This window comes from Nymphaea colorata, chromosome 2, assembly GCF_008831285.2.
Source record: "Nymphaea colorata isolate Beijing-Zhang1983 chromosome 2, ASM883128v2, whole genome shotgun sequence".
Lineage (NCBI taxonomy): Eukaryota > Viridiplantae > Streptophyta > Magnoliopsida > Nymphaeales > Nymphaeaceae > Nymphaea > Nymphaea colorata.
In genome coordinates this window covers 22225930-22298018 of record NC_045139.1, presented here as the reverse complement: position 1 = coordinate 22298018, position 72089 = coordinate 22225930, and the positions used below count along the sequence as shown (strand labels likewise).

General features: G+C 37.5%; 2 protein-coding genes across 3 annotated transcripts; both read right to left on the bottom strand.

Annotated features, from left to right (window-relative positions):
• Positions 1-8459: 8459 nt before the first annotated feature.
• LOC116247877 (probable protein phosphatase 2C 40) lies at positions 8460-14110 on the bottom strand. 2 transcript variants are annotated; one of them, XM_031620284.2, is made up of 4 exons: positions 13957-14110; positions 9733-10997; positions 9366-9630; positions 8460-9042 (listed from the first exon to the last, which is right to left on the bottom strand). In XM_031620284.2, the coding sequence occupies exons 2-4, from the start codon at positions 10960-10962 to the stop codon at positions 8915-8917; spliced, it is 1623 nt and encodes a 540-aa protein (XP_031476144.1). In that variant the 5' UTR covers positions 10963-10997; positions 13957-14110; the 3' UTR covers positions 8460-8914. The 2 variants fall into 2 exon arrangements, with proteins under 2 accessions (XP_031476144.1, XP_031476145.1); XM_031620285.2 differs by lacking the exon at positions 13957-14110 and adding an exon at positions 13824-13934.
• A 21013-nt stretch (positions 14111-35123) lies between these two features.
• Positions 35124-51309, bottom strand: LOC116248031 (ATP synthase small subunit 6-A, mitochondrial-like). The gene is made up of 3 exons (XM_031620596.2): positions 51107-51309; positions 50932-50974; positions 35124-35406 (listed from the first exon to the last, which is right to left on the bottom strand). The coding sequence occupies exons 1-3, from the start codon at positions 51225-51227 to the stop codon at positions 35403-35405; spliced, it is 168 nt and encodes a 55-aa protein (XP_031476456.1). The 5' UTR covers positions 51228-51309; the 3' UTR covers positions 35124-35402.
• Positions 51310-72089: the final 20780 nt, after the last annotated feature.

Here is a 72089-nt window from a genome sequence, read left to right as displayed (position 1 = left end):
ATCCCATATGCTTGTGCAAAAAGCTTTTGGATTTAAATTTGAAAATTTAATTTGAACTTGGTTCTGAACAAGCGATTTTGAGCTTGTTTTTGGTAAATTGAAATTTGGACAAGTTGTTTAGAAAATTAACTTGTTTTGACAAGTTATTTGAAAATTCAACTTATTTTGGAGAATTTGGGTAAATTCTTTTAAACAAAATTAAAAAACTTTCGATTTTGGTTTGGATTCAAGACCCTTGCTTTGATAAAAATATGTGCCATTCGGATTGAAGTTTAAAATCGGCAATGATATTGAAAAATGATTTGAAAGGAGTTGGATAGAAAATTGGGAATTTGATTTTGGAATTTGGAGATTGAGATATAGTCCCTTGTTGTGATCTTAAGACCATCTCATGATTTTGGATTGAAAATTTTAGTAAATTATGATCAACTTGTGATAGAATTTTGGAAAAAATTGCTAACTTCACTTAGCAAATGGATTGATTTTTGGAATCTTTTTTTGCCAAATCATGTAATTAGGTTTAAGAGACATGAATTTGGTTTCAGATGGGTTCTCTTTTTAGAGAAAAATTGGAGTTGCTTAAGTAAAACTTACACTTTTTGAAGAAATAAAGATTCAAAAATGTTAAAAAGCATGCTTTAAAATGAATTTTGATCAAATTGTGTATCATGCTTATGTTTTCTTTTGAAACTATGTGAGGTTTCCAAATTCTTGTTGTAATATGACTTTGTCACTTTTTGCAACTCAAAATTAAATTACTTAATTTCTAAAAATAGATACATGTGGTGCAATTTGATGCATGGACAAAAAAAACTATATGAACAGTCATTCTTCTCTCTCTCATAAAATCTCAACATTCATTCAATCACGAAAAGTCAATTCATAATCCACACACACAAAGATTGATTTGTAATTGGATCGTAGGACTTTCTCTACACATGCTTAACATATTATTAAGCATGAATGATATAGATGCAGTCCATAAGCTTGAGACTTGGTATAAAATCACAAAATAATAAAAAATCATGTAAATAAAGTTAAAATCAATATTCAAGATATATGGGAGACGTGGACAACCTATACTTTTGTCTTAAAATTGCCAAAAATCAAGTTTTAAACTAATTGAAATAGCTGAAAATCAAAGGTGTTGATTTTAAGAAAGCTTTTTTTCTTTTTAAATGATTACAAATCATTAAAAATTTGCTTAACTTCTCATAAATTAAGCATTTAAATGAGCCAGAAGAATGTTCTTTATTGAGAACATGTTCCAATTTATGTTAATTGTACATGTGCGGTTATTAGGTTTTTGAAAACTTACCTTTTTTAAACCAAATTGAATTTTGGGTTTCATGCCAAAAGACTCGTCCATCCTTCGAATGATTTCAGCATGTTTAATCTCGACTTTTGGAGAAATGAAAGTTAGATTCTTAAATATGATTTTACAACATTCTAGAATATGGATTAATAATCTCATGAAAATATGAAAATTCATGAATGAAATCAGCAAATCCTAGAGGTGCTCTTAGGGTGTTCTAGAGAAAATAACCGATTCATGGCTGAAACATAACATTTGAAGAACTTAATCTTTGAGGTTTTAAGCTAGATTTCATGAAATCATGGTCTGATTTCAACAATATGCATGCATTCTTACCCATGTATTGCTAAAATAAACAACATTTTAAGCTGAAATAATGAACGATCTTATAGTTTTGAATCATGAAAACCAAAATAAAGATTTCTTTTCTTTAAAACCAGTTTGAAAACATATTACAACCTAATTTTAGAGGAAAATTGGGCTATATATATATATATATATATATATATATATATATATAGACACACACACAACACACACACTTATCTTGCCTTTTAAAATGGAAAAATTAATAAGGAACCACTTAGCTTACGAACCATGATGGTTCATAACTGGTTTTTTTTATGTATGAAGATTGAAAACTAGTTTTTAATCTTCACTACTACCTTCATAAATTGAATCATGAAGACATGAATCAAAATGACTTAAAATGGAAGAAATCAAGATAATGCTCAAACTTGTTTCTCAATGTTGTTAATGTGTAAGGGTGGATCACTTTTATGAAAATGCATTTGTCCCTAATAGTCAATCAGATTGTAATTGTAGCAAATATAAAACACTCTCTCACCTTAGAATCCGCTCATGGTGGGTAGTTAGAAATGATTTAGGTTAGCTGGTTTTGAAAGGGACGTGGCCTTTGGGCCCTTTTCAAAATTTGATTCATGGGTTCTCATTTTAGAAAGGTGATTTATGCATGAAGAGATGGATTAACATGTACATAAGAACATATTTTTTGTAACCGGACATCATTTCTAGTTATAAAATAGAATCAAAATAGAACCCACCCCATGAATATAGAATTAAAATGACAGCAAAAAGCTAAAATGCATAGAAAATAGGCCAGAACTGCCACTACCTTGTGGTCAGCTTAAGCATTTGGAGCTCTTCTTGGCAGGTTTTCTAAATCCAGCAATCCTAAGCAGGAATCTAGTTTAAGATTTGAGCTTAGCATTGCTGAAAAGAGATTTCTTTTTTGCTAGAAATTGTAGGGATGAAGAGGATTTTCTTACAACAAAAATCCTAAGTAAGGATCCACCGAAGTACCTGAGCTTAGCAAATTCAAAAGCAAGGGCAAGAAAAAGAGAAAAAGAGAAAGTGAGAAGGCTGGGATGACGGCTTCTTCTCCTCGGTTTCTTCTTCTCTTCTTTCTCTTGCTGATCTTGGCTGCAACTTAATCTTGGCTGCAACTAAGAAAGAATGTTGGGGAAAAATCTCAAATTGTTGTCCCCCTACCTTGACTCTCAAGGTGGGTTTATGTAGCATTGAAATTGAATGAGGAAGGGGAGGAGGTGGCTGCGCACCTACCTCCTTAATTGAGTCTAGGAGCATGCCCAAGTCTTGGGTAATCTGCCCCCTTATGAGTTATAATAGGTTCAGCTATGTGCCAAGCTAGATTAAAAAGTGATTTAAATTTTAGAAAATAGGCTGAGGCCACTGCCACCTAGCCAGCCTCTAATTCGACCAATGGATTAGATAATTTTGATTGGCCCAATCCATAATACATGAATTGATAACTTGACAAATGAATATTAAATGACCTTTAATTTTCTTAAATGATTCCAACCAAGCACATCCAGCCCACACACGAGCTGGGTGTGCTCCATTAGGTTTGGTCAACCATGGTCCAAACCTAGTGATGCCTAATTTGGGTCAAGGTTTAGGTTCTAAACACTTGATTTTGATTGAAAATTTGACAAAAATACCTTAGATCAGGTTTGAATTTTTGAAATCGAGCTTGCTAGGTTCGAACCTAGTGACTAAGCTCTAAATATTATGAATTGCAAATTCATGTTCAATAATTCAATTTAAGTTGGAAAGACTTTGAAATTTTATCAAATTTACTTTGAAACAGACATTTTTTGTCCATAATTCAATTGAAAATATATTTAATTAAATCAAATTTTGATTTGAAATATTGGTTTTTAAGTTGATATTTGATTTATACACTTGACAAATTCACATGTGTATTTGATTTACATAGAAAACCAATTTTGGGTTCTATGAATTCAATTTGATAATGGAGGGTGAAGTTATTAAAATTTGATCAAAATTGACCAATTGACCAAAGTCAAAGCTCATTTTGAGAGCTAATCTTGACTTGGTTTGAGTAAGTTGGATGAATTCGAGCTTAAAAAGCATTTAGCTAGGCTTTGATTGTGCTCAATTTTTGAATTACATTTTGACTAGGTTGAGTCAAAGTAGACTTGATCTAGTTAGGGTTTATTCCTGTCAAGTAGCTGAATCGTGGCATAGGCATAACCTTTTGACTAGGTTTGATTAAGCTAAGCTTATGTTGACTGAGCTTACTTGGGACTGGTGCCACATCCAGGTGCACCAGGTTGAACCTACTTGCCTTAAGTAGGTTAGCTAGAAGTAGTCATAGCTTCTTTGGAATTTGACTCCTTTCTTAATTAGAGGATCTTTTCAATTTAATAGAGAGAGAGAGACTGACATGCATTTTCTCTCTTTTCCTATGAAATTTAATGATGATCTAATTTCATTGAAAATGATAGATTTTCATATAAAAGAAGATATTTTGAAAAAGAAAGGGTGTGTGGCCTCTTGGTGAGCCCTTGCCTACTCATAGGTGCAGCCCACATGTGGGTTCCACTCAGCAATTTGGACTCTTAATTGAATCTAGTTTTAGATTTAAATCCAGATTTGGATTTTGAAATTGGATATGGATTCTAAATGACAATTGCAAATGGATTTCGGTTTCAAACCTAATTTGGATCCTGTTTTAAGTACTAGATGAGGATTTTGACTCATAATCTTACATTGGTGTTTATGTTATGAGTAAAATTCATGATTTGAGCCTAAATTGTGTCTAGGTTCAAAATTTGCTTTGAAATTGAAGTTTTTCAGTCATTTGTGAAATTCTTTTGTAAGATTTTGAAATTGCTTCCGTCAACTGGGATGGAAAATTTTAGGTTGTTGACATATATATATTATAAACATGGTCATAGCTCGGTTTTAGTTTTCTCTTATGGGTTGAGCTCAAATTCAGCTTAAACCCCTGAAATTAGGAGATAGAAAGCCCAGTTCTGTAAGTGAGTATATGACTAAAACTTGGGTTGGGTGATCCAAAATATGTAAAATAACCACTTTCATCTTTGAATGGGTCTCATAAAGAAATGGATCAAGTGATCAATAGTTCAAATCTTTAAGGACCACATTTTTGAATTAAGGGCCTTATAAAGATTAAGAGGAAATCCATTGATTCAATTGCATATAGTTAGGCCTTTGCCAGTTCAAAATAGACATGTATTCAGTTAGGATAAGGATGAACATTATGGGCTTGCAGTGGTTCATGGGTTTAGCGGAGCTAGGATTTTGCCCTCAGGGAGGCCGAACCGTCACGTGATACACTGGATATAGTTTTTGAATATTTTTCACATGAGCTGACGCCTATTTTAACCAGTTTTACTGGGGCACACTAATGAAAATTTTAATAGGTAGATTCTAATTTTTTAAAAACATGAAGGGGGGCCATGGCCCTTAGGTTTAATATGTACCGATGAAACTGGCCTAATTTGGATTGGATCTGGCGGTCTTATGCCAATTCCTCTCAAACAAATCTCAAATTGTATATGTTGGATTCGTGATTGCTTATAATGATCTGAAAGGTTTTGTCCATCATGCAGGTAGTGAACGCTCCTGTGTCAGGAGACGAGATCGATTTCCATGTCACCGGCACTGCGGTTAATAGAGACATTATTGACTTGAACCTACGTATGGTAGCTAGCACGGTGGGATTACTAGCGTCCTTGATTGTCATCTTGCTCTAACAAGCATCATAACCATTAGCAGGCAGACCACGATGTGGGTGTTGATAATTGTTACGCATGTCTCCGACTTTGCTGTAGCACTTAGTTCCTTCCTCGGGATTGCAGATCATATTGAGACCAGCAAACACACTAACATGTGCGTATGGTTCATTTTGTTCCTTTGACCTTGTATGGGGCTCTATGGGATGCTTGTTCTATCCCAAAGAGTGATATTCTCGAATAAGCAATTGAATGGTTGTACGAAGAAGCAACAGTCACACCATGAAGCTGTTTTACCTGAGTACTGCTATCTTAAAACATTTAGAATAAGGTCCACATATGGTCATAATGCCCTCAAATCCCAACAATTTCTGCCAGTGGAATATAACATGGAGATGTATGCGTGCGAGATGTTCAAATTATTAGGCGTGTAGAAGTATCAATTCATGTGGTCATGTTTGATAAACTAGTATTCTTGTATTCAAAACACAATATTATTGATGTGTGACTTAGTGGCACTTTGACAACAGGAATACTAACACAGTGATCTACGAATCTACCCAGCAATAGGAACAAACACGGCATCCCATGAATTTGTTAAAAACATCAATAGAACCAAGGGGTTTGCTTAGCGAGGAGCTGTTAGTTGGTTCCTTTCATAGGGGGCCGAAAGAGTGTAGGGGCCTTCAAGGCCGCTAGTTTTGCAGAGAGGAGCCGGCCAGTTAACTCCCCTTCAATCATATATACCAAGCTGATGGACCTGCATTAAATTAAAGGTGGAAACTGAATGCGAAATTAAGGATCTGCCTTGGGTTTCCTGGTACCACCAGATTAAATCTATGCCCCCCAATGAACATTTAACTTGGTAAGAGGCCTCTCAAAAGTCGTCAAATCCAGGCATGGGATGACTTGAACGCACTCGTGGGAGGTAGGAAAAGTACTCTTTTCTCTCTCTTAGGCTTGATCTTAAAAATAAAAGGCGAGCTTTTCTCTCACACAAAGTTACAAATATAAGTTACTGTTCTAGCAATATTCAAAGGCTTGTTCTTTATTGATATTAGTTTATTATTGATAGTCTCTGCAGTATGGTGAATAATGATAAAAATATTATTTCTTATGAGCAACGTTTATGTGTATATAATTAGCATTGGCAAAAGTTTCACTAGTGCATGTTAGGCCATTGTCCATGCGCTACGCTGCGCAATTGTGTTTTTATTCAGAATTAAATCGAAAATATCGGCTGGACGCAGGGGCTGAACATGCATGTGTTCGGCCGCAGCCACGAAACAACGTATATTACGATTTATTATTTAAACTTCCCTAACATACGGTACATCCAACACGGGAAGTGTCTGCCGTGCTAGAAGTCTTGGTGCTGGTGTGGATATATATATATATATATATATATATATATATATATATATATATATATATATATATATAGAGAGAGAGAGAGAGAGAGAGAGAGAGAGAGAGAAAAACTTGTACATACTAAATGCATAAAAAACTATCTCAATTTTAAATCTTTTCCAGATTGGTCGTCAAAAGAAAAACACCAAGAAAAAGCTGATGGGCCATCCTTGTCAACTGATATTTAGTTTCCATTTTTTTCTCATTGTTTTTTTCTCAATGGCGGATTTGTAAGAAATAAGGACTAAGATTGTTTCTTATCTATCTAACATCTAAGACTAAGTGTCTACCATCTACCAGTTAGTCACGCCCATATTTGCTGCTCCATAATCGAGGACATTTACTGCCTTCAACCAACCAAAGGGAATGCCTACACAAGTGAGTATGGAAACCTTGTTAGGATTAGACGATGTGGTGACTAAAAAAACCCCCTTCTCTTGTTCATTAAAATCCCTTCAGTCCCTTGGATGTGCCCTGTAGGTAAACCACTTGATATCACTCGGAAAAGCGTTCCAACTTGGGCGTGTGGCAAGTCCGATGACAATGCGGTTGCATTTTACGCATATGTTAGACCATGCCAACGACTATAATCTAAAACTAAAATGATTAAACTTCCACAAAAACAGATAATGCAACAGTTTTCCGGCTTAATCTTCAATTGAACTCAACTCAACTCTCAAATGATACATTTATTCCTTCATTTCTATGTTTCAGATTAAAGAAAGAAGGCAACTAATGTAACCGACAAACTATAAAGATTCGGAACACATTAAAATAGAGTAGAAAAGGACTAATGGTCTTGGAGTAACAATTTTCCCTGAAATGGTAGCCTAGCGCTCCTCTCAGCGCCTGAGAACTATAAGACCAGTGAAAGCAGGGTTATGGCAACCTCTGGACCAGGGGCCCATAAGGGTGAAATCAACAAAGTTTCATTAGCATTAAGGGGCATTTGATAGCAGAGTCAAACACTGTAGTGGAGGAGACATTGTACGGACTTCCCCTCCAACAAACGCAGGAAAAATTACCAGGCTGGTTGAAAATCAAATTAATGGTTGTTCGATCATTTTATTAAGTTATGATCACCTATTGTAGTTAGTTATTTACTTATTTTTCTTTTCATTCCCTCACTTAGCCATCAAACACCAATAAATTTCTCAAAAGTAATTTTTTTCAAGTCAATCAAAAACACCCTTCAAATGTGAAAATTCAACTCTTTCACCCTTTACCAAGGTGAACTTTCCCCTAATGAAATTTCACCTCCAAATCAAGGGAAATAAACGAACGGCCCCCTAAAATTTGGAAGCTGCAAATTTCAACCCATGCACCTTAATCTCCAGCCCAGTAAAAGAATGTCTTCATTTCTGCATGGCATGTTATGAAGCTGATGAAACGTGAGCAAGTGGTGTACGCCAATAATTCATGCAATAAAGAGCATCTAACATAACAAGGTGATATGTCAAAATGGGGTACCATAGACATGTAAATCACAAAGCCAGACCAATGTCGTCAAACCAACAAATATTCCTACGCTTGATCAAGTTTCTCAAGCATTGTCTAACCATCAAAAGAAGGATTTTTCTTGTTAATATTGAAAGACAGCTAACGACTCCATAAGGTCAACTGATAATGATTTGATATGGCATATAGCAACATAAACATGGGCTAACAGAACCAACTTGCAAATAATATGAAAGTGTATAAAGATTGGGTCCAGTAATATTAATTCGTACATAGCCATGGAAAGGATCCTATTTTGTCCAGTGGAAAACCTTATTGTTTATTGTCCAGACAAAGAAACATATCCCTACTCACAGAAATCTTGATCTCAATATGAACTGGACATTGCACCATTTTGGACCATTTAAAGTCAACGTTACCCTACTAGATCAAGAGACGTGCATAATGTTGATAGAACCATCTATTACACCAATTGATTCACAACAAAATGGTCCTTGAAGCACTTTAGGAAACATCAAAATGGTCCTTAAAGAAACATCAAAATGGTCCTTGAAGCACTTTAGGGGCCAATCTAGCCATATAACTTTGCTAACTAGATTTAGGAACTGTACAATCAATATACGTCATATATCTTCTCAGTATATTGATAGGATTAACACGGAGATGTACATCCATCTCCTGAGATCTATAATGTCGTAGATGCAGTTGTTGTCCGCTGTTTATGTCCAAGCATTATAACGACCACTGTAACATCATCATGATACTTTCTTCTTCTCCCAGCTGGGATCCTTATCAACTCTTCTGCAGTCATACCTAAAAGAGGAAACCAGAAGAGAATCATTTGCACAACAACAAAGTAAGTTCTTATATTCTACATATTTAAAGTACTAGAAGGATAAATCGGCTGGCATTGAAAACCAACTTAGCAAGCTTAAGGATGGAAGCCAAGGACAATTGTGGAAGCTACAACATTGAACCAAAGATGTTTCACGTTAATAAAGTATCAGATGAAGCATGCCAAGAGATACCATATCAGATAATTAGTAACAACACCCATGAAATGCTTTAAGAACCTAGACATTGGATTTCAGATGAGCCCATGTTTCAGGAGGTAGAAATATAAATCAAGTACGGACCTGATTTTTCAGCAGCCCTCAGTAACAGCTCCTCCAGCAGATACTTTGCTGGATCACCAAATGGGTTATTCCGGATGAAAAGGTAAACAAGATGAACAACTTCATTGTTGGTAAAGAAATCAAACAGACCATCGCTCCCAATAACGACAAATAGATTATCATCAGACACATGATGGATCACTGTAGATGGCTCTGTAGAAACATATGGAGGACTGCACAGATTGCGAACTCGAAGAATGCCCATCAGTGCATCATTCATTATTTTCTGAAGAAAATCACAAGATTAATGTCTAGAGAATGTGAAGGACTGGAAATAACTAAAGCATAAAACATGCATGACATTGTGAAATCAACATGATCAATCAACCTTTTTCAAGTAACCAACTCCAAATGCACGAGTGACTTTCAGTTTTCCTTTCACTTTTCCCCCAGTTATAGTTGATGGATCATAAGGATGTTCAGCCAATAATCTATTTCGTTCTGCTCTATTATCAACTGTATGTGTTTCGGTCAGCTGCACAGCTTGCAATAATCCATCTTTAGATGCATCAATGGTTGCCAGTACAGCTCTGCTGTCACCAAGATTCAACACATATAGGTCCTTCCCATGAAGAAGCACGATTAGAACACATGACCCGACAGACACCAAATCAGGACGTTCCTCCATTTCTTGTTCAACCATACGCATAAAATCATTTTCTGCCTGCACAACCGCACTCCTCAAGCAATCCATAACACCATGCCGAAATGGCTCTGATGACAACTCTTCAGAAGATTTTGGAAACATATTCCTGTCCACTCTATTATCAGAAGTCTCAATTTGGTTATCTGCTATACCTTCAAGGGAGCTTTTCAGGCTTAAAGGTGCATCTCCTTGATTCTCATGCAGCAAATGCAGGTAAAATGCAACATTCTCATAGAGAGTCACAGCCAAAAAATCAGCTGCATCACGTCCATTAAAGCCATCATATACTCCACAGAATAACCATCCATTTTCTTCGGAACAGACAGCCTGGAGCCTGTCTTCACCTGCAGCTCCACCAGCCACTTGTACATCCATCATAGCATTTAGAAAGGTTGATGCCTCAACATTTGCAGTACTCATGGTTTTCGACAAATCTTTATCATTCTCAAGGAAATCACTGTCATTTGATAGGCTCCCAACCAAGGCAGATATGTTGCTCTGAGAAGATGATAAAGGATCCAATCTTGAAAGAGATGGAGAAGATGACAACGGCCGAAAGGAATTCGGAGAATCCAGGCTAGGTAGTATCTCTTGTCCAATGAGACCATTTAACATATTTGTGTTTGCTAAAGTGGCATTGGCACTTAGTGCAGCACCAGACAAACAAGAAAAGCTGCTGTTCCTTCTGATGGTGCTCGGAATTTTAATCCCTATGTTCTCAAGCTCATCAATTTGCAAAGAAGTGTCCTTGGCATCAACGTTGCACTGGTACTCAAAACTTACACAAAGTTCACGTGAGGGTTGAATAGAATTTTCAAAACCTAACATTTCTTCTGACAGGAAGGACAAAACTTGCTTCTTTCTGCTGTGAGTAAGACCTGTACTTTCATCAATATAAATGTCTGACCCCATACAGCATCAGTAGTTGAAAGAACTTGCTCGACTGCCTGAAAAAGGTGATTGAAAAGAACATTCAGTAGCTTGTAGAGAGACATCTTATGCTGAAGTTTGCATTAAGAAGAAGCAGATACAAAAGGGTCTGGCAAAATATTTCATAAATATTCACCAAAGTCAACATAGCCAGGCTTTCAGTAAGACAGTTCCATGACACGAAAGGCTTCTAAAATTATTTTTTGCAAGTAACTCTTCCAGAAGTGCAAAGAAAAGCTAATAAAGTTACCGAAATTCACGAAGAATGGAGAATGAAACAAGAAGCCACTTTTACAGATAGTTGATATCTTTTGCAGATTAAGTCCTACAATAAAAGTCCTTGTCAAAATTCAACTATCCCTACTGTCTGCAAAACTGCCGTCTAGATTACTGTACACATTGTAGGTAAGTCTCCTGTCTACAGGCAATCTTAAACATGTTTTTTCCCAACCAATCCTAACATATCTATTTTTAATACATAGATCATCTCTCATAATTTCAAAATATATCTATCAAATAATGAACTCAACCATTCATAATAAAATTTGTTTTCAGATGGCATTTAGCTAATGCACAACATCAATTCCTTGGTACTTTACTACTTTTACATGGAACACCTTAAAAGGCATTATCATTTTCAGAAAGCATCTTTCCTACGATGAGACTCCTTGCATCCTTTGCTGGCATAGAACAATGAGCTAAATTAACTAAAGCAGTGATTTATGCATGATTGTGCATTGTCCTTGTTACAATTTTTCATCCTACGATGAATGATGGTTGTGACATGAGTAAGAGGATGGTAATGGAAAAGAGAAAAACAACCTTGGAAAGCAGCATAATTGTAGGAAATAACATTATTCTTTTTCTTCTTATGTATTTAATATTGTGCATCATAACAATTTGGATTCAACCTGAAAGTCTCATTGTCTGTTCTGGAAAAAATTTCTCATCCTATGATGAATAATGGTTGTGAGTCTTGTGACGCAAGGAAGAGGACACTATTGGAGGAGAGAAGAAGAACCCTGAAAAACAGCAAACTTGCAGCGAAGAACATTATCCTTTTTCTTTCTTGTCTCTACAATACTGTGCATCATAACAATTTGGATTCAACCTGAAAATCTCATTGCCTGTTATTAGATTCGTGAACTTCTCCTATAGCTAATGTTTTTCCAATGTAGCCACCAATTCAAACCAGGACCAGTTCATTTATCTGACACTAGGTTCTACTTTGCCAAAGCTAACGAAGCAAATTGGGCCATCGGCATCTTACTATGACATACTTCAAACGCAGGATGCAGGATTGTATCATCTATGCACAAGGCATATGAAGTTCCATCAAGTTATACAGCACGAAGAAAGCATCACGTATGCGTCAAAAAACTAATCAGAAAAGCCAAGCTCTTCTTTGAGACACAATATATTTAAAATGGTTATAGAATTGAAATTAGACTGAATGGTCGACGCAAAGAAATATGATGAAAAACCTAAAAATTATTAATACACTCAGGAAGCAGGCAAAAAAGCAACCTATAAAGGACGTAAAATCAGACCCTCCTACCAAGTGTGACCAACTACAATTTGATAATAAATCCACAGATAAACCAAACCATGGATCAAAAGAATCATAGAGTCATACCAACCTATGGAGAAAAATGTTTAACGAGTCAGTCATAAGGAACAACAGAAAAAAAAAATTATATTTCCCAGTAACCAATCCAGATGACAGACGAGATAGAAGATCGAATGATGATCAATAAAGGAAAGGAAGGGTGGCTGGAAGACTGATTTACAAAAGGTGGGTCAACCATTACACAGCCAGAGCCATCACTGGCAATCGGATGCTTCATAGATGGGAGACTGCTGTTACGCATGTAGAACCAACACGACCAAGTAAACCACACTTCATATTACTACATGCAGAGACTTGCTTCCATGATCGAATCATGTGGAACAGGAGATGGATAAAATCGCGAACTACCAAAGTAAGGAAAAAAGCCACCCCCGTATGAGTCCGACTAAAAGTGAAGCTCTCCTATTAAATTGAAGGGCAGTAGATCGAGAATATTAAAATTATTGCAGTTTGCCCTTAAATATCTTATTAAATTTCCCTTCCCTTTCATTGCTTCTGATGCCAGCAAAGGCCGCGGCCCTTTGGTTTCGTATTCTCCGAGTTGCTAGTTCTCTTAGCAAGTAGAAATTTCTGCAGATAAACGCGTCTCTCGATTGGCCTCCAGGAGACATGAAAAACCACACGCCTCCATCCAAGTAAAATGAAAGATTGCACCAAAGGTCGTCCTACGATTGAAAAACTGATCAGGTGAGTGATTTGTCATGAGAATATCCAAGATTTATCGTCCGGCGGACCCCTTTCCCGACAAATTTAGACGGTAAAATTTCTATTCCATATTGGCAAACATATTCATTTTATGATCAATTTTATCTTTCTTATTCCCACAAGGACAAACTAAGGACTCGTAAATGAACAAATGATCAAAGACGAGAAAATAAGCAAATATTACGATCAACACGATATTGAGTCATCGCGCCTCCAATCCTTGCTCTCTGTGGGCATTAAATTGAAGCTCGGCAGAACGACAGGGATGCAAAAGCAAACTATCCACACGTAAGGAAGAAATGAAACCAAGTTCTTCACTATCCTTGATCCAGAAGAATGGCTTCCTTCCATGCAATCTTTCAGCGAGAAGCTGACGAGAAGGAAAAAGAATCACAATACCTCAAAGAATATATTCACCAAAAAAGCACATAACAAAGTAGTCGTGTTTCATATGGGCAGTACAAGAGAGAGCAGCAATAAAGAAAAAGAAATGGAAAGATATAAGAACCCTCGATTTTCTATGCCAAGCATCCTCCTCTTTTAACGAGCAAGCAGATCGTAGAGCAAGGCAGATAAAGAAAAACACAAATAATTGAACAGGGAAAGGGGAGAGCAGTAGAGAATGGAGGTGAGGAGACAACTTGGGGGGGGGGGAAGAGACAGAGGAGATGGATCTTCAATGGCGCGCCTCCTCTTTACTGAGATTGATTCTCCAACTCTGGAAGAGGAAGGAGAACGAGTTGACCTGTCCGCAGGTCTCGCTATTTAACGGCCTTGCTCCATTAATTAAAAAGAACAAAAGGGCACTGGGAAACACTGTTTAAAAAGAGAAGGGAAAAAGAACGGAAAGAGAGAGAGGAGCGAAAAATACGGAAGTTTATAATAGGTTATCATTGTTAAGATTAATTATTACTAAAAGTTGGTGGTTTTCCATTAAGAAGAGGTCTGAGGGTTGGGGAGTGGCGGTGAGGGCTCGATCGAAAGAAAGAGGAAAAGGCCACCACCATCGGCTTGGTTTGACTGTTCCTTCCCACGCATCTCTCTCGTTTCTGATCAGCCGTTCAATTTTTATTCTGCTCACGCATGCAAAGGCGAATCATTCGATGGATGGAGAGGAGTGGGCGGACCCCTACACTCCATGAGCGACCTGTAGGACCTCCCTAGCTCCACCCACTTGCAGACCAGCATTTCGAGTTGATGGATTCATTGGTGATGAGTTTTTGTTCCCTGCGCCCTTCATCTTCCCGATGGTTGCGGATGTCACCGTGAGTTTTTTTTTTTCCCTGCGCTTCATCTTGACCGATGGAAGCCATGACGATTGCCGATCAACGGTGGCGCATCCGCCGCCGTCGGCGGTGGTGGTAGTTGTGGGGTCCAAAGGGCTCTTTGCTGTTCCTACCCTACCCCCACGCACCATCGAGACTCTCTCTCTCTCTCTCTCTCTCTCTCTCTCTGCCCCCGTCAAGTAAGTGACGCGTAGGCCCACGTTGGCATAGAGGTTGCGTGGAGTGCGTCTGTGGGCTGCCTCGTCATTCCGCCTCTTCTCTTTTAATTTATTAAACCTTTTTTTTCTTCTTCTTCGTATGTTTTCGTGTTGTTGAAGTAAGTATAGCAAAGATCTCAATTGGAGCCCTCTATTTTCTTTTTCTTCTTCATTTCTTACGTTGTTGAACTAATAATAGCAAAATCTCAATTGGAAGCCCTCAATTATTATTATTATTCTTCTTCTTCATACGTTGTTGAAGTAATTATAGTAAAGATCTCAATTAGGTGCCCCCAATCTTCTTATTCTTCATATTTTGTTAATTATAAGAATGATCTCAATTGAGAGCCTCGATATTCATGTCAAATATTAAAAAAAAAAGAAAAAAAAACCCTAGCAGCAGCAGAAAGGAATCCATCACCACCCTTTGCTTACGGCTCCGTGCAGTACGCCAGTACCTTCTCTTCATGCAACCTCTTCCAGTTCTCTAGGTCCGGCGGTTACCTTGAAGAGCCTTTTGTTGGATCAAGTGCGTAAAAATTGAGATGTTTATAAAAGTTAGAACTAGTTCTCCATAAACCCACTTCAATTTTTGTAGTAGATTCATGAAAGGGCCAAACAACTCTCCGTGCATGCCAGTTTCCAGCTTCATCTCATTTCTGACTTATCTTTTATAATTATTATGGTGAAAAGTTCTTTCCATAATAGTTTAAAAAAATGTATTTTTATTTTGGCAAAGTTCCTAAGTTAACAAGTATGTAAACACACAAAACACCGTAGCATGTACATAAACACACACACACGCACACAGAGAGAGAGGTTTACATATATATTGTATATATATAAGGTGCAAGTTGAAAGTAAAGTTAACTACGGGCATGTAATGACGGTACCTCCGTTGGGAAATCAGGAAAAGCATTGGTGATAGCGACCAGGCGCCGTCATCGAGAGACACAACTACGTGTGTTCCTTTTTATAAGTAGATCAAATGAAAGAGATGAGAAAGGGAAGTTTGGGTGATCGTCGGCAGGAGGAATATTAGTTTAAATCGTTTGTATGAAATGTCCAAAGTTGCTGAGCCGTGGGGACGAAACTACGCTCCCCCATCAAAATATTGGAAAGCGAAGGTCACCCCTCTGCATGCGCTAATGACAATTACCATGAAAATGATTTCATAAATAAATGATTCAGCAATTAGCCGTTATATCTAATTTTGCAAATACTGTTTTCTATATATATATATATACACACGCGCGCGCACACACACACAAACTTATATATGTAATCAAACAACTAAAATGTCAAAGTTGAAGTTGCGTTCATTCTTTTATTTCATTTTACTTCCTTAAGATACTAATGATAATAGAAAAAAGAAAAACAGAAAAGAGTCGTCGCCAAATGGAGCCTTCAAAGTGGTAGGTTAAACCTTTTTTATTAGAATGAAGGGTCAATTTGATTTAGTGGCTGATGTAAGAGTGGCATGTGTGAAATTTTTAAAATTAATTTGAATAGTTTTGTGTTTTTTTATAGTTTTGTGTTTTTTATTATTTTCATATTTCACCAGATCAAGGTCATTCCATACCACGGAACCGACCTCCAGATCAGTAATGAAGTACTAAACTGATAACCAGCAAGACCATGGCAGCATCAGCTGGCAGACAAACTAGATCAAAATTGTTCACAAAAAGTATTATTAGTAATTTTCTTCCAATTTCGAGAAGCTAAGCATACATCTGATCACATGAAAAACTCCTCGATACTGCGTCTGATCAGATCATACGCAATATCAATCGATTAATTAACTGTAAGTTACTTGCTTTCTTATTTCCTTATCTACGAGCAATCAGTTGGAGGTAAGGACGTACACCAGCCGGGCCGATCGAGTTGAGCTGTAAACGAGCTCGACCCAAATTATATCTTGCTCGGTTTTAGCTTAATATAGGTCAAGTCGACTCGATAGATCGTGAAGCAGGTCTAGCTTGACTCATTTGAGCTCATTTACCAACACTGTAGTTGACCTGATCTATTTCCTTCATTTAGAACCTAGATGAAATGAGCTTACTCGAGTTTGATTATCAAGTCAAGTTTACGTAACCCAAACTCAACTTGTTTATAAGCTTCAGTTTTCAGTTAAACTCGAGCTTAAACAAGTCGAGTTCATTTATGTCGAGCTCGACCTCAAATTGGCACGATTCATTATACAGCAGTAGCTAGTTGGAGGCATGCAGACGAGAGCCTGTATCTATAATAATATTGTGTGAATTACGACTTGAAGTTAGTCATTTCTAATTAAGAACGAATCGTGCTAGCTTGTGGTTGTTTCAACTTTCGCATATTAAAAATTCCTTTTTTCTGCATGGACCTGTTAAAGAAAATAACACCATGCGGCTACATACCTCCCCAAGTACTGCACTGAACACATCATGTATAGGTCTACGATTAAGGAGATTGTTGCCGAATGCCCCACAATATGAAGGAGAAAGTAATTAATTAGCATTCCTGGTTTAATTGACTTTTAATAACGTGCGTCAACAATTGTTCGATAATTCGCGGATCAACCTATACAATAGCTTGTGTTCTTTTAACAGTTTTAGAATTAATATGAGGTGCCACCTAACCTAGTCGTGACAATTTGTCTTGCTTATATAAATTAATCAGTTGTGCCTTAAAAATTTGAATTCCTTTTTCATTAACTTTTCTCGTGAAAATTACGTTCAAAAATTAATTTGATTGATATCGGCAAATATTATTCTACATTTCTGATGTCAGTGAAGTTATTCTGGCCAGGAGTACTAACGTTCAAACACTCATTTCGCCCTCCCTTTAATTTCTTGGTCTGACGTTTCGTGTAGATCAATTCTGTTCAAATAAAAAAAAAAATGAGTCGAATATTATGTTTTCATAACGATTCGAGACAACTGGAAGAATGGATTCAATCTTAATGTATATATCCTTTTGGAATCTGTAAAATGTGGCGACCGACAATCTCAATGTGCATCTTCAGAATAATAATAATAATAATAATAATAATAATAATAATAATAATAATAATAATAATAATAATAATGAGAATAAGAAGAAGAAGAAGAAGAAGGGTTTACATCACTTTACTCTATCTCATTCGATGGTATATATTCGTTAGTTCCCGAATAAAGGTAGTGGTCGGTACGCCACCAAACTCCAAACCCATCACCCTTATGAATGCAAACAGCAAAATAAAAGCAGTAGGACCCGTTTAATTATTTACTCCCCACATCCCCGTGTCTCCAATAAAGACGTCCCGTGTTTGCTTTAATTTGCTCCACATAAAACGGGTGGTAGGCGTGCACTTGGACTTGTCTACCGCCAATTAGTTGGAACCCCACAAAAGAGGCATATAAAAGTGCCTGTCTTCATACATGCACTACGGAATATAGGGAAACCCCATTCATCTTAAATATGGAAGAGCAATTGAAGCAACATTGGTGTCTCCTTTTTGCAGTACAGAAAAAAATTGATATCCTGAATGATCGAAGTGAAGACCTATCAGCTCCTACCCCTTCCATTGTACCAACCCTCTTAGGGAATTCAATAGTGTTCTCTTTAACCAGCTATCCTCAAAATAGAGGATGGACATAAGAGTTTCAACCTAGCATTTAACTTCTTGGTCGGGCATCCCCTTCCCATCATGACATCATTGGGCAAATGGTACCCCACCATTTCAATGGCAGAGTTAGTAATTTATAGCGAAGGGTTACAAACAGCTTAAATTTTAAACATTGACACCTCTATACATAAATAAGTAAAAGTTATAGAGGTATCAATGTATAAATAATAAGGCAATTTATGTTGATGGTGTGAGCAATTGCCCTCACCAGCACACAACATGCCTATGCCATGACACTGACATAGTGCGAGTTTGCCTTTGCATTTATCGCTTGCTTTGATGAATCGGGTCCTGTTCCTTCATCTACTGCTTGCTTCTACCCTTGTTCCTACGTCTGCTGTTTTATTTGCACAAGTTCACCCCTAATCCTTTGTTTCCACAGTATGAGTTTCAGGCAATTGCGACTCTTTGTCCACCACCAATAGTTGTTGGCATTGGAGGATTCAATTTCTAGTCCTTATTTCCCTACAAATGCATGCATGTGTCCTTCAGCGGTTGGGGTTGGTGAGATCTTTCATGCGTTTGCTGCCCTTCTATGGATATCCTAGTCTATTTGCATTGGAGGAGATAAGAAAATCATGTAAATGACGAGATTTTGTGGGTTGCCCAATCAAAGAAGATGAAATAAGATGGGAAATAGTGGTTGTACAAAGAAACATGATGAGAGTGAAATCTTGACATTTGGACAAATCATCACATTGAAATCAACAAAATGAGGCTCTGATGCAGCCAAAGGAAAAGAGGGGCTGATTGTTGAAAGTGGACAACATGTTGCCATCCACTAAGAAGTAGAAGGTTGCATCAATAACGGCTAGCAACCGAGTGAGGAAGTTGCTAGTTAGAAACGAAAAATTTGCTTTTAAAAATGCCCAAAAACCGATCCTATAACATTCCTAGAAACTGTATTCCTAACACGTTTAGGAATGCAATAGTAGTTTCTAATGAAGCTTATTACAAATAGTATTCAAATGTGAGCCTGAAAATTTAAATCGTAGTTATACGTTAACATGTGTACAGGAACAATCACCCATGTCGTTCCTAAATTTTTAAAAGTTTATAAAGCTTCTCACTTTTTAGAGCTTAACCCTGTGTACATGTGTGTTTTGGGTAAATGGTGAAGACTTCAAAGTTGTGGTTGCCTCTTGATCAGCCTATAAACGCAACACAACAATTTATCATATAATGAAACTACTGTAAATTAACAAAAGAACCCTTGCATTTCCTAATTGTAGTACCACACACCTTTCAAATATTCTGGACACATTGCTCAACTCTACAACCCAAGAATCACAAGGTTATTAGTGAGAACAAGTTGTGCTTAAAACCAAATTTAGAATGCAATTGTAGTGTAACTAGTACTATGAGTTCTACAATATTTACATACATACTATTACTATCACCATGTCTATCACTCCCTATTCGCAGCCTGATCTTCTCATGACCCATGGACGAAGGCAAACCACACACAAAGCAGCAAAATTTTGAGTTTTTGCTTGAAAAATATATTTTAGGACAAAGGGATATTTCACAAGTTTTGACAAGTTATTTTTCCTATATGCATGTGGAGAGATTGGATTTCGATTTTTGGAGTTCATTTTTAACAAGACTTGGATTTGACTGAGAATGTTTTTGTATTTCAGAAACTTTGAAAATTAGGAAATTGTCATTGGAGTGGGATTTTGAATTAATCACAGTTTTTAGCAATTGAACTTTGATTTGGTTCCAAAAATTGGACTTTGGAATTGAGAAATTTGGATGAATTAAGGATTTTCAAATTGAATCGCATTTTTAAATAGGATTGGGATTGAAATTGGATTTTTGAATAAGATTGAGAATTTGCAATTGGATTGAGATCTAGAATTGAAAATCGGAGATTTGGGCTAGGTTTTGGAACTTAAAATTCTTGGAATTGGACTTTGGTTTTGAAACCAAGTGCTGATTTTGGAAATAATGAATTCTATAGTTGAAGTCTATAATTAAGCGGGAACGGCTGGAAATCAGCCAACATATTGAGATTTTGAACTTGGTTCTTGGAAGTATTAGGAAAACTTGATTTCATTTCATGGGTGAGATTGGAAAATTAGATTTTAGGATTCCAAGTCTAGCTTTGGAGAATCGTCTTGATTTGAAAAATTTGTTTTTTTTGTTTTTAACCAGGATCATCAAATTTTGCTTGATTTGGGATTTGAAAGTTGGTTTGATTTTAGAAATAAATCCAATCACTAATTTGAAATGGATTTTGAAAATGTAGGTTTTACAACCATTTTGGAAATCTTGTATTTTTTGTGTTGAAATAAATGCTCTCAAGTTTTTGTCACAATATAACTTAGGCATGGTAACAACTCTAACTTGACTCATATAGATTTTGTGAAAGTGAGTGGTAAATTTGTGAAGTGAGTTCATGCATGCATCATAGACTGCATGTACATTTATGCTTACTCTTTTCACTACATGCATAATTTTAATGAGATCTCACATAGATATAGGTCCACCTTGGAGGTGAGAAGTGTAGGACGTCCTCCAAACTTAGTCTTGATGCCAAGAAAAGCATTTAGATATAATGTCTATAGGCTTAAATTTTGGAAATTTTGGATTTGAAAGGGGGATTTCAAAAACAAATTGGGTGAAGATGAGCTCAATGATCAAAACTCATTGTTTATGAATTATGGATTTTAAGAAAAAAAAATTCTTTTTTGGATGAAGAAAAATCACGTTTTATGAATTCCTTTAGGATTTGCTTTTGAGTTTGGTTTTGGAACGAAAGTTAATTTCAATTGGCTTCATAGTTTAAGAACCCACATTGGATCTAGAAAAACTCTCCAAATTTCTCTAGGTTGATGTTTTTTGAAAATCAATTTTGAGTTGGAAATGGATTGATTTTTGTTTAAGAAATAGCTCGGTTTGAGAAATAGCTAGTGGGCTTGTTTTGATTTTGAACATGATTGGCTATTTGGAAGCGCACATTTCCAAATGTGTTTGGTGAGCATTGGATTTCTCTAGTGGTTTATGATTCGATCAAAACGCTTGTTTTGGATCTAGGGGGTCATTTTGAAACCCAACTTGATTAAATATTCTTTTTTTGTCTTTAATTGTTGCTTTTTAAAATCATCGATCTCTGAAATTTCAAAAATAGAATAAATTGAAGCAAGCCTATTTTGATTGATATGTTCCATTTAAAGACGGATCATACTCATAAATTGAGTAGGTCTAATTCTTGGTGGAACCGTTTCGGCCAGATTATGAGGTCTAATCCATTACACATTCAAGAAATAAAAGAGAATCCATGTTTTATTCAATTCTCTCTTCCAACATTCTTAGAACATTCAATCACATAGATGGGTGAATGGCATTCTTGCCTAAACCATAGTGCTTTTCTCTTCAATTTCGCACAAATAGAACCTCCTAAAATCAGATTTTGGAAATGTAATTTTTGATTTTTGGAAACAGAAATTTGGCTCAAATGGGTTAGGAAAGATCGTGAAAATGCATGCACATATGCATTGACATGTACATATTTCACATAATGGTCGAGTTGAATATCATTTCCGCTTTTTAAAATAGTGAAAATCCCAGCCCCAACCCACAATCATTTGCTATTTCCAATCATAATTCACATGAAGATGCAGACATGAAATGTCCACCAATTTCAGCAGTATAACACTTAAGAAAATGCAACAAATCATATGAGGATTAGAATGGAAAAAAACATGTATGAAAGTTGATGTTTTAGGACAGCAAAAAGAGATGCCATTTTGAGTTAGATAGTTCCCAAACCATGAGACTGGTTAGGTCCTAGGTCATGGTGAGGAATCATCAATATTTGGCAAGCTGAAAATTAACTTACTGATTTTAGTGGAACAACAGAAATAAAACCCATTGATTTGGGTGTTAAGGAGTCAAAAACCAATGGAATTTGACACTGGTTTTTAGCTTGATAGAAGGAGGCGACGACTCCACCAAGGCTGCTGCAAACTGCAAAGCAGGCCATGGTGGAGGCGGTTTGGCAGCATTAACAGCAAGCCACTTTATAGCTGCCAAACGAAGTACAATCCTCATTCTTTTGGGGACATTGCATGACAATATAATTAAATAACAAGCAAGTTAGAGAGGCAATGACCAAAGTTGTTGGAAAAATTCAGGTGTCGGAATGACGCCTAAGACAGGAGCTGGGCTTGATGTGAAGGCAGAGATCGGCTTGAGCAAGGGTCCGCTAGTGGGCTGAACCACCACCTTGAGGGAGCCTGCCTTGGTAGAAGAGCTCCTTGGGGACGCCTTGAGCGGAGATAACGCCCGATTAAACCAGCTTGCTGATGAAGTCTTGAACAGGGGGTTGGGTAGGGCGACTTGAAGCTGGCTGAAGCAGCGAACAGCTTGGGCGATTTGACATCGGCTCAAGCTTGGGGATGCCTAGGCCGAAAACAGCTTGAGCGCCTCGGCCGGAAATGTCTTGGGCAGGGACGTCTAGGGGGGAGAGTCAGCTAGAGCAGGGGCTGTCTAGACAACTTGGTTTTTGAGCCAAGTTGAGAACGCCTACCTTGAATGCACCTTGATGGAAGCGATCAGCTAGAGAGCTGGACCAAGCTTGGGGATGTGAGATTGAACCAAGCTTGAAACTGTTTGAGATGGTGATGCCTTAAGCAAGGAGTCGGCACCAAGCCTGGAGGCAACGTCCTTGGGCAAAGATCGGCCAAGTGTTGTGGAGCTGGACCAAGTTTTAAGGTGCTTGGGCTGGTGGAGAAATGGCTGGAGGAGTTGATGCCCAAGGCTGGACGTCCTCCTTGCTCTAGCTAACAGACTGTTAGCTAGAGCAAGGGAGCTTGAGAGCTTGAGAAAGGGTCCTTAGCTTATCATCGTAAGGGCTGGGTTTTATAGGCACCAAGTCATGGTGAATTGGTGCTGCACAAATTTCTTGAAAAGCTAAGAAATCAAGGAGTTTTTGGCATGGGAAGGAAGTTAGAACTGCATGCAACCGACACCTTCTCCCTTGCCAATCATCTCTTCCTCGTTTTTCATTGTCTAGTTTGCTTAGCTTGAAAGTCAAGCAAACATGGTGGTTCTGTATCTTCATCTGGTTTGATTTCAAGGAAGAAAGAAGAGGAAGGAGGAACGTCCTTAATGGCCGGTTCCCCCTCAACCAGAATTTTCTGGTTCCTATCTTGGAACTAGCTGGAATGGCATGCCCAAATGGGCTGCCATATGATTTTTTTAAAATCCTAGTTTCACCTTGTTGAAATTAAAAAATTAGGGGGAGGGGCAAGTCTTTTTTGGACTTTCCCTCGTCTTTTGAGAAATTCCAAAAGAGCATGAGGAAAGACACATTCCTTGGATGCTACCTCGGTTTTTCATTATTTCGAAAAACCGATTAGTTTATTTGAAAGTTTTTTTAAAACAGTAAGCTTGCTCAAATGACTCTTTGCTTGATTGATCTAAATCATTGATGATCTACTCTATTGCGCATCGAGGTTGAAAGAAGCCTTTTGGCTGATTTAAACCTGGAATGGATTAGCTCGATCGGGTTTGATCCGAGCTAATTTCAAATTAGGGTTCTTAGAGAGAGTTAATTCTTGAATTCACTCCTAGTTAGCTTTTCAAAACATTTATAGCTTTTCAAAAAATTTAGGAGATGCTTGCTCTAGGAGATTCGTTTATAGATTTTTTTTTTTTTGTAAGATAATTGAGAGAGAGAGAGAGAGAGAGAGAGAGAGAGAGAGAGAGACCGACTTAATTTCTCTCTTTATGTTGGAATATGATTGAAAGAAGATACTAATTCTCACTAGTGAGAATTTTAATCTCAATTAAAAATTTGATTTTTAGATCTTGATTTGGATCGATCTCAAACTTTAATTTTAGAACTTTGATCGAATTTGACAAAAATCCCAATTTTTGCAATTCTATGTGGTGAGTTTAATTATGCAAGTGGTTCCTAGACTTGGGTCTAAGATTGGGTTAGATGGACATCGTCTCCGGTATCGGATATTTCTTGAAAATTTTCAAAATTGTCATTTGAAAAAAAATTAAAAACTTTGGGTGTAAACATATGCCCTCTTTGTTGCTGAGCAAATCAAAAACTTTGCTTACCGGCAAAGACACACACAACAAATGTTGCAAATTGATTAGAAAGTTTGCCTCTTGAGCATTGAGTATTGTTGTCTTTTTGTGAAGAGAAATTTATGGTGCATGTATAATTTATTCTTCCATGTCACAGAAAACATTATAGAGGAATTGATATTGATTAGAGAAGTCTTGTAGTTACAAGAAGTTTTCGCATTTGATATTCTAAGGACCAGGTTTTCAGTCATCAATAATGTGGTTAACAATTAAACAAATGTACAAAACAACACAAATCAATTTTATGAGTTTCATATTGAAAGTTCCACCAATCATTCTGAGCTATTTATAAAGATGCTAAGCACACAAATGTATACAAAAGTCAAAATAACGATTGCATAGATGTCTGCAAACCAAAAGTGTTGGATCTACCAAGATCTCCCTTGCTCACTGTTATAGTGTGCCAAAATCACCTGAAAAACAATATATTTTTAAAGCGTGAGTATGATTTCTCATACTCCGTAGGCACACCTACGAGATGTGTATGAAGATGTAGTTCACAAATCAACAACAATATGTCACAACATTATAACAGGAGGATAATTCACACTATGAATATAAAATATTTAAGCAAAATTATCAATCAATATCATTTATGCATTGCATTATTCAGTCATCACTGAATATTAACCCATGTGGCGCAATCACAATACATTGTTTTCATGATCATCTTTGACTCAATTCCACTTGTTTAATATACTGTTGCGGTCAGTTTTTCCACTTGTTGACCCTAGTGAAATATTCTTCGCTAATAAATTCTGAGGGCAAGGGAGAAACTTAAGACATCTAATGTGCTTGGTCCCATCGAACCGGGACCCTCAAGAGCCTACCTTCACACTGGGTCGAGTCTCATCAGACTTCTTATGTCTGAGCAGGTTCATTACCCAGACAACCCGCCGAGTATTCTCAGGTGGTACACAACAAAAGACCGTTGTCCTGGTACAATTATAACTACAAACTGTCGCTCGCACCTCAGCATTGTGTCAGACTATCGAGCTTCTCATTCATCTTATTATTAATTAGTACATGATTGCTTTGTCACCATACATTAATGACAACTATGCTAAGCATGTTGCATGAATTTCAAGCAATCTAACATGATTTAAGCATTTAATATTAAAATCAACTAGCATGCAAAGACAGATCTGAAAAAGGTTAATAGGTTCGCTCACAACTGACAAGTCTAAAGTCGTAGGTGATCACTTAAGTTTCCTAGTTTACGCGAACTAAGCACCATTAGGTTAAACTAACTTTACTACAAAAGACTATGTTCTTGACATAAAAAGCTGAGGATTACACTAGGTTCATCAAGCCTGAGCTAGAGTCAGGGCCTAGCTTGGCCTTGGCTTGGTCATGCCATGGCCATGGCTGGCTAGCCATGGTCAACTAGCTTAACATGGCTGGCCAGCCATGGTTGGCTCAGCCGGGTCATGACCTAGCTTGGGCCGATCAGCCAAGCCTAGCCAGGTGCTAGTGGCGCATGCTAGGCTGAGTGGTACCATTGGACTCAGTATCACAAAACAAGTCCGATTGTATGACCAGCACGTTCATAGGGTGGACTGTTCACTTAAAACTATGAAAGTGCACCTATACAAATGCACTAGGTAAACGACAATCTGACTGTCAAAATGAAAATCTGTTTCTGTAGATATGGTTTGGAGATGGTGAGGAATCCGAATATGCATTTATAAGCGCAAACAGATAGAGTGCGACTTGAAAAATCACCCTTTGTCTATTTCTGATAAAATAAAGATTGATTTTAAAAATTTAAAACCATACAGTTGTGCATCAGGTGACCTACCTGAGCTACCAAGTATCCACACTATCTTCACTCCATCGCAAGTATGCTATCTACTTTATCTCTCTTCCCTCCTCTTTTTCCTTCTTTCACAAATAAAAGGCACCTCCCCTTTAAAGGAGCAGTGGTCTCATGCTTATCTTAACTATTATATATATGTAAATTGTTATTATTATATTATATTATATTATATTTTAAATTAAGTTTAACTTTAATTAAACTTTTTAAATTTAATAAAACATTTAGATTAGCTTAATTAGTGTTTAGACCCCAATCTTTTATTTGGACCAAAATAGCCTTATAATTTTTGAAATTCCAATCATGTCCCCATAATTTTTGAAACTTCAGTGCTCTTATGCTTTTCTTTACTATTATATATATGTAAATTGTTATTATTATATTATATTATATTATATTGTATTATATTTTTAGTTAATTTTAACTTTACAAAACTTGTTTTACTTAATAAAACATTTAAATTACCTTAATTATTGTTTGGACCCTAATATTTTATTTGGACGGACCAAAATGCCCTTATCAATTTTTGAAATTTCAATTTTACCATGACAATTTCAAAAATTCTCTTCATGTCCTTTAAGATAAATTTACTATAATTTGAAATATACATATTTGATTCTTATTTGGTTGAACCTATACGAAGCACGCTTTGTGCTCTACTTCTAAGCATATAGACTCTTGTTGGTGAGCAATGTAATTGTAGGGAAATAAATGTGAACACATTTAATAGTTGCATTAAAAAACAGAGGCCTTACAGTTCTCCTCCCCTTAAAGAAATTTCATCTGTGAAATTTAAAAGAAACTAGCTACCAAATAGGATAGGATATTGTCTTTTCATCGCATCTTTTGGGTCCCATGTACATTCTTCAATACCATGGTGCAACCATCAAACTTTCACCATGAGAATTTTTGCTGCATAGCTTTCTAGTGAGACGATCCATGATTTCTATAGGTATTTTTTCAGAAGTTGGGTCTTCTTTTATTGAAATGTCTTCTTGATTGATTACATGTGGGGCCCTGGGTATACTTTTCTAGCATTGAAACATGGAACATGTTGTGAACATGCATAAGTTGTGGTGGTAGTACTAATCTTTAAGCAACAGGATCAATTTTCTTCAAAATCTTGAATGGTTTGCTATATCGTGGGTTGAGTTTTCCTTTCTTTTCAAAAAGAAAAATGCTTTTTGTTGGAGAAACTTTAAAGAAAACTTGCTCCCCAACATCAAAGGCAAGCTCTCGATGACAGTTATCAACATAACTCTTATGTTGGTTTTGTGCTGCCAAGAGTCGTTGTCTGATCATTTGTACTTGCTCAGAGTAATGTTGGATTGCTATAGGTCCATCAATGCTTTTGGCTCCAATATCAGACCAATAAATAGATGATCAGCATAGTTGCCCATATAACACTTCGTATGGTGCTATATCGATGCTTACATGATAACTGTTATTATAGGTGAATTTTGCAAATTTATTGTTCTTATCACATTCGCCTTTTCAATCAAATGCACACACATGTAACGTATCTTCCAATGTTTTAAGAGTGAATTTTGATTGACCATCAGTTTGAGGATGAAAAGCTATGTTGAATTTCAGACACGTACCCAAGGCCTGCAACTGCCTCCAAAGTCTTGTCTTATAAAAGAGTGGCCATGGAATACGGATCTCCAGAAAATTGGTTGTTCTTAGTGTCCAGCCTTTGTGAGGAGTAAAAATATACTTAGGAGAGTGTTGAATTATGTCATTTAGAAAATGGCCCTCTTGCAGTGCAGTCACTTGTAGGTTTATGTTTCCTTCTATTCAATTTTTTTGGTTATTAGGTTATAGCTTTATTATTTCTTTTCTCATATTTTATTTCTATTTGTTTGAAACTATGTTTATGTTTGAAAGCAAAACTGAATTTTGGTATGTTGTTTCTATAAAAAGTTGAACAAAAGAAGTTAGAGATGATTGCTAGTAAGGTATATGTTCCCCTCTTTTTAGAAATATGTGCGACTAAGGAGTTGCATCACAAAAGTGTGTTATATGGTTATGCACGTTTGTAATGAGATCTGCTACTTATTTTAGTTAATGTGATGGATGTATCATATGGACATGGGTAACTAAGAGTAAATTGTTTCACCAAATACCTAGCTATCAAGAATTTCAAGTAGATAGACCGAGTAGAAGTATAAATTACTTCTAACTAGAAATATTTTGACACCTTGAAGTGATTATTTGAATATTTTGATGTTCAGTATATAGACATGTGAACTATGTCAACAAAAGAAGATGAAAGGTCCTTCAGATGCTTTAGATACTTTGAGGTTGGGCTCAAAAGAATTCTGGGTAATTTTATTGATTATTTAATATGTGAGATAGCACAAAAACTGCATTCTTACTTATGTACATTTGATACAAAACCCTTAGATAATATCACTCACCTATTATTAAAAAAAAAAAGCATTACCTCGTATATACAAGATATGGAAAAAGCATGTCATGGTAATGAAATACTTTTTTTTTCTCCTCTTACGGTTGAACATAAAATATATACATATTACTAAATGTTGTTGTGTTGAAGGAAAAATATTAAGGTTTCATTGGGTAATGAAAGGATATGCAAAATTACAGAGATGTTGGACATATAATTTGAAGGAACTTTACGAAAAATATATATAAGAAAGTAAGAAACTATGGAAAACATTGCACGCCAATGACCCATAAAGATCAATAGATGTCTTTGATTGGACAACTTTAAACTAGACGAATAGATGTGTGTATGCGATTAATTTGCATTTGGTTAACTTCATCAAGTTTCTATTTTCACTTTTTTTTATAGAGGACAAGTGCAAAAAATAAAATTTATAGTGCAATGTAGAAACAAATACAGGTACAAAGAGCTTTGCTGGATTTCAATAGGAAAATGTAATCTAATGAAATAAATGGACTTTATTCATTATCATTTATTTCACTATCTATTTTATCTAGATTTTCAATGGTGAACCATAGTCTTGACACATTGAGGTGTTTGTTATGACATTGGCTACAATAAGAGATGCAATTATAAGTTATAATATTTTGATATTATTAACAATGGTTGTTAGTGTTTTCGTACAATTGTTTGGAAACTACATGTCTTTTTAATATTGATGTAACTTTTCTCTTCATGTTCTTTTCAGGGGTTTAAGAAAGTGTTTACTTTGTAAACTTCATATACCTTGGATGATGATTTTTTATTGTTTGGAATTTTGTATAGCTGTTTGTTTTGAAACTTCAAAAGATAATTGTGAAATTTTTTGTTGTAGTAGTTTTTAAAGCTCACACCCACACACACATGTAGGTGGGGAGACTAAATCAAACAATGGACATAAACCTGATGTGACAGATTATTATATGTGTTTGTTAGTAATTACAAGTTTTTGTTTGAATTCAATTTATTCTTTCAATTTAGGCTATTTTTCAAACTTTGAAATACAGTAAAAGATTAGATGTTAATGATATATCGATTTCCTTGCTAAAATGGTTGAATTTTGATATTAAATTCAAGTAGTGGTGGAGCCACATGGTGGCTGGTGTGGGCAACTCCACACCAGCCTCACAAAATTAGTTTAATATATATTTTAATGTTTTGATATATTTGATTGTTATATATACAAGTACTTCAAAGAAATTAAAAGTATTGAATGAATGCTCCCACCAAAAAAAATTTCTAGTTCCACTAGTGAATTCAAGTGATATCATATTTATCTACCATGAATTTGTGAATTTTATTTGATTATAGGTTGTAGTTGGCAAGGAATTGATAAGTCCTAGTACAGACAAAGGAAAGAAAGTTCTGAAGAAGGGTTTGCTTTCTTGTACATACTTCACAAGGATTGAGATTTTCTACTTAATTTTCCTTTTTGTGGATATTTTGCCTAAATGTATTTTCAAAGACCTTTTTATATGGAAGCCACAAAAGCCCAAGACTTGGATGTTTGTCAAACCATAGTCACGAAGGAAGATTCAAGAGGTGTGGTTAGTTTTCAACATTTTTTTCTTTGCAAAACCTTTGTTCCTTGTGAAAATTGGTTGGTACTTTGGTTCTGGTTCAACACTCCTCTGGTTTGTCAGCATACATGCATGCTATTTTTCATACAAAGACTTGAGGATGTAGTTCATACAAAAGGGAAGGGGTGGAAAGAGAATTAGCTTGATGTATTGTTCCCTTTCTAAAGGTTAGGTGACTTCCTCCATTCCCTTGTTCTTTGATTTACAGGCTTGATATCTAATCTACTTTTTATAGTTATGACTCTTTAAATTATTTTCTTGCCAAGTCTAAATGAGATGATCCACTCTAAATGTTTCCTGCGATCTGTTCAAAATGCTACTCATTATTAATTTACTTTATTGTTTCTTAATGTGTTTTTCTATATCATTTTCATCTTTGTAGGCAAAAAGTAGAAATACAAATAGTTATGCATATACACAACAGAGTTTCTTGTTCTGTTTGTACTTTTGCAAAGTTGGTTGAAGAATGATGGATAATTTTTCTTTGTTTCCTTTCCTTAGAATTCAGGCCTTGGAAAGACATCAACAAATTGAGATACTCCTTCAAATCCAGTCTTTAAGTTGCATCTCAGTAGGCCTCTTGATTTGCATATATTCTATCACTTTTCCTTTTTACAAATTAATGGGGTGTCATGTTTCTTTCCTTGAATATTTCATTACATGAGAATACTCTCTCTCTCTCTCTCTTGTTGTAGCTCTAGGGCTTTTTATGTGTGTGGGTGTGATTGTCATAAATTAGCATTTTTTCTGTGGAAAAAATAGCTGCTGGTGTTTTTTGATTGATGTAAAGCTTTCAATAAATTTATCATTGACTACTTAGTGTGGAATGTGCATGGTGTTAGGTATCTCTTTTATTAATATATTTTCCCAAAGTTGAACAATTAACAGCTAAGACTCGACCCAGTTTAAAGTCTTATATTATCATAGAATTGATCCTCCACCATGGCCAATCAAGCACCCCACTTTGTTGATTTTCATAACTGTGGATGAATCCACTTTAGATGTCTGCTCTATATAATAAAAATAGTCATAAAGCCACTAAATTTAAGCATCTTAATTTGGTGTGGAAGATCAATTTATGATCACAAATGCATGGTCATTAGCCAACTAGTTTTAGATCCAAACTACTGATCAGCTTTGTCATACTTTTGCCTCCCTAAACCAAATTAATCATGAAGCTTCCTGCTTGGTAGGCTGCGAGTTCTGGGGATGCCAATATCGATCCTACAGCTTGGGAGGACAAGAAATGTAATGCGAAGTCACGGTTCATCCATATGTGTTTGAAAGAAGTGGATCATTAAGAAACAAGAAGAATAAGAAGAGAGAAAGGGACATTAGGAAGGCCCTTACCTTAAAACTTAAGGTTGATTATTGTGCATTGTCACATTTTTTCATGCATTTTCACAAATGCTACATTGTTAGAATCACAACACAATGTAATTGGAGTTCTTTTGAATGCAGTACAAATTCACGCTTCACAAGATGATGTGGATGCTGATGTCACTGTTTGCTAGTTTGGTGATGCAGCCAATTTATCACAAATAATGCCCATTTTTGCATTACTCAGTTGTTATGGTCACTGACATCTTTCAATTAGGCAGGATGTGCATCACAGACCAAAGTCAACAACACACAAACTTCTCACCACTTTTCCATTCAGTGGCAGGACCTATGGTGATGGACTTCGTGCATTGAATGTTTTTATTAACAACATTTTTGCCTTCTCCATGCAGTGGCGGAGCCAGCGTGGGGCAGGTGTGGGCGCCTGCCCACGCCAGCTCAAGAAAACTCCATATGAAATGGAGTCTCAACCCAGCTTCACCCCCTGTGTTGCCCACGCCAATATTTGCTTTATTTTTAAAATAACAAAAAAATTTTTCACAAACTATGTACTAGTGCCCCATAGCCAAAAATTTCTGGCTTCGCCACTGTCTCCATGCATCACCTACTTCATTAATTCATCTCTGAAGATTTACCATCTTTGGCACTCTTGCAATCAAGTGAGAATGGGTTGCCTCGAGACTTTGGCCAATTCTTCTTCTACATCTGCTCATCCATCCACACAGTTTTATTGTTTTGTATTTTGTCTAGAAGTGAATAGTATTCTCCAATTTGGCTTTGAACTTAGCATTAGGATTAGCAAGTTATTTTGTTGTTCAAATCTAATTTTAAGTTGGATTTTTGCTGTAACTGACTTCAGCCATCTAGGGGCTGAATTAGGCATTCTAGGTTATACATTTTGATACAGATTTAGATATCTTTTCGTTTATGTATTAGATGGCTGACTGTAATGCTCGATGTTATATGCTCTGGTTCAAGGTTAGCATAGCTTAAAACTGAGTAGGTGTTAGTAATTGGGCATGTAGCAACAGAGAAAAAGGGTAAGTGCTTGGTTCAAAGTTTAGATAGTTCAAATAAGTGTCCTTATGTGGATTCAGATGTCAAGCATTTTATGGCCATCTATACATCTCACTAAATCATGTTTGGGTGAATTTCAATAAACACTCCCACATATACACACACATATGTACTTACATGGACATATATGTATGCATACCAAAGGAGATCTCCTACCTGAGTTTGAAGAGACCCATACCAACATTTCAGACTAGATTTTAAGTCAAGCTGTATGTACGGGCGTCCCCTTAAATCTAAGAGTTTCATCTTGCTATCAGATTGATGTCAACTCATGGTCAATATGACAATGAATTTGCCTTGGTCAGTTGTCTAGTATTTCTTATTTTTGTGCAAAATATTGTTTTCCTGTCACAAGATTGACTGTTTTACACCAATAGATCCTTTCGTTTCTGGGACGACGTAATGCTAGCCGTGCAAGAGTTTATCCTTATCCAATCAACTACAAAAATATACATCTACCTGAAAAAAATTTCAGGTGATTATAAACTTACACCCACGCCCCCTATTAAAACTTCATATGTACCGACCTCACTGACAAAGCATTAACCGCTCATAGAGTTGGACTTCAAAATCACATGCTACCTTATAAGTGTAGACCACAAAATTGTACTTATTTATTACACAAAGAAACTTCATGTGGATTGAGACCCAGTTACTCAGCTGCAGTCACAACATCCTATTGCCAGTAGGCCTGCCCAAGGTTTTAAATATATCCATCTTACAGCTGAGGCCCTACACCACTAGGCCAATCCCCTAGAGGATGGGACACCTCAAATTTACGACACCATATCCAAAAAAATCATCAATTGCTATTATTTTTGATAATTTGTCTCTTCTTAGATGTTCAACTGCATTTATTTTAAATTTTCATAAGTTTAACTCTCCCAGTTACCATTGCCATTATTATTATTATTATTATCACAATCTCTTCAAACTGATTTTTGAATTGCCTAAAAGAAGCACCTGAAACAATTTTGAGACGACAGGCCAAAATCTTAATCCTGATGCATCTTGACATCATAATCTTAATCTAGTGTAAAGCTTGAAACATGAGCTGCTGAACATTTAACATCTCTCAACAGTCCCAAAAGTTGCAGGGATCAGACACAGGGCTGCAACTTGAAAACAAAACCAGATATTTTCCTAGCAAAGAATGATTTTGGAGAAAGTTTGTTCTTTCAAATGTTTCAGGTGAACAAAAGAAATATTTCATCCCACCGCCTAGTTATGTCTGATCGACCAGCAGATAATCATCATTAGATGCAGCCAGCAAAAAAATGAATTTAAGGAGATCAAAATCCATGGAAATGATCATGGCAAAGTTCTTGCCGGGGGTACTCTCAGTGTGTACAACATGCGGACACTTGGCCTTTGAGTTCTGACTCTTTATTTGCAAGATGTAGCAGGAGCTACCAGTCATGCACTCATGAAAAGAGCTTGGAAACGAGCATGAACAGAACTCAAATTTACTAGAGCAGGTCCAGCTGCTTCCGGTTCATCTTTAGCGGAGCAGAGTCATTTAGTCATGAACATAACCTGTCAATTTCTTTAACAAGCCAAACTTGGAAATTAGAATTCTCCAAGCTTGTCAATGCAATTTAACGCTTGAAATTTCAAGTTGATTTTTTGCTTCGTGACCTACATATGAATGGACAAATTTAGAAATATGTGACGCGAGCATGAACAGAACTCATATTATTTACAAAAGCAGGTCCACCTCTTGAGCGGAGCAGAGTCATTTAATCAAGAACATAACCTTTCAATTTCTATAACAAGCCAAACTTGGAACCCTCCAAGCTTGTCAATGCAATTTAACGCTTGAAATTTCAAATTGATGTTTTGCTTCGTGACCTATACATGAATGGACATATTCAGAAATATGTGACGCTACACAAATTGACATGGTAAAAAGACTTATATAATATACTAGTAAAACAGTCGTGAACAAACGTGTGCGGGCTTCAAATGCAAATCCAAATCAACCGTCACACTAAAAGCTTATTTAATTAATGGGTTTAATGAGAACAATCACCAGGCCCATATCGAGCCGGTACGAGCTGAATTGATTCAAGCTCCTGGCTACTTGGTTCAATCGCCAGCCCCATATCTGGACAATGGACATCACAGCGATCCCGTCGTACCAGCAATTTTGCTCATCAGCTGAACCAGAGGTGCATAGAATAAAAGGGCAAGAAGTGCCCAAAACGTCCGACATATCGCCCTCTCCACACACACACATGGAAGAATTAAAAGAACTGGACAAATTAGGCCCGCAGCTACAACGCAACATCGTGAAGCGAAATCACAATGAGAGTCAGAGATGTCACTTTTATGGTTGCAGTCACATTATTCACGAAGATTAACGAAGTGGATTAAATGCTATACAGGGTCCTGGTTTTTTTCACTTTCTGATGGATAGCCCCAAGAAAAATAAGTTTAGGAAGCCTAGACCTAAAGCACGGTTGAGCTTCCAAGTATTTCACCCAATATCGAAGACATGGAAAAGAAAACAACAAAGCTTCAAGAGAAAGAAAATTCAAGGGCAATGTTCTCTCCCAACACTGTCAAACCATGAACATCCAAAAGCTTACCTGCAATAGGGAGGGAGCAGAAGTTAGAGAACAAGCAGAAAGGCTCAATCATGCTCAAAACCAGGCATACCAAAAAGTCTCCCCTACACTAGACAAAACAACTTATGCAGCAACTACAAGCTAAATAATGAAACTACTGAAAGATATCTCATTCTTAGAACTTGACAAGTATCTGAAACGTCATAATGGTGACAGGAAGCTATACGAAATAAAGAAAGTGATTGTACCACTTTCTTAGGTAATTCAAAGCATAACCTTCTTCATCTTCTACACACAGCTTTTCTTCCTAGGCCAGTTAAAAGACAAGATGCAATCCAAGAAAAAAGCACATGTATGAAAGGAAAGATCCAGTTCCAAGGGCTAAATCCAAGTTGAACAATCCCTTCTAAATTGCAAAAGCCCAAAAACAAATCTAGCCTTATATGGAATGCCATCAAACATGAAGATAACAAAATGAACTGGAAGAAGAAACCTGAAGGCAAGTGTAAGAGCCTCCTAGAAATAATGAAATCTATTGCACATTGACCTAAAAGCCGAACACGCAGAACAGAAAGATGAACTAAGTCAGAGCACTTGCTGAATGAGCAGCTGTAGCTGCAAAGCTCCGGTACAGTCAAGCCACACTGGGCCAAAATTGTCCACATTTAGATGCACATCTGACTCACGTCCCCAGCAAGTTGGGTGCAGTCAAGCCACATCAAAGACAAAATTGTCCTCTTTAATTTTTTTAAACAAAAAAAAATATGAAAGGGGTCTTAAGGCATTAGGGTGTGATTGAAAACCCTATTTCAATCAAATCCCTCCTGTCCCCTGAAGACTGCACACCAACATGTTCCTGCTCCAATGGCCATCAACGAGAATGGGCGAGATCGGTTCTGAAAACTGCACCCCAACATGTTCCTGCTCCAATGGCCATCAACGAGAATGGGCGAGATCGGTTCTGATGTCCCCGTGCTCCTCTCTCTCCCCTTTCTGGCATCAGCTAATCTATTTTCAGCATGCAATTTTTCAACAGCAATGGGCGAGATCTGTTTTGATGTCCCCGTGCTCCCTTTATGTTGTTTTTCAGGTTCCAACTTTTTTTATCTTTCAAGTTCTGAAAATAGGATAGTTAGCCTCATTTTCCCAGCTTCAACTGTTTCTTGCATTTGGCTTATAGTTTAGTTTTTCATTTTTAACATATTCCAGATTCGTCATCGCTGCAGATGTTTTCCGCTGATTGTAGATTAATCATTGTTGCATAAATTTTTACTGTTTACATCTGTGTTTTCTAATAATTGTTTTTTTTGGTATCTTCTGTTTAGCAATCCTAGGTTTGTCATTGCTACATATGTTTTACGATTTTTATGACTGCTTTCTGTTTCATCGTAGTTAGTTTTCTGTTTCACTGTTTGCTGCATATGCTTTGCTTTAATGTTTATAATACTGCAAAGAGTACATCATTGTGGACTATTGCTGTTTATACATATGTGTTCTCAGTTTTGTTAATTGGTTATCTATGTGGACGTACAATACTGGATCGTTATGCCATATTCATGTTAATGAGATTTGTTAAACAATTTATGTAACATATGCTGTATTGCTAGTTGTACAGTTATAAACATGTAATACAGGAATAAAACATGTAAGATATATATATATATATATATATATATATAGTCTGCAGATGTTGTACATATAAAATTTAACAATTGTTCATATGTTGTTCCATTGTATAATTGTACTGTTGTCAAATTTGGATTTTAAATTTTGAAGATAAAAGTTGCATGTTGGCTGATAAGGGGACAAAGAAAGCAAGTTGCTTAAGACTATATTGGACCACAGCAAGATCTTCTGTTTGGAGTATATTAGTTCTACCAAGCCTGCTTAACAACTTGGTGTTGTATATGCAAGCAAAGAACAACCACTGTAAAGAGGAATACAAGCGTCCGCAAAAGATAGAGGTGGAGGTGGTGGTGGTGGTGGAAATGTAGGCCTTGCGCATGTGCATTTTGTAAGAATTCATTTATTGGATTTTACATAAGAGTGAAGGCACATATCTTTGAAGTTGCCACATTTTGGAATTCGAGCATGTGATATGATTGATGCAGAAAAGTTTGAAAATTTCAAGAAGTTGCAAACACATACTAATTTGGTTCAAAAGAAGATAGACCAATCAAGTGCCACAAACATTTTCATGTCCCTTAAGAGTGTTGGTAGGAATATTAAGAAATGAAAGACAGGTCTGACGGGTCAAAATACCACAGAGACACGTTCAATTTCTTGTGAAAGAGCAGAACCAGATATTAGGTAGATTTTCTTTTCTGGCTACATTCCTTTCAATGTAGCTAGAAATTCCTATTGAAGGCCTTTTAGCAAATGTGCTGAAGGATATGTGCCGCTAAATTCAGAAAGAATTATGAATATCAATTCTTAAAGATGAGAAGGATGATGTTGAGAAAAGTTTAGCTATCATTTCCCATAGGTGGATAGACACTCAAAGGCATCCACTAATTAATTTTATTACCATTGCTTGTGACGAGCCAATATTTTGAAGATTATTGATGCATTTGTAGAATATAAAGATATTAAATATTTGAAGTGGTTATTTGTAGAAGTCATCAAAACAGTTGGTCCTGATAAGGTGGCACAGATTATCATAGGTACTGCTCCTCTTTGCAGAATCCCAGATTAAGTTTGAGAGATGATTTCTCCTTTCTTCTAGACTCCACGTGTTGCATGTGCTTTAAATTGAAACTTAGACATATGCAATCCATCAAGCAAAGAGGAAGATTCTCGAAGGCATAAACTATTTTCATGGATTGAAGATCTAGAAAGAGATGTGAAGAATATGAGAAATTTCATTATAAATCACCAACATGCATTGTCTCCTTTAGTAGTTATTCTGATTTGATATTGCTAAAAGTTATAATAAGACAAGGTTTGTTTTCATCATTCCAACAATCATTCATATTCAAAATTTAAAAATATGATTCTCGAGAGATATAGAAGTGTTGCATTCTTCATGATTAAAAGAATTCAACACGAACAAATAAAAAAAGCATGGTTCATGTAGTCACTGTTAAAGATTGGAGTTTATATCATGTTGAAGATAAAAACAAAACTCAAGCAATTTAACACATCATTGTGGGTCGGAATTAGGGTGCAGGAATAGGGTGTGGGTCGGGTCTTAGGAGCAGGCGACTCATTTTCCCTCTTATATAAAGGGACTGATACTGTATTACGATGTTATGAATTTAATGAAATGGATCCTCTCTCGTCCTGAGGGAGTTTTTGGCCCTAATTCAGTGGTGAATTAGATTAATTGCATTTGTGTGTGAGTTTTATCGCAGCTTTGTTAGCCAACGGCCAACATTTGGTATCAGAGGCAGATGACCACCAAGGAAGCGCTGGTCGCGGTGGAAGCTTTGTGCAGGCAGGCGTAGGGCGCTCGTCGCTCGATCGCTGGGAGATTGGAAGGTGTTGAAAAGAGCAGCAAACAACAACTTAGCAACATAGAGAGGGAGATGCAATCGCAACAGCAAGAGATGATGACGCTCTTGCGGGAAGTCATTAGCAGGACGGCAGGCAAGATAGGAGGATCACGCCGTGGACAACCAGAATCATCCACGCCTCAGCATGAACCGCTGGAAATAGAAACGCAGCCTCTCAACGGTGCGTTTGTAGTCTCACCGATAGGAAATGGAGAGACGATAGAGTATACAAAGGTTCCTAAGATCAGTGTTGTATGTATCGTATGATACAGGGCTGTATCGTACGATACGTATCGTCGCGTTTCAAAAATGCGATACGATACACCACCTGTTGTACCAAAGATACCAGGGTGCGCCTGAAATCAAGTCGCACCTGTGTCGACGCGGTGCAGGTGCCGGTGCGGACGTGGGTGCGACCTTGATTCGCACCCAAAACCTTCAACGCTGAGTCGAGCGGTCAGCCACACCTGACCAAAAATGTCTTTTATTGACGCGCACCTGACTCGCGAACGAGTCGGCTATTTTTTAAGATTTGTTTTTTTTTTTTAATTTTCATTGAGAACGTTAGGACTTAGGGGCTTAGGGCACGATTCTCGCCTTTGCCGCAGCCCGCTGCTCTCCTCTCTGAGCTCTCTCTCTCACTATCTCTTCTGCGACTGCAACTTTGCGAGACTGCGATCCTTTCCTCCCTTCCACCGGCGTCGGCTGCAATCGTCCCTTCCACCAGCGGCAACTTCCTCTACAGTCAAAGGGCTCATTCGTTCGTCCCCGGCTCACGTCTCTCGGTCTCTTCGTTCGTCCCCGGCTTACGTCTCTCGGTCTCATTCGTTCGTTCCCTTCGGTGGAGCCGATGAACGGTAGCATCCTGTGATATCACATGAGTGAGGCCTCCATCCCTTCTCTGTCTCTCCCTAACCATTGCTTCTGCGCTTGCCCACATCACTGACATCATTGATCTTACCGATATTCCCGATTTCCTCCTCATCGAGCTTTTTCTTGTAACTTGTAAGTGTTTGTGTTGATCTCTGGCTTTCCTCTTTCAGAGATGATTTTTTGGGACTTGGTTGGTGTTATTTTCTCCCATTGAGTGTGGGACAGTTGGTTTCATTTACTGTTTGAGTGGAAGTATAGAAGAATGAATTTGGAGCTCTATTGTCTTTCTCTTTTGCGAAATCTTGATGATCTGATTGAATTTCCAAATGCTCTAGTGAATTCAGGAATTGTGTTTTCCCTTTGTCCTAATTAACAGTTTCGAACTTTCGGTGGTTTTCTTCTTCTTTTTTTTCCAATTTTAGATGTTTTATGTGATTTGCTGCTTTAGTTTAGTCTAGCATGTGTAAATTATAATATGTGGCTTACCGTGTGATACTGTGATGGCATCATTTCCCCCTTCGTAACTATTAAAAGCTAGATCTTCATTAATGTGTAAAATGTAAATTAGTGCACGCTATCAATATCATCTCTGGTTTTTCCTTTGTTTGCCTCCGCTGGGTGTGTGTCTTTTCTCTTTTCCTTTATTCTTAAAGTTTCTGGCTTTCATACAGTTGGCTCATATACTTTTGTTTCCTATTGTTAACTGTTAAGTGTATTCATGACCATAAACTATATAAACTTTTTTTTAGTCATCCGTTCATTAATTTGATTGTTATTCTCATTTTAGGATCCTGAAACAAAAAAGCCTCGTGTGAAACTGTATTGAGTGTATGTTGACAAAGAGACAGGCAGGCTAAAGGGTGATGGGTTACTAACTTCTTTAAAGGTATTATTGAATGGCACCATATTTCTTGTTGCACATATTTTAGGGGCAGTATGTTCATTATTTAAATATGTTTCTATTTTGACTTTTTGCTTTTGGATGGTGCAGCATTTCGCCCTGGTGCACCACATTGTATTTCTATTACCCGTGCTAAGTTTGAACAGAACTCAGAAAGGTTATCAGCCATTACTGTTATGACTTTCTTTGTCCTTTATGACTTGTTATTTACTTTAGCAATTAAGATGGTAGTCTGTCTTCCTTTACATCATGTCTGCAGGAGAGAAGTTCATTGCTACACAATTAGATAAGAAAAAGAAAAAGAAACAGAAAAAGCTTGAACAAAAGATTCTTGGCTAGTTGGCTGGGGTGAGCTTTTTCATTTATTTATTTTGTTGTATACCTTTCTCCTGCATGTTTGATTGTGTCTAGGTATTTAAGTAACAGTAGGAGTTATTTCATGTGGTATTGGGAAACCTAAGATACCATTTGATTTAAGAATTTGCTATAGAAAATTGAAGTTATTAGACATAACCTTTTCCATTTTGTTTCTTTTGCCAAATTACTTTTATTCAATCTGAATGTCACTTGAATTTTTGCAATTATTGTTCCATATCCATAGATAGTTTTAAAATTAAAGCTCATTGTTTGATGTTCTACCTGTGCAACAGTGCAAGAGCTAGCCAACACTAGACAAACTATAAAAGTCAAAGGATGGCAAACAAAACGAAAGGAAAAGAAGTTGTTTCAGATTCTCCTGCAATAGGTTCTTTATCTAGTCTGAATGTGGATGAAGGTGATGTTTCAAAGTCTTCTACAAAACCTGGTGAAGCATATGCATCTGAAGAACAACCATTGTGGAAAGAAATGAAAGCGGTCACTAAAGATGTAGGCAGTGGCGGTGGAAATGTGCATTTTGTATGCAAATATTGTGAATGTACATTTATAGGATCTTACAAGAATTAAAGCACATTTGTTGAAGTTGTCAGGTCATGGAATTCGAGGATGTAAAAAAGTTTCTACAAAAAAAGCTCGAGAGTTCAAGAGGTTGCAAGATCGTGCTGATGCAATCCACAACAAGAAGAAAACAAGTATTATTGTGACAAATCCTACGAGTTCTGATAGAAAAAGAAAGACTATAGAAACATGTTTTGATTCTTGCGGAAGAGCAGAAGTAGATAAGGTGATTGCTAAGTTTTTCTATTCTAGTTGCATTCCTTTCAATGTAGCTAGAAATCCATATTGGAAGAAGGCTTGCACTATGCTAGCAACTAACAAATTATCATGATATATACCTCCCAGTTCAGAAAGGTTGTGCACATCACTTCTTCATAATGAAAAAAATGAGGTTGAGCAAAGTCTAGAAAGAAAAAAGTTTAAATGGATCACCACTGGGGTATCAATTGTTTTTGATGGGTGGACAGATATTCAAAGACGTCCACTAATTAATTTCATTGTCATTACACGTGATGAACCAATGTTTTTTAAGGCAATTGATGCATCTGGAGAATATAAAGATGCCAGGTATTTGAAGTAATTATTTATAGAAGCCATTAAAGATGTTGGTCTTGATAAAGTGGTGCAAATCATTACAGACAATGCTGCTGTATGCAAAAGTGCTGGACTTAGTTTGAGGTATGATTTTCCACAAATTTATTGGACTCCATGTGTTGCACATACTTTGAATTTAGCATTGAAGGACATATGCAATCCTCCAAATTAAGATACAGATCCTAAGGGACATGAGCTATTCTCATGGATTCAAGAGATTGAAAAAGATGCAAGAAATATTAGAAATTTCATCGTTAATCACCAACATGCATTGTCTCTTTTTAGTAGTTATTTTGATTTGAGATTGTTAAAGGTTGCAGAGACACGCTTTGCTTCAATAATTGTCATGCTGAAAAGAATTCACTTATTCAAATGGTGTTTAGTAGAGAGTGGAGTTTTTATCAGGTTGAAGATGAGGCTAAAGCTCAAAGTATTAAAAACCTTATTGTTGAAGATAAATGGTAGGATAAAATTGCATATTTTTTGGATTTTACAGAGACAATTTGGTGCATGTTGGGAGCTGTTGATAAAGATGAGTCTATTCTTCATAAAGTTTACGCAATGTAGGAGGATATGATTGAACAAATTCAGTGTATAGTTTTTAAGAAAGAAAAAAAAGTCATTGTACTTGATAATTCAGAGTTCTTTGACCACATAAGTACAATATTAGTTGAAAGATGGGATAAAAGCAATACTCTCTTGCATTGCATGGCTCATTCTTTAAATCTCAAATATTATACTAAAAAATGGATTGAAGGAGCTCCCGGACGTGTTACTCCAAATCTAGATAATGAGTTAAACACTCAAAGAATGTGATGTATGGATAGACTTTTTTCAGATTCTTATATCAGAAGACAAGCTATTTATGAATATAACAAGTTTTCTTTAGGAGATTTTAGTTCAGAAAGTGCAGCAACAGCAAGAAAAGATGATGACATGAGTCCTTTTGAATGGTGGGCGTCCTATGGATCAGAAATGCCCGTGCTTCATAAACTTGCTTTGAGGTTACTATCATAACCTGTTACATTATCGTGTTGTGAAAGAAATTGGAGCATATATGGTCATATACACAACATTAAAAGGAACAAGCTCACTAACCAACGTGCAGAGGACTTGGTTTATGTGCATTCTAATTTGCATCTTCTTTCAAGGAAAGAAAAAGAATACAGGTATTTCTTTATTATGTTGTTTTGCTTTGCTCAATTTCCTATGTTGTATTAGATTTCTTATATTTATATGGTCAATATTTTGTATTGTTTAACTTTTGTCTTTAATAAAATGCAGTTGTGGATCATCTCAATATTGGGATGTAAATCCAGATGAATTTGATTTCGATGGAGAACGCAATACTGCAAACATGGATTTTTCTGATCCTGTTATTCCTTCTGAGGCATATGATGATAATGACATCGTTGAAAGCGTTGAAGAAAATCAAGATATTGGTGGAAGTGGAAGTGGAATGCAACTCTGATTGATGTCATGATGTAATTTATATTGATGTATAAACTTTGAAGTATGACTGTATGAAGTTACCTATTGGAATCGGCATTCTCATTCGCTCTTGTTCTCCTTCCTTTAACACACTAGATGTTAGATTATGCTTTTAACATTTGCATACATAATATCACATAAATGGGATGTTCTTAGAATTATTAACTGCACTTGGGTCATATGTATCTCATGATAGAAATCTAGCACCAATATCTGTAACCAGAAAACAGTACTCACGCAGGAAGATAGAGATAGAGAGAGAGAGAGAGAGGGAGAATGAAAACAAGAAGAAACTGAGGAGAAGAAGCCGTAGCCAAAATGGTTTGCACGGCCTCTATTTATAATCTCATTTTCAGAATTCTAAGAGTCTCCAATTGTAGAATCCTAGGAGATTTCACAAGCTCCAAGAGCATTGATTACATCATAGAAACCTAAGAGACTTCACGTATTACAAGGATATTAACTACAACATAGAATCCTAGGAGACTTCACATATAACAAGGATATTAACTACAACATAGAATCCTAGGAGACTCTTCACATGTTACAAGGACATTAAATATCTTAACACATTCTACAAGGGGGTGGAATCCTAAGAGACTCCTCTTCAACGTGCTGGTGAAGGATTTATATTTTAACATCTCAGTCTTAGAATTACTCACATGTGAAAGGGGATGCTTGACAAGCTAGCATTGGTATTCTGTAACGGATCGTCAGTTTAATTTCTGGAGGTTTTTTCTTGCTTATTGGCTCATACCTTACTTAGTTACTTTGCTATCTTGTGCAAAATCAGCAGCTTTTCTTACTTCTCCTCCAACACTGTATTTGTTTTTTCTGTCATCTTCCTTGTCCTAGATATTGTTCTTTTTAGTTGATCATGATAGTCATATGTATTAACTACTAAAGTGAGGCTTTGCTGACACTGATTGATAATTGATGGTTCATGAAACCTGTCTATTTCCTAAATGACGACACTTATCAAATGGTTCTCCTGCTAATTATTTGATTGGCATAATTGTGAAGTCTTGTGGTGTATCAATGTTTTTAATAGCTTTGTGACATTGTCTTTCATTCCCTCTTTAATTACAGGTTTGGGCAGCTTCAAGCTGTTGACCTTGAAAGTGTTGAACCTGCACTTCAGAGCTGGTGATTATCAAAACTTCTAGCCGCATAAATATTTTGCATGTGTTTTGATGCCTTTATTTGGATAATATTCTTAGTTGTCATCATCAGCGACACATATTGCACTTCTTATTTGCTTAATATGCTAGTGTGCAATTAATTGTGCATAATAGTTCTCGTACTTGTATTATGTGGTTTAGTATGGAAATATGTTAAGCAGATATGGATATCTATCAATGAATGTAATTATGTGAACTCAAATTAGAGTATATTTCTTGTTAAATGTTGAACTAATGATTAATAATGATATCATGATTAGTAAATTGAAATTTTGATCTTTTTATTTAATAATTTTGTGGTTTATAGACAATTTTTTGTCATATTATATATATATATATATATATATATATATATATATATATATATAATAATAATAAAATACTCTCGCCGCAACCCCGCACCTAAATTTTTGGAGATGTGTCGTGTCGGCACCCGCACTCAGGTGACATAGATCGTACAGTTACAATACGAGCACCATATCATACGATACCGAACGATACAGTTACGATACAACTACGATACGTTATGATAAAATTACTATATGTTGTGATACAGTTACGATACGCTAATTTTTACTGATTTTTCAGAACTTTTTCTATTTTTTCTGATTAGTTTTTGTGTTTAAAAAAAATACGATACAATTACGATGTTTTACAATACAGCGTATCTTAAAGCCAGACCGATACGGCTTACGATACACTTTTCACAACATTGCATAAGATGGAATTCCCCAAGTTTAATGGAGAGGATCCCATCAGTTGGATATTTAGAGCGAAATAGTATTTCGATTGCTAGAAAATTGTGATCAAAACAATGGGTGTCGCACGTTGTTGTTCACTTGGAGGGACCGATACACTGGTATAGGTGGATCATCACACAACAAGGGAAGCCGCTGTGAAGGGCTTCCGTGGAGGTGCTCAAGGTGAGATTTGGACCCTCGGCTTACTTAGATTATAACGTTGAATTGTCTAAAATCAAACAGAAATGAAAAGTGATGGAGTATCAAACAAAATTTGAGGAGGAAAGCAATATGGTGCCTGGGTGGCCTGTCGAGGCCTTGATTGACACCTTCGTAGGGTGGATTGAAGGAGGAGTATCACATTAAGGTGAAAGCAGCCAGACTCCAAGGCCTCTTAGAAGCCTTCGAGTTGGCAAGAATCGGAAAGGAAAAATCGAGCAGACTCCTCAACGGGTGGATTGAAGGGGAGGATTATCAGCATATTGGTCGACACATAATTTCACTGGGAGAAGACTGCCAAGGTATGCGGCTGCAAAATAATTGAGCAATCAGAATTTAAAATGGTGGTTGGCAACGGTAGATCACGGTGGTATAAAGAATGCTGCTCAAAAGAAGAAATCAAGATCCAAGGACACCGATTTGTGGTGGAATTATTTCCCCTAACTATGGGAGGAGCTGATTTGGTTTTAGGAATTCAGTGGTTGAAGGAATTGGGAAAAGTTTGGTGGGATTTTACCACCATGGCAATGACCTGTAAGGCAGCAGATGGAGAAAATTGCAGAGGCGGCAGCTTTCTTCAATGGACAAGAGGACACACACACGAATAAGATCAGACTTGGAGAGGAAAGGCTGCATCTTCTCTTAATGTCTGCTGAATCTAGCAGTCCACAACAACAGACTACATCCAAGTTAGAAGCCACAGCCTTCTTACGTGTTGTTACGGCTGAATATGCTGGTGTGTTTGAGACTCCAAAAGGGTTAACCCTCAAGGTGTGAATTTGACCATCATATCGAATTAGAAATTGGGTTTAGACCAGTCAATTTGAAACCTTATAGATACAGCCACATTCAGAAAGGGGAGATAGGTGTTGGAAGGAGTGGTCCAGCCGACTCCAGCCCAGTCGAAGCCCTTACTCTTCTCCAGCATTGTTGGTCCAAAAAAGGATGGAACATGGAGGTCTTGTGTGGATTACAGGGCGCTTAATGCAGCATCATCAAGAACTGGTATCGTATATCAGTTATTGAGGAATTGTTGGATGAGTTGCAAGGGGTGGAAGTCTATTCCAAGGGGCGGTATCCTAGATCAGTTATCCAACCCGTACCCGCTTCTGCGTACCCACATACCGGAAGGGGTACGTAGGGCAATCCCACATACCCGTGTCACATAGGTTTCGATGGACCACAGCAGTTTAAAGCACTGCATGCAGCAAAAATCAGTTGGTGCTACCCAAATAAAATGGGTCATGAACCTTGTTGAATATGAATTTGATATATACAAGAAGGCCATTGAAAACAAAGTGGCAGATAGCTTGTCGCGAAAACATGAAGAAGAAAACCGAGCTGAAGTATATAACTTCTGTCAACCTTTGATATGCATGCCTGTTGCATACATATGGGAGAAATTAAGAGAAGAACACCACAAATCAACTAAAGTGCAAAAGAAGAGGGAACAGCTCGAGCAAGATTCAGTCCACGTATATCGGTACAAATGGAAGGAACCTTACCTATACTATCAAAACAGAATATATGTACTGCAAAACCCAATCTAATCAAGGAAGTAATTTCATTCTATGATAGCATAGAAAGGGGACATCAAGGGGAAGAAAGCAACTTACAAGAGGGTCGGCAGTCATTCTTTTGGCCAGGCATGAAGAGAGACGTCAGATAATACATCAAGGCATGTGACACTTGTAGACGGCTCAAATACGAAACTCTATGCCCTGTTAGCCTTTTATAACCTCTGCCCATTCCCAACAAAATATGGGATGATTTGTCAATGGATTTTACAGAGGGATTGCCTCAATCAAAAGGGAAATCAGTTATCTTAGTGCTGGTGGACAGGTTATCGAAGTATGTGCACTTTATAGCACTGTCACACCCTTTCACAGCCAAGGATGTGACATAGGAAAGCAGCATGGTATGCCACGGTCAGTGGTAAGTGCTTGTGACCCGTTGTTTTGAGTAATTTCTAGAAAAATTACTTCGAATTGCAGATAACCAAGCTGCAAATGAGTACTGCATATCATCCACATTCGGATGGTCAAACGCAAGTTCCAAATTGAGTATTAGAGACATATTTGAGGCGCTACGCAAAGTACCAGCCTCACAACTAAACGGAGTATCTCTCTTGGACCGAGTATTCCTATAACACAGCCGTACATTTTGTCCTAGGAAAATCTCCTTTTGAATTGGTGTATGGGCGACCACCACCTGACCTACGTCACTTCCATCCTCAAGGGGCACAGTTGGACGAAGTAGATACTTAGCTTATATAGCAAGGGACCAAGTATTGGAGATTATTAAACACAGGCTGGCAGCTGCTCAAAATAGAATGACAGGCAGTACAATAGAAAGCATCATCCCCAAGAATATGAGGTAAGCCAGTGGATCTACTTGAAGAATTTTCCTGCATAAAAGGAACAGCGCCGATCAGCAAGAACCCATAAATTGTCTGCAAGTATTCGGGTCCCTTTAAGGTGATAGAAAGAATTGGGAAATTGGCCTATAGGTTACAGCTTCCAAAGAGTTCACCAATTCATCCTGTGTTCCATGACTCCCGCTTCTTGAAGGCCTACTATTCTAGATCTGAGCCAGATAATGCAGTCAGCCCACTGCCTTGTATTCCTTCAGGAGACCTATTTCCATTTCGAGTGCTTTAGCAGAAACTTTTCAGGAGGTCAGGTCAACCTTGCACAGCCTGGCTAGTGGAGTGGCAAAGACCAGAAGCTCCCAGTCCATCATGGGAAGACGCCATAGCCACACAGCAACAATTTCCTGAGTTCACACCTTGAGGACAAGGTGTTGATTAAGAGAGGGGCAATGTTAGCCTCTAACCCTGAACAGTTTTATTAGAAATATTATAGGGCACAGGAATAAGGCGTGGGTCAGGTCTTAGGAGCAGACGACTCATTTTCCCTATTACATAAAGGGACTGATACTGTATTAGGAAGTTATGCTTTTAATGAAATGGATCCTCTCTCGTGCTGAGGGAGTTTTTGGCCCTAATTCAGTGGTGAATGAGGTTAATAAGACATGGTTTATTTCAATCATTCGAGCAAGAATTCATATTAAAAAATATGATTCTCAAGAGATGTAGAAGTGTTGCATACTTCATGATTAAAAGAATTCAACACATGTCAAGAAAATCATGGTTCACACAGTCACTGATAAGGTTGGACTGTTGGAGTTTCTATCATGTTGAAGATAAAATTAAAACTCAAGCAATTAAAACATCATTGTGGATGATGTGTGTTAAGACAAATAGTTTTTGGATTTTACAAAACCAATTTGAGACATGTTAAAAGAAGTTGATAAAGATAAACCTATACTTCATGAAGTTTACGAAATGCTAGATCATATGATTGAGCAAATTCAATATATAGTTTTTGAGCATCAGAAGAAAAATACTACACTTGACAATTCAGAGTTTCTTTATTGCATATATTCAACATTAATAAAAAGATAGGATAAGAGACACTCCTTGGCACAACATGGCTCATTGTTGGAATCTAAAATATTATATTAAAAATGCTGGAAGGTGATCATCGATGTGTCCTTTCAAATCAAGATAATGAGATATTTAAAAACAAAATATAAGGCATGGAGAGACTTTATACATATCCTTAGATCATAAGACATACTTCCAAATATTCAAAGTTTTGTAACGAAAAATTTGAATCTATAGACTTGAGCTAGCAAAAGAGATGAAGAAGTCAGTCCTTTTTATTGGAGGTCGTCTTATGGATCAGAAACACCCAAACTCCAAAAACTTGCAAAGAGATTATTATCCCAGCCTATTACATAATCATTTGGAAAAGAAATTGGACCATGTATTCTCATATACACAATAACAAAGAATAAACTCACTACCAAAAAGTAAAGTTTTTTTTTTCACTCCAGTTTGTGTCTTCTTTCATGAAAGCAAAAAAAATGTAGGTGTCGTATATTTTTAATATTATTATATGTTACTTTGTTAATTCAATTATTTTATTATGTCATATTAGATTAATTATGCTTTTATGGTTAATTTTCATGTTATATTTACATGCATATGTGGATCATCTAAACTTTGAGATGCAGACTCAAGAATTTGATTTCGAATGGGAGCATAACTTATGTACCGCTAACATAGGTTTATTGGATCTTGTTGTTACTTCTTCTGATGATTTTGATGATGACATTAAAAGCACGGAAGGTACTGATGGAACAAGAAAAGAATAATCAATAAGCTTATGATGAAGTATGAACTTAAACCTTAAGACTATATTTTATTCCTTACTAATTTTTTATTTATTAATTGAAGATTTCTTGTTCATAGACAATTTTATACATAGAAGCATTTCACAAATACATGAGCTGATACGCACTTGTTTAACCAAAGGAGCAGAAGCAACAACTTGCAAAAAATATTACTTGAAGATGGATAAACGAAACATACTTCACAAAATAACAAGATCACATGAAAAAATATGAAAACACAAGAGTGCTAAACCATTGTCAAGAATAGACAAATACTTTGAATTACGCAGTAGTTTGTTCACATATCGACATTGTCACAATACATATACCAGACGCTTTCAATGAAGTAGATGAGTAACTTGACCATGGAATCAAGTAGAAACATCAACGTCTCACATACTTCTACCTCTCACTACATATGATAACACTCATATACTGCGGATGGAAAGGAAAGTAAAAGAAAGGGAAGGATTAATGATGAGCAGGGAACAGAAAGGAAGGAGAGTGAGGATTATAAAGTTTGTTGGATAGAATTCGAAAACATTATTTTCCCTAACATTGTTGCAAGGAGTACGTGAAATTGCATCATAATCCAAAAGGACAATAGACAAAACCATCAAGTTCGATGCTCCTAACTACAAACAGCTAGAACAGCAATCTCCGCACGTACAGAAGAAAGGAAAACTAATGGCACGAGACAGGGAGATAATTACAGGGCAAGTGAAACCATAAGTAGCAGGAAAGTAAAGGGGAAAAGAAAATCTAGAACAGAAGACACAGATTGGAGTCTGGAGAAGTGATCAATTTCCACATATCCACACAACAACACAAATGTAGGCCTCAAACGGGAAATCAAGAAAGAGAGAGGGGTCCCGTACCTCCTGTGCCTCTGCACGAAAGGAGAATTCTTAGCGTCCTCCTCTGTACATACAAATTGTCGAACGTTAGGGAACCGGAGAAAAGGGGGGAAACCACTAAAAGTAGGATCTTCCAACCAAGAAGCCCAACCGAAAGAAGAAAAGGCGGAAATGAGAGAGAAAAGGGATGATTAACCGGTAAGACTGGCGGTGAGCTTGGTGACGAGGGCTCCGGTGATGGCGAAGCCCACCAAGAAGGGCCAGTTCCTGTTCCATTCTCTCTTCAGGAAGACTTTCCACGGATCGAATCGCGCCATCCCGTTCACTCGCTTTCTTTTCCTCTCTCGCTGCTCCTTCACGCCCGAAACCTAAACAAGAGCCCAGGACGAGAGGAGGAGGCGACGCCCTCTTTTATATGTGTCTCCAGTCTGACGGAGGGAGGGAGGTGGGGCCGGTGGCGCCAAGAGAATGCCGAAAGTGAACGGCCAAGACCAACCCAGACTGCACCCAGTGGGAATGGGTCTTGCGTGCGTCCAGCCCACTTGAGCTCAAAGGCTTTACCTCCCCCACGTTGGCCATGTCTGATCGGACTCTTAGTGGCGCTTGAATGCCTATAACTAAATACCCAGGCATCAATTAGTGCAAGTTACCTTTGGTGGAATTTTGTTCCACCTTCCATGTAACCTAACTTGTTTGATTTTTTAGAACTTTTATTTTGGGTATTTTAGTTTCATGTTTGTTTCTACATGAAACTAAAATATCACTTTCAATCCAACATCAACCACGATTGTGAAAGACAATAAATCCAACGGGCAGAAAAATAAGCTTGGGAGTTTAGTCCCACTTGTTTAAGTGGAAGTAAAATCCTGAAACAAAAGTTCCATTTAAGCCCAAAAGTTCTCGGCACCAAAATGCCATGTTTGATGCTTGGTGGTATTATTTCCGTACAAATTGAAACTTTTGTTCCTTTCCACCTTTCCAAATAGGGTGTTATGTGTTTGATTTCCAAATAGGGCCTTACGTGTTTGATAGCCTTTGATCTAAGATCCATTTTATGTGTGACCTACATTGTAAACAAAAAAACAGATTTTACCACTATTGTAAAAAAAGATGATATGGGATCCTCATCCTTCATCTCTGATATTTATTATTTGGTCGACTTTATTTATTAGTGTTAACTTGCGTGGTATGTCTCCCATACTATGATAGAGCTACGTCACCATTGTGAGTTTGTACAAACACTGAATGGTTAAATATCTTGCCATGTAGATAACCAGTAGTCAACCCTCGCCTGGAAAGTTAACTTGAATTCTCAAAGTTATTCCTCTCAGTCCAGCTAAGATAATCGAAGCCCTTGGATGTGGTTACGAGGTTTACATGACGTCGAATATCAAGTCGATTACACACACACACACGTCGAATATATATATATATATATATAAACTATTTTGATATAAAGATTTTTCTATTATCAAAATGTTGATTGCTATGAGAGTCAATCATTTTGCTTATTATAAAAGCTCTATTAAAGACCAAAAAATGATCAACTTAATATATATTTTGCTTGAACTTATCCTTAAGATCATATTGGTAAGGTTAGACTTTAAAAAAAAAAAAACACCTTTAAATATCATATTTAGATGGTATGGTTTTTGTCCCTGACTAATTGGTCTCGTTTCTCATATTGGTAAGGTTAGACTTAAAAAAAAAAAAACACCTTTAAATATCATATTTAGATGGTATGGTTTTTGTCCCTGTCTAATTGGTCTCTTTTCTGACAATCCATATATAATATATATATATATAAGATGTCATCTATGCACACTGCTATTTTATTGACACATCTAAGATTTATTGACATCTAAACGTGCAAAACTTGTCTCACTTATTAGTAAGTATCCCTTGGTCTTGTTCATCTGGTTTCACACATAAGTACGAGGTGATCAGTTCTTGTGAGTGAATGACCATAGCATGAAAGCATAACTTTACATAGATATGCAACATGCTCAAAAAGAATTATTAGTAAGTATCACTAGGTTTTTCTAGATTTGAGCCATCGAAATCCATATTCATTATTTGTATTAGTTTCCAATTACAAACTTCCAATGTTAACTTACTAGGTATTTAGAGCCAGTTTTATATATAAATCCAAGTTACAAACCCTTCTTGTGCACAAGGATCACAGCATCATGGTCACTTTCTAAAATACCCTTAATATATTTTCAAAATTCCTAAGGTAACCTTCTTTTTTCAAGCTATCCTTGAATTTTCTAAATACCCTTGATTGTCTCTAAATGTCTTTTATTTTTATTAAAATACCCTCATTTTTTTTCCAAAAAATTCATAGAATGCTGCTGTTCTCTCTCAATAGGCCCCATGGCCAACGTGACAGGCTGGCCTGGCCGGTCAGGCCTACCCAAGCTTCCGCACCGGGCCATTGCCAGCCCTGCTTGGCTAGGTCCAGCCCATGCTTGGCTCAGCTAGCTATGGCCTTGTTAGACCTGCACAGCCAGGCCAGTCTTTGGGAGGCATCCCGCCCCTGGCATGGTCAAACCTCATGTCATCAACCCTATTTTAGAGAAATTTGACCCTATTAGTGTAATTAAAACTATGTTTAATCAAATAATGACTAACAAGTAGCTAATTACTCTTAATAAAGAGACTATAATACACTTTGGGTCTCTTCCCTCTATAATTACCTCTTATTTCTCTCATTTAACTTCAATTCCTTGAGGTTTACAAATAGGTGGGGGGTGGGATTTTTAGGCTGCATTGTCTCCAATTGCTGGTCATGAATCGAATTCCACTGTTCAAAATGAAATTCTAGGCCTGGTCCGCAAATTATTCCAACTTTAAATGAATTTCTTGGATTTCAAGTAAGATAGGGATGATGCATATTATTATTTAGATCATGATAGATATTATTTTTTCCCCCATTCAAAAAAAATCGAAATGATTGAAGTATTTTAATTTGGAATCGTGCTAGGTATAATTCATGTTACGGTTTTTGGTTTGCCTTACACTCACTCGCCAATGACCTGGTCAATCCCAAATAGCTTGATCTTGATTTCAACTGATCCACAGGCCCTTTCCTTCATAGTTTGAGAACTATATGTAGTTCCTCAATTGCGTCAACCTTTTTAATATCAAATAATTATTGATGTCCTAAAAAAAAGAAGTTATTTTCCTTTTTTTTTCAAAGCATTTTTATTCTTTTACAAAAGTACTTTGCTTTTTATTTGCCAGAAGCATCCCAGTTAGTAATGATTTAGAGTCGGTTGATATATTTAATGTTATTAGGTAGTTAATACAATTTATGTATATCTACGTATGCATTGGGTTGTACCTGTTATGTGTGCATTGAACCCTATACAAGAAGAGAAATATTTTCCATGAGGGTTTATGAAGTAACTCTAATGGTGTGGGTTATGAAGAGGAAAAAAAAGAAATCATAAAGGGGACTCTCCCCTTTACACATTAGGTTGTGGGAGTTTTTTTCTTGGGGAAAAAAGTGAGAGAAAGAAAAAGAGAAAGAGGCATATTGTCCTGCCATTTACAGTGAAGGCTCCAGGTTTGATTTAAAGCTATTTCTTGAGGTTTTTTTTTTCTTTTAAGAGAGAGAAATGTACTATCTTATTCTCTTTGAGTGCCCTCTTTCTTCTTCCCACTAGGGCATTGCCCAATTTGGGTTCTGAGGGATTTATTGTATTGCTTGTTTGTCTCCTTTGCTCATCGATGTGGGCATATCACTGAACCACATATATCTTGTGCTGGTGTATTGCTCTTCTTCCCTACGGTTTATTTTTCTTCTTATTTGATAATTTTTTGTGAAAGATTATTTCGATTAGGCAGTATTATTTGCTTTAACAATCTAATATGCAAGAGCAGTTAGACTTATTGAACCACTATCTTATCATTTATCAGCAATGAAGTTTTATATTCAAAAGTTTGATGGCATTGTTAGTTTCAGTTTATGACAAGTACTATGCTCACTATTTTGACTCAATAAAGGTTAAAGAAGACATTATTTAGAAAAGTGAAAAATCTCTTACTATGATTGAAGATGATTGGAATGAATTAGATGATAAAGCTCTTACTACCATTCAGCTTTGTTTGACTAATGATGTTTTTCAAGAGATTATGATAGAAGGAGCATTTAGGAAAAATTAGCAAAGTTATATTTGACAAAGTCCCTCACAAAATGGTTAGCCCTAAAGTAGTGTTTATATATCTTCGCATGTCAGAAGGTACGCCCATCAAAACTCACATCCATAAATTTATTTCTATTATTATGGAGTTGAAAATATAGATGTGAAAACTGAAGATGAAGATCAAGTCCTTTTGCTATCGTGTTCTCTATTGCCATCCTATAAAAATTTTAGGGAAACCATAATTTATGGTTAAAGTTTATTATCATTGATGAAGTTAAAACAATTTATATGAGTAAAGAAAAAATTGACAGAGTTGATAGTCACAGATGGCAATGAATGAACTGTTGGTTTCGTTGCTAGAGGGAGACCAAAAGAGTGATGTGTGAAGGACAAGAAGGTCAAATCCAAATCCAAATCGAAGTCGAGAGGTAAAATTTTGTTTTTAAATTATTGTCACAAAAAGAGACATAAAATTTTCAATTGTTATAAGTTGAAAAATAAGCAACAAAAGAGAGAAAAGAAAGACCAGAAAAAGATACAGACCCAAGGAGAGGCTAGTATTGCAAAGGATGCTATGTAATTGTTGAACATGTAAAAGAAAAGATCCCAAGATGAATGGATTCTTGACTTGGATGTTTTTTTTTATGTGTGCCTTAATATGTATGGTTTTCTACTTATGAACCAAATGAAGGTGGTTCAGTTTTGATGGGTAATAATGCATCTTGTAAGACTGTTGGCAAATGTATTGTCAAAATTAAGATGCATGATGAAATTGTTACAACATTGGCCAATGTAAGGCATGTCCCTAATTTAAAGAAGAATCTTATTGCATTGAGTACTCTTGGATGAAATGATTGCATGTACTCATTTGAAAGTAGACTTACGAAAGTTATCAAAGGTGTCTCATTAATGAAAAATAAGAAAATTTAAAGTTTATATGTTTTGAAAGGTTCCATAATGAGAGGTTTAGTGTTATCATAGTCACAAATAACGTCTTGAAGTTTTAAATAGCGAGGTTTTTTTTTTGGTATAATGCGGCGGGCTTGAAAAATACATAAAAAGGGAAAAAAGGTATTTTTTTAAATAAAAAAAATAAAATTGAGGAAAATAAAATAAGTGAGAAAATAATAACATAAACATCAAAAGACAAGTAGATTAGCAACAAATAAAAATAGAAAATAAAAAAAACTGTTTGCATTAAAAAAATAAAAAAGTGAAAAAAACATGTTAAAAACATGTTTTCAATGTTTAAAAAAATGCGTTTTTTTAGTTTTAAATGGCATTTCATTTTGTCGTGTTTTTTTTTAAATAACGCTTTTTTTGTGACTATGGTTGCTATATCTTTCATATCAGAGTCAAACAACTGAAATTATGACACATAAGGCTTGGTCATATGAGTGAGAAAGGGCTGTGTATTTTGAGCAAAAGGAGTTTTTTTGATGGTTAGAGCATGAGAAAAATGAACTTTTGTGAAAATTATGTATTTGGTAAGCATAAAAGAGTCAGTTTTGCATTTTGGATTGCATTCACTCATATTTGTGAACTCTTGCACAAGTAAATTAGAAAGGTCGTGCTCATTACATGCTCCTTTTATTGATGATTATTCTAGAAAAGTTTTGGTTTACTTTTTGTTGTATAAAAGTATGGTATTTGTGAGATTTGAAAGATGAAAAAAAAACTCATTTGGAAATAGACATGGAAACAAATTAAAAGATTTTAAATTGATAATGAGCTTGAATTTTGTAATAACGAGTTCACTAAATATTACAGAGTTGAAGACATTGATAGGAAGCACATTGTTGCTAAAACTCCCCAATAAAATAGGGTTGCAAAGCATACATATATAACTTTGTTAGAAAATACATATTATATATTATCTAATGCAGGGCTTGGAAAAGAGTTTTGTGCAGCACTAATTAGTATGGCCTGCTATGTGGTAAATTGGTCTCCAAATGCTTCAATTGAATGCAAGACATCCAAAGTGGTATGGTTTGGTTTTCTTGTATATTTTTCTAATTTAAGAAGATTTGGTTGTCCTACATATGCTCAGATTGATCAAGGTAAACTTAAGCCTAAGGCTAGAAAATGTTTCTTTGTTTGTTAAGCATCTAGAGTAAAGAGATATAGACTTTGGTATGATGCTTGTAAGTCTCCATAACTTATTATCAATAAAGATATAATTTGGATGAATCACCTTTATTACATCAACAAAGTAAATCTTCTGTTGAGTGTGTAAAAGAGAAAGGACAAAATATGACAAGTATAGAAAAATATAAATTTTGAAGTTGACTCTCAACCCCATGATCAATCATCAAGTTCTTCATGAGCACCTTTAGTGCAGCTTCCATCCATGATGAAGTTAGATGAAGTCATTCAACATCATGAGCGAACAAAGGTATAGATACACCGATAGGTGTTTATGCTTTGTCAGTTGGAGAGTCAATTGTCAATGAGAAGCCCTCATCATATTTAGAGGTAAAGAATTGCACAAATTCTCTTAAGTGGTTGGTTGCGATTAGGGCTGCACAACAAGTTGAGCCAACTCAAGCTCGACTCAAACTCGTTCGAGTAAACCCAATGATCTCTGATTGCTTCTAATAATTCCAGCACATCTCCTGTAACAAGAGCAAGTTCCTAAAAGATCAAACAAGAAAAAAAACGGATTGCAAGATTTTTTTTTTCTTCCTCTCATGGATGCATAATTTGAATTGGTATAAATCTTTTGTCACCTAACCTTTTTTGGCACAATTGATAACATAATCAATGCAAGCTTGATCCATGTCAGCATCATCGAAAGAAACAACATCAGGGGGCATCACAACTCTCTTAATCAAATTCCCAGATAAGATAAAATTAAGAACCATTTGATCTAGCTGATAACATTGGATCAGCTCCAACACCGATTGCCTAAATTCACCAATCAATTAGACTAACTCATTAAATGATAAGTACAATCACAGATGAAACCCATTTTTTAAAAAATATATAAAATTGAGCCAGTTCCATCTCCATAATCAATCAATAGCTCCACGCAACCAGCCCCATAATCAATTATCCCGATTGCATATGCTAGGATGTTGATGAAGTAGACACCTAAAATTTAGAAGAAACCGAAAAAAAACTTCAGAAAAAAATATGGTTAACACACACAACATCCAGACAAGACAACCGATGTTCAAGTTCTTTGATGCATTTTTGTCCTTGCCAACAGACCACCAGAATTGACAACATATCTAAAATTAAAAAAATGAATATGAAATTTTAAAAGAACGATAGTCAACCAAGCATGAACTCCCACCAACAATATAAATCGCAAAATCAAATACGTAAACAATCAATAAACTGATCCATTTCGTCAGTGAAAGTCTAATTCATAGATCGGGCCTATAAAGGCCTTAGCTGAATCGCTTTTAGCAAACGTCACTGTGATCCAGAACTACACAAATTTCAGCTGGTAATTTGAACCAATAGTATCGCCTATTTCTAGTGGTAAGTTCTCTTGCCTGGAAGCACAAAAAAAACAAAGATCCACATTCAGCATCGAACGGCGCAAGCATCTGAACAATATTGGGATTTTCCCATCTGGATAGTCCTGCGTCGATACGGGTCCATATCCGTTTCAAACCCTTAAGTATAAATACTCGTGTCTTGTGATGGTGTGAGACACATTCAGTTTTTACCGTCTGGGTAATCGGTCCACTTAGCCATACGTGAATTGCCTGTCCCCATCACTGGGCTGCTATGGCTGAGGAGAGAAACCCATTGCCGCTGCCGCTGCCGCCGCCGCCGCCTCCGTAGGAGAACGACTCTATGGGGACTGTAGCCGTTCTACCAACAGCCGCCGACATTTAGTCGGCGGTCGCCTCTACAGGTTCTTCTTCCGCCCTATGAAACACATGAATCTATGAATATTATTTCGATTTCTGCATTTTCGTTTGTGCGCTATCTAAATTCCTAGCAAAGTTCCAACAATGGGTTATGGACCCACACCACGATTCCGCTGCGCGGTTTTCCCTTTGCATTCTGTTTTCACGCAAAGAGAATAGGGCAGAAATGTGAAAAGAAGGAGACGGCCTCCATCACGTGGGTGATGGAAGCCGTTGGCTTCCATTGCAGCCGCAGGGACACGAACAGGGATAGGGACAGTCGGTTTTGGGCAGGCGTTTGTCGTCGGAAAGCGACGAACGACCTCCAACCTATCCTGGTTCGACCCCCTCCCCGACGGCTCTCTTGCATCTGTGGCAGCCACGAAAGAGGGAAAAGGGGAAACCAGAGGAGGGATGAGCATTCAGGCGTCGACCGCTCAGACCTTGCGACGTCCGGCCGCCATCCACAGGCGGCGGGAGTCTGGAGTGAGGTCGCTCGAAGCCTTGCGTCGTCTGGCCGCCAACCACAGGCAGCGGGAGGCTGAGATGAAGATCGTCTAACGCCTCCTCTTGTTTCTGTTTAAAGCATCAAAAGTAAGGGCGTTTCTCACCCACCAGCCACAAGAAGTGGCCGGCAGTGTGGCCGGGTGCCGGACGGCACCAGCGACCGCCGAAAACGTTCCACGGCCGGTGGGAGAGCCGGCTGAAGCGCCCCCGCCATCCCACGTTCTCTGTCGTTGGGCGACGACGGCGGGAGGCATTTCTGTTTCCCTGAAACCGCCCGTGCGCGTGGTGATCGGCGGGTCCAGATCGGGTCCTTTCGGATCCGATGCAGGCCCGTAGTAAAAAGCGTTTCAAAAAAAAAAAATCGTTTTCGTTGCCGCCCGCCCGCGCCATTCCGCTGGTTTTTTCCTTTGATTTTTGGATTGGGTCGGGTCTTTTCGGACCCGAACCATATCCATACGGTCTGTTTTCAAAACAGAACCGATTCGGCCCATTTCTGAACCGATTTGGACCTTTTTGGGACCGGTTTTGACTTTTGAGACCGATTCGACTCTTTTGTAGACCGGTTCTGTTGATTTTCAAACCGGTTTATTCAGTTTCAGAACCGATTTTGGCTTTTTCAAACTGATTCAGAGTTGTTTGAGACCGGTTCTTTCCCTTTTCGGACCGGTTCATATAATTTTCCACCGGTTCAGTCCATTTAGGACTGATACGAGACCGGTTCTAAGCTAGAGGAAGCTGGTAAATGTAGTTGTATGCCCATTTAAGGTGTTTAATGAATTGATTCGATAATTTTAGATCGATACGAGACCGATTCATTATGTTTTATGGAGCTTTAATGAACGATTTAGATAGCATTAAGTTGATTATGCAGAAATGATCCGTGTGTTTCATTTTTAAATGTGTTATTATGACATATTATATTCTTGTATCATATTTTATTTAGGATTATGCTAAAGTTAATTTTGTCGCATGATCATAAAGTTTGTACGATAACGCTAATGTAAAGAGCCTACGATTAGTTAAATCATGTCATGCCTCACCAAAGTGACTATGCATTATTTAAAGGCACATTAGTGTTTCATGTTGTACTTACTCTCATTTGAAATAACATAATTACCCAAAGGTAGTGTGTTATGTTCAAGAGAATAAGTAGAGTAAAATAGGAAAATAGATTCTTACATAGTTTTGTCATTTTACACGCAAAGGTGTTATGCTTAACTATAGTTTGAATTTACATTTCTTAGTTTTACTAGATAAAGTTAAGACGGAATACATGTGCGTATTAGGCATATTACCAAAGTAGTATCTTAATGACCCCTGGTATTTGTCTTGGAAATAATAGACATAAAGAGCCTTTTATTTAGTTTATTGTTCTATATGGTTTGTCGCATATAATGCATGTCAACCTATTGATGTCTTTTGTCGTCTGTAGTGTCTGGTTCTATTTATTTTAATGGCTCAAATTCTATCCATTTACTTGATGATTCGAATTATGCTGAATGGAAATAAAATGTTGTGTTTACATTGAGGTATATGGATTTGGATATGGCTTTGAGGCGACCTGAGCCACCACCTCTTACACAACAAAGTATACATAATGAAACAGTGTACTTTGACAAGTGGGAGCGTTCTAACCGACTAAGCTTGTTGCTTTTGCAATCAAAGGTCGCTAAGAACATACGTGGTGCTATCCCACCTTGTAGGATAGTGAGAGAGTTCTTGGATGCAATTGAGGCTCAGTTTGTCAGCTCTCATAAAGCCAGAGCCAGTACCCTAATGTCAAAGTTAATATCTATGAAATATCAAGGAGGGGGTAACATTCGTCAGCATATGTTAGAAATGAGGAACATTGCTTCTCAATTGAATGACATGAAGTTGACTATTTCTGAGTCTTTCTTGGTATTCTTTACTTTGACCTCTTTACCAGCTGAATATACTCCTTTTAAGATCAGTTACAACACACATAATACTGAATGGACATTCAATGAATTGATGTTTAAGTGTGTTGAAGAAGAGGAAAGAATGAAAGGTGAGAAGTTGCAAAGTGCACATATGGTTTCTCACTCTAGAGTTGGTAAAGTTGGCATAAAGAAAAGTGCCAAGAAGAAGTCAACAAATTCAACTGCTTCTCAAACTGTGCAGACTAACTTAGCTCATATAAAGTGTTTCTTTTGCAAGAAAAAAAGGCATAAGAAGTTAGACTGCATCAAGTACAAGAATTGGTTAGAGAAGAAAGGTAACATGTCATTTGTTTCACTTGAAAGTAATATGTTACATGTTCCTATTAATAGTTGGTGGATTGACTCTGATGCTACTGTGCATATTGCCAATTCATTACAGGACTTTCTGAGCAAAAGGGAACCAACGCTACATGAGATGAGCATTTTCTCAAGAAACAAAATGCGCTCACATGTGAAGGCTGTAGGAGAATGCCAGATTAGGCTTGATACTGGCTTTGTTTTGGATCTTCATGATGTTTTCTTTGTTCCATCATATAGTAGAAACTTGATTTCTGTATCAAGACTAGACAAATTTGATTTATGTTTAAAGTTTGAGAATTCAAAGATGTTCATTTATAAAGATCTTGTTGAAATTGGTTCTGCTATTTTGTGTGATGGTTTATACAAGTTGAATGTGAAGATCCAATCTCCTGAATCGTTGGTTTCTAGTCATAATATAATTGACAATAAGCGTAGTACCATAAATGATGATTCATACACGCTATGGCACCGCCGTTTGGGTTATATCTCTGAAAAGAGAATAAGGAGACTCATAAATGAAGGGATCTTACGATCTCTTGATTTTACAGATAACGACATATGTGTAGATTGCATAAAGGCAAAGCAAACTAACATATATAAAGAAGGTGCCGAGCGATGTATTGAAAGATTAGGAATTGTTCACACAGATCTTTGTGGACCTTTCCCTCCTTGTTACACAGGCGAAAAGTATTTTGTCACCTTTATAGATGACTATTCTCGGTATTTGTATCTCTACTTAATCTTTGAAAAATCCGATGTGTGTCAAGTTTTCAAGGAATATAAGAAAGAAGTAGAGAAACAAACCGGTGAGGTTATCAAGATAGTCAGATCAGATAGAGGTGGTGAATATTATGGTAGGTTCACTGAGATGGGACAAAGGGAGAGACCTGGTGGGAACCTAGACCGGGCTAGCGATTTCTACGCCCGAGAATAGATCCCAAGTCCAGGATCAACTCGTGGGAGCCAAAAGTCCAAACTTAAGCAAACTATATTTACAAAACTTTTCCCGCCAGACAGCAACCCCGACTTAATAGTACCCTGGGTATAAGATACAAGTATGTTTTCCCTGACCCAAGGCTTCAATCCTATTACAAAACTGAGGGGATTAAGGCTTGTACAAACGCGAGCGGTACTGATTTAACTCTCACAACTCACTCATCATGTATTCAGAAACCATTCATACAATCCCTAAGAACGGCCAAACCATGCCCTTTCCCTTTGGTGGTCTAGCTACTCGCAGCCGTGTCCTTGGCAAGGTGCCTTGGAGGGACCACTGATAGTAGCAAATGGCTAGAGCCTGGTTTAGAAAGCAAATGCACCCAATAACCCCGTTCTATAGGATGTTTAGAAGTTACCTAGCCAATGAAAGATCGGCTTAAACAGCAATAGGATCCGAAAGAAAACCAGTGGCTCAGCCACTCTCGGATGTCACAGCAAGGAGGTGGAGTGGAGGCTAGACCCGCCTGGTCTAGGACGCCTGGTCTTCTAGTAAGATCTGGCCGAGAGTGATTGTGGATCTCGGCAATAGGAGTGGATGGAGTGTGGCTGTTGCAGGCCTCGGTCGGCCGAGAGAGGCAGCAAAGTGATGGAGGAGCGCCCGGATGGAGGTAGGGGCTCGGCCCACCTGGCCGAGGTCACCTTGGCGCCTAGGAAGATGTTCGGGAGATGATTGCAGCGAGGGAGGCTGCAAGATGACTTACTTGCTGTAGTAGAGATGCTTATTTGATCACGTGCAATCCTTGGAGGTGAACCTAGCTAATGGACTCCAAGGGGTCAAACCGAGCCCGGAACAAGGAGTGAGCTGGGAGTGGGATTAGGTAGGCTCGATTTGGGTTAGGTTGTATAGAGCCGGGAGATGGAGATTAATTGCTAAGGGTTTGGTTATGGCTTAGAGATAGACTAAGGGTCAGGCGTATGATGGTGGAGGGTTAATCCTATGAGAGATGGGTAATAATGAGTAGGAATCGTTCTAAGGAAGGTTAAGCCAAGAGTCATGCGAGTGAAGGGGTTCCTAATGATGAAGGGGGGTTACTAATGACGAGGTAGAGGGTGATTAAGTGAGGTTAATTCTGGAGTTACAGGGTTTGGGTCAGTTACGAGGGATGAAGAGGCTAAGGAGTGGCAAAGGACATCCTAGCTACGAGAGTGTAACTTACCTCTTTAATTCTCAATGATGGCACATGGGAATGTGCAATGAAGTGAAGGCAGTGCTGGCTCATACGTTGGAGACAAATGGCTAAGAAGAGCTGGATTGAAGCCTCGTGGTGTGAATGCTTGTGATTAAGTGCGTGAAAGAAGTGTAACTCCCAACTTAAAGACGAGAAGCTGAGAGGGAGGCTGCGGAGTGTAACGCTCGCAGCTCGCGTCTCCTTTGCGCTAGGTGGGTGAATGACGAAGCTGCCCTCGATTAGTAATTCTAACTTTGATATTGAATAAATCATACCATGGACAAACTAGGAAGAAGCAAAAAATATGGAACTCCATCGGGTTACACCGGGAACGGAGCAGCCACCCGATTTTCCGGCGTGTGGACAGATTTCTGATCGAAGACTCGTTCTCAGCCGTGGATGAATGGAATCACCTGAAAATTGGCTGGAAGCTTGCTAAGATCTGGGCGATGCTAAAGGAATCAACGAGAGAGTGAAAACTGCTTTGAATTTGCTTAGAATTGGTCCGGAACTTGCGCCCAATCTGCTGATTGTTCCTGCTCAACCGAATGTGAAATTGTACTCAGACTTGAGGTTGGTGAGCAGTGGTTTATTCTCCTTTGTTGAGCGCATGGTCAGAAATGGAATTTGAGTTGATTGACGCTCGTTCGAAGGAGCCCTTACGCTGGTCCCCCGTGGAGCTTGTGAGCAACAACCGGTCGTCTACCGGTGAAGTTCCCAAACTCGCACAGGCTTCTCACCGCAAGAACACCAATCAAGCCGATCCTCAATCAGCCAAACTCACCGTCTATTCTCTAGTTTTGGGCAGAGAAGAGGGGCGACTTGGTTGATTTCAGATGGACTTCTGATTTCTGCTAGAGGATGAAGAACCAAGGAGAACAACGATTCTTACCAAACCTCTTGCAGCCGGATGTCTCTACTCGAGTACTAGTCGGTTAGAACCACAGACCGATCTTCCCCAAGTCTTCTCGTGATACTTCTCCAGCCTCTAACTTCTTCCGGGGATGAAGACATTGCACCGTGAGAAGATGGCGACTAGGTCGGGGAATTATGCGTAGGATGAAGAAACTCCAAGAGGAATTCCGGTAGCCTCGAGGAATGTCTCCAAGCTTGTTTTGCTTCAACCAGAGCCACGGGTTGGAGCCTTTGGATTCCGATCACCGGCGGCAAGACGATGAAGGGAAGAGAGAGGCAAGAGCCAATTCACACGAAAAACTCAACTTCTAATTCTTGATTGCATAATGAAAAAAGACTTACAAAAGAGTTTAAGTACTTGAAATAAAACCGGTTCTTAACATGAGAACCGAGACACTTGCTTAAATGAACGACTCAACTATAAAGCAAAAGCATAAAAGGAGACCGAGATGAGACGTCTCGAATGTTTAGTGAGTTTGGCCTCTCCCTCACGGGTTCAGCCATATAACTTGCCTAAGTTAGGCCTTAGGCTTGCCACGCATGGACTGGGTCAGGACTAGACTCAGGGTTCAAACTCACTATAACCGGATCTAGGTCTAGTTCCCGTGCCTGTTCTGCCTTGAAGTCTTCAGCCCGCTGCCCGCGCTCCACTGATGATGCTCCGCCCACACCGCCTGCTGCATCAACTTCAAGTTCTATGTTAGCCTCCCTTAGCTCATCTATGCTTTTCATCATGTTGGCCGATGGTGCTTGACTCTCTTGGCCTTGCTTGGCCGTGCTGGCCCTAGTTCTCGGCCTCCTGGCAGGAAGGTCTGCATCAGATCCTCCCTCCTTACCTCGAGCTTGCCCCCAAGCTCGTGTAGTGGGAAAGCGATTAACTATCTGCTCAAATTCTTCCCACGAAGTGCCGTTGTCTGGTCCTTCCCATTCAACCATAACTTCATGACATAGTCTACCATTCCAATGAACATGTCTATGTTTAAGAATTCGGTACGGTGTTGGTTGTTGTTGGCTCGAAATTTGTTCAATTTGCCTTGGCACTTCCCCAACGTGCGGTTTCAGCTGAAAAACATGAAAGACTGGATGGACTAAGGCCGTTTGTGGGAGGCCTAATCTGTAAGTTGCTTTCCCAATCTTTTGTAGCACTGGGAATGACCCAAAAAACCTTGGTAAAAGCTTAGAGTAAGGCTGCCCTAAGAGACTTTTGCCTCATGGGTAATCTTTTAAGCCATACATAGTCTCTTACCATAAATTCACGATCCTTCCTGCCCTTGTCATATGTATGTTTCATTCGATTTTGGGCTTTGATGATATTCTTCTTGAGTGACGCTAGCACCTCTTCCCTTGTGCGTAGCTCACAATCAACCTTATCTTCCTTTGCCGTGCCTTCTTCATATTTTGGAATGGTTAGGGGGGGATTCCGGAGTGGTCTGAGTAGACGAGTGCCAACTCGTATTGTAGGACCATTCGGCCCATGACAGATACTTTACCCAAGAGTTGGGTCTTTCTCCTGCAAAGCAACGGAGATATGTTTCTAAAGAACGGTTGACCACTTCACTTTTGTCCATCGGTCTGAGGATGGTGGGCAGTACTGAATTGGATTGTTGTCCCCATCTGCTTCATATATTCTCTCCAAAATTCACTCATGAAGATTGAATCTCTATCGCAGACTATTGTCTGAGGCATGCCATGTAGTTTCCCTACGTGATCTTGATGGGTGGTAGGTCTCTCTCTCTCTCTATACCCGCACATACACAAGATAGCTAAGATATTTGATGGCTATAGATGGGCACGGAAATGGTGAGTCATAGCTATGGCCACCCAATTGATGTCCTCCATAAGCTGAACCTCAATTATATGCAACCAACGGAGCTGACATTGTCTCCGTCATTTACTATGATTCAAGCTTTTCTTTGATTTGTGCTATATATTTTGGAAGTAGCTCTGGATATGTAATCCTATTTATAGATAGATAAACAGAAAAACCATCTTGTTTGACCATTTGATGTTTTAGCCCTAATATCATTGTTAAGTTCAACGGAAACCTAGACAGCTGAAGTAGACCATAGTTTTTGATGTAAACCACGTTTTAGTGGTTAGGAACTTGTTTATATTGAAATAAAGTTAATTTTATCAGTATCTTTCCAGATAGAGATGCATATGGTTTTGTATTCAGCCTGGAACTTGCAGGCAATCGAAGCATAAGCTCCTTTCAGGTTGTGATCGACAGATGAGGAAAGAGGAAATCAACTGAATTCTATGAACAATAAAGACATCAATGCATCAAATGTGTCAGGACCATAGTGACTAAGTTTGAGGCAGCAAAACATTGGACATCAACAATTTCTTCTTAGGTTTCCTTTGGACAAAAGAAAAAGGTTTACAAAAAATGAAATAGAGAAAAGGGCTAGGAAATAAAAAGATCAACTATGAAGTTGGAGTAACTCAATTACGATTTGAAATCCGAGAACTAAAGTATACTCTGCTTTGTTACTTATTTTTCTGCAAAAGTAAGCACCAATCTGACATGTGTGACTCTTTTGTAGGAATCATTACTTGGTTTGCTAAAGTAGGGTTTATAAAAAATTAACCAATGAACAACCTTGAAATTCTATTTGTATTATAGCCTCAAAAAAATATTTTTCTACTCAAAAGGTTTGATTCACTATCATGCATGTAAATTGGTGGACTTGTGAAAGCGTAAAAAATTTTCTTTGTTGTAATTTGAGCTTCTTTTAGTTAGCTTGAAATGCTCAAGCATGAAGCCCAAAAGATTGGACAGAAACCCCTATATGTTCCTTGCGCTCGACGTCTATAGATACGAGGGCAATCATGAGACCCTTCACAGGAATGAAGCTATTGGACTCGACAACTACAGATATGAGGGCCAAGTTCAACTAGCATCAAATAGCAGGGAAGAACCTTCGACCCTGGGACCAAGGTGGTATTCTGAATTTGAGGCCAAGTTCAACTAGCATCAAATAGTTTCCGACTTTAGTTGAATGCAGGACTCAATTCGGGACTTGAATGGAGGTTTAGCAGCTTAGGATGCAGTGCTGCGTACTGAAGATGAACCCTCCATTTCAGAAAACTGACTAATCGATCCAATTTTTTGGCCCAGAGATTAACAAAACCTATCCCTTGCAATCCCAAGAACAAAATACTAATCTTTGATTTTCTTTCACTCTCATCACACATGCACATCTAAAAGAATTCAGAGCATGGGATTTATTTCTTGAATTTTTGTCCATGGGTGTCTTTTTTTTTGTCAAATGGATTCTTTTCTGCAGGATCTTGCCTGTGTCCATCAAATGGGGTGTAATCAATTATCTCATAACCTCAAAATGATCCTAGGCAATCAAACCTCCTCAGCACGTCTGAGCTGCCACTAATCCATTTAGACTATCCAATATTTTGTCAATATGCATGGGCTATTAACACCCACTATTATGCTCACATGCATGCGTTTTCTTACAATTTTCAGGCACATGTAGCATGCACACCATTAAAGATATTGTTTATTATTCACAAATTAACCAATAATGCAGTAACAAGATCATTACAAAAAAATATTTGCCCAGGGATTTTATGAATCACGTCACAACTAATAAAAAATACTAGTTGACTGTGAAAAACTAATAGAAAGCACCACATGCTCTGTTCCTTTATTAATTTCGCATGCTTCCATCGAAATATATGAACATATATAGTTGTACAGCTGATCGTATGGAGTCATAAAAGGCCTTGAGGTGAATTTTTATATATGCATATTGGAACAAAGCCAATTTAATGCCCTGATTTCATAGATGCAGAGAAAAAACTTCTTTTATGGCTCTTTTTTTACAAATAAAAATTCTATTTTAAAACCATATAGGTCATAAATCTTGAAGATGGGCTGGCAAAAATGTGGATTCAAACATAAACAAAAGAAAACCCATGTCAGCTTATCAAAATCTGATCTTAATCCACAAGGGTGATGCCATCACTGGTGGCTATAGCGGTGTAGTCACCGCCGTAGCTCTTTAGCGGCGATTGCAAGCGCTGGAGATCCGCTCAGCTCAGCTGTCACTGCTATAGCTCTATTGCGGCGATTATAACCATCGCTGAAGGTTGTTCTGTACCGGTGATTGCAGTCACCGCAGGAGGTCCAGTCACCGCTATAACTCTATGCCAACGATTTAACCACCGCTAGAGGTCGGCTACAGTTATCACCGCCATAGCTCTATACCGCGATTACGACCACCGGTGAAGGTCGCAAAAAAGTGTCACCGCTATAGCTCTATGCCAGCGATACTGACCACCGCTAGAGTTGGCTCACCACGACGCGATTGCAGCCACTGCTGGAGCTTGCCAACAGCTGTCACCGCTGTAGCTCTATGCCGGCGATTGTGGATTTTTTGAGTGAGAAAGCCTGGAGGTGAATTTTTAATATATGAACAAGGCCAATTCAATGCCTTGATTTCATAGACGCAGAGCAAAAACTTCTTTATGACATTTTTTTACAAATAAAAATTTTGAAAACCATAGGTCATAAATCTTGAAGATGGGCTTGCAGAAATGTGGATTCAAACATAAACAAAAGAAAACCTATGTCAGATTTTCAAAATCTGATCTCAATCCACAAGGGTGAGAGCCATCACCGGTATAGATTCTGATCTAGCGGTGAACTAGCCACAGGTACGGCGGGGACGATCACCGGGGGTTATAGCGGTGAGTTACTCTTTCTACCGGCGATTGTAACCACCGCTGTTGGTCGTTATCACCGCTACACCACTATGCCGGCGATGGACACCACCGCTGGAGGGAAAAGTAAATATTACACCACCGAAGAGCAACAACGGTGATAGTTCTCATTCATTCTCAGTTGAGATGGGTAATGGGCAACCTCACCTTCGGATATTTCAACAAGCCTTAGTAAAGCAACAAAAAGAAAAGGGCGAAATTTAGAAATATGTGACGCTCCACAAATTGACATGGTAAAAAGAATTATATAATATACTAATAAAACAGTCGTGAACAAAAGTGTGTGGACTTCAAATACAAATCCAAATCAACCGTCTCACTAAAAGCTCATTTAATTAATGAGTTTAATGAGAACAATCACCAGGCCCATATCGAGCCGGTACGAGCTCAAGTGATTCAAGCTCCTGGCTACTTGGTTCAATCGCCAGCCCCATATCTGGACAATGGACATCACAGCGATCCCGTCAGTCCAGCAAGTTGGGTGCAGTCAAGCCACATCAAAGACAAAATTGTCCTCTTTAATTTTTTTAAACAGAAAAAAAATATGTAAGGGGTCTTAAGGCATTAGGGTGTGATTGAAAACCCTATTTCAATCAAACCCTTCCTGTCCCCTGAAGACTGCTCCCCAACATGTTCCTGCTCCAATGGCCATCAACGGCAATGGGCGAGATCCGTTCTGATGTCCCCGTTCTCCCTTTATTTTGTTTTTCAGGCTCCAACTTTTTTGATATTTTAATTTCTGAAAGTAGGATAGTTAGCCTCATTTTCCACTTCAACTGTTTCTTGCATGTGGCTTATGGTCTAGTTTTTCGTTTATAACATATTCCAGATTCGTCATTGCTGCAGATGTTTTCCGCAGATTGTAGATTAATTATTGCTGCATAAATGTTTACTGTTTATATCTGTGTTTTCTAATGATTGTGTTTCTTGTATCTTCTGTTCAGCAATCCTAGGTTTGTCATTGCTACATATGTTTTACGATTTTTATGACTGTTTTCTGTTTCATCGTAGTTAGTTTTCTGTTTCACTGTTTGCTGCATATGTTTTACTTTAATGTTTATAGTAGTGCAAAGAGTACAGCATTGTGGACTGTTGCTGTTTATATATACGTGTTCTCAGTTTTGTTAATTGGTTATGTATGTGGACTTATAATACTGGATCGTTATACCATATTCATGTTAATGAGATTTGTCAAACAATTTATATAATATATGCTGTATTGCTGGTTGTATAGTTATAAAGTTGTAATACAGGAAAAAAACATGTAAGATATATATATATATAGTCTGCAGATGTTATACATATAAAATTTAACAATTGTTCATATGTTGTTCTATTGTATAATTGTACTGTTGTTAAATTTGGATTTTCAATTTTGAGGATGAAAATTGCAAGTTGGCTGATAAGGGGACAAAGTACAACCACTGTAAAGAAGAATACAAGCGGCCGCAAAAGATAGAGGTGGAGGTGGTGGTGGTGGAAATGTAGGCTTTGCGCATGTGCATTTTGTAAGAATTCATTTATTGGATTTTACCTGCCAAGGCACATCTCTTTGAAGTTGCCACATTTTGGAATTCGAGCATGTGATACGATTGATGCAGAAAAGTTAGAAATTTTCAAGAAGTTGCAAACACATGCTAATTTGGTTCAAAAGAAGATAGACCAATCAAGTGCCACAAACATTTTCATGTCCCTTAAGAGTGTTGGTAGGAATATTAAGAAATGAAAGACAGGTCTGACGGGTCACAATACCATAGACACGTTCATTGTCTTGTGAAAGAGCAGAACCAGATATTAGGTAGATTTTCTTTTCTGGCTACATTCCTTTCAATGTAGCTAGAAATTCTTATTGAAGGCCTTTTAGCGAATGTGCTTAAGGATATGTGCCTCTAAATTCAGAAAGAATTATGAACATCAATTTTTTAAGATAAGAAGGGTGACGTTGAGAAAAGTTTAACTATCATTTCCCATAGGTGGATAGACACTCAAAGGAATCCACTAATTAATTTTATTACCATTGCTTGTCACGAGCCAATATTTTGAAGACTATTGATGCATCTGGAGAATCTAAAGATATTAAATATTTGAAGTGGTTATTTGTAGAAGACATCAAAAAAGTTAGTCCTGATAAGGTGGCACAGATTATTACAGGTAGTGCTCCTCTTTGCAGAATATCATATTAAGTTTGAGAGATGAACTGTCTCATTTCTTCTACACTCCACGTGTTGCATGTGCTTTAAATTTAAACTTCGATATATGCAGTCCATCAACCAAAGAGGAAGATTCTCGAAGGCATGAACTATTTTCATGGATTGAAGATCTAGAAAGAGATGTCAAGAATATGAGAAATTTCATTATAAATCACCAACATGCATTGTCTGCTTAGTAGTTATTCTGATTTGATATTGCTAAAAGTTAATAAGACATGGTTTGTTTCCATCATTCCAACAATGATTCATATTTAAAATTTAAAAATATGATTCTCGAAAGATATAGAAGTGTTGCATTCTTCATGAATAAAAGAATTCAACAGGAAAAAATAAAAAAAGCATGATGGTTCATATAGTC

What these genes read in the sequence shown, in the direction of transcription:
- LOC116247877 (XM_031620284.2), bottom strand. Translation starts at nt 10,962, where the DNA reads ATGGGGTCAGACATTTATATTGATGAAAGTACAGGTCTTACTCACAGC. An exon ending in GAGTTGGTTACTTGAAAAAG is followed by an intron (nt 9,631 to 9,732) that starts GTTGATTGATCA and finishes GATTTTCTTCAG; the next exon opens with AAAATAATGAATGATGCACT. An exon ending in GAGGGCTGCTGAAAAATCAG is followed by an intron (nt 9,043 to 9,365) that starts GTCCGTACTTGA and finishes TTCCTCTTTTAG; the next exon opens with GTATGACTGCAGAAGAGTTG.
- LOC116248031 (XM_031620596.2), bottom strand. Translation starts at nt 51,227, where the DNA reads ATGGCGCGATTCGATCCGTGGAAAGTCTTCCTGAAGAGAGAATGGAAC. An exon ending in GCTCACCGCCAGTCTTACCG is followed by an intron (nt 50,975 to 51,106) that starts GTTAATCATCCC and finishes TTGTATGTACAG; the next exon opens with AGGAGGACGCTAAGAATTCT.